The following is a 72,089-nucleotide window of genomic DNA, read 5'->3' on the forward strand; positions in this document are numbered from 1 at the left end:
AACATTAAGTACTTCCACTGGCGGAGATAAAATTCATTGTACAAATGGCTGAAACAATTGTACAAATGGCTGAAACAATCATTCAAAAGTCCAGTTTTTTCCCTGAGGTTTGGACGATGCGGAACAAAAAGACAGATTTGTTTATAGAAATGACTATCAATGAGCTGCACATGCGATCAAGGGACTGGTGTCATGCCTGCATTTTTTTTTTTCCTTTTTTTTGGCAGCTTTTGGGTCTCACTCTGGAAAACAACACAATCATCATTTTTTCTTCCAGTCACTACAAACCGTCTTGGGTGCGCCAAAGGAAAGCAGTTCATAATGAAGCATCCAATAGGCATCCCAATGAATCAGCATGTTTCAAGTAAGGAATTCTGTAAAAGTTGCTTCAATTGAGATATTTATAAAATGTCTTATTTTACCTATGAGTCAGTGGTCTGACAGAACCTTTTGAAGCCAAATATCAGCAACTTTTCTAAGCAGCTTTGAAACATGAACCCTCCCAGTTACACACATTCCCACTACAAAAAAAAAAAAACCTCCACAAAACATTGTGCTGGTGGCATCATGGTAGCTCGTGCAATCCTCCAGATATTCAGTCTTGTGATTTTTAGTAGCTATCCTGTAGAAATGTGGTCTTTCTGTACCATGAAACTTCAATAAAGACTCAACGCTGGTGTTTTAGCTTTGTGTCTATCTGTTTATTTCAGTGCATGTTGAATGAATTCCCCTGGGAGCGGTGCAATCCGCAGTGCTTTATGGGAAGGATAAAGCTTACACTGTGCATTTTAATAGCTACCCGTGTATCCTAATCTTTCTCTCCCTGAAGTGAACATTGAGTCCACTGCCTTGCATTGATTTCGAACCACAGACTTGGCATTAAAAAGTCCTGCATGTGCCAATCATGTTTTAACCACTGAAGAGCAGCTGAAAAGGGGGTGAAGAATAATGCGGGAAGCTTTTCCTTATCTCCTCACCTCATATGGATTCCTCTCGCTTTAAAAGATTAACAGGATGCTAAGCAAGAATTTCCTCTGAGTATAGTTTTTCAAACAAATGTCAATAAAATCAGGGCGGGCATAAGGAGAGAAATGCCACTGGAATGCTTTGAGATTCTCCACCAGGCTGCTGTGCAGCCAGTGTTTCCATCTCCTCAGGGCATTTTACTGATCAATCAGTGTAATTGATTGGCTGGGTTCCACTTGAAAGTTTTAATAGCTGTACAAGACACATACCAGCAAATACTGCATTAACCTATAGCCACAATAGACAAGCAGCTCTTTTAGAAGTTAGGTGTCAACTCCTGAATGCAGTCGCTGGTAACATGGCCCGTGCTTCAACTACCTCTCTTTTACTCAAACTTGAGAGGTGTACAGCTGTTAGAGTTCACAGCTCCAATCTTGTAAAATATGTGAGCCACTGAAGCTCAGTCACACTGACTGAAATTAACGCCACTATTTATAGAGGTGAGGAGGGATGTTGGAGGAAGGGAAAACTGGGGAAGATGCAGGGTTAAATGAAACTGGATCATTTTCCTGTCTACTTGCTTGTCAGAATTGCTGCTGGTCAGCTAATTATAACTATTAATGTCAAGCAGGATGAAGGCTGATGAATTCAGAGAAAGAATGAAAAAGAAATAGACAGTGCAGGCATGGTAAGGGCATATTTGACACCATGATGGAGGTATAGGGAAGAGAGTTGGGCAACTGAACAAGAAGCTCTGGGCAAAACATACAATGAAATATGGATACCGTTGTTGTGCGACTTTGTGCGTATGTGTGTCTAGCCACGCTGGTATCACACAGGGGAACCCTCAGCTCTATAATACATTAATCTCTTTTGGGACATGCCCTAATTAATGACTTGACCTCTTAACGGGTAGCCCCCTTCTGCGAGTTAACATTTAGCAGTGCACCCTCCAGAGATGCACTTTGAAGTACGTTTAATAGAAGAAGTGACAGTGACATTAATAAGGCAGTCCAGATAAGTACAGGGCCTTGTTTTATTTCCCAACAATTTATATTCAGATTTTGTACAAGTCTCAACTGAGCAGAAAGAAAAAATACAAAGCAACACAGAACCAGTCTAAATAGAAAGAACAGACACACACAACAACATTTGCATCAAATACAGTGAATCTGCTTCTGGTCAAAAGCAAATGACTCCTGCTGCAGACTACTCTGTCCTCATGTGTTACAAGTGCTCTGTTTATTTACATTGCAGGCTGCTTGTAAAGCTTTAGACAACAGCAAGAGTGAATGTCACACATGTTTTATCCATCACCCAGGCGTGTGTTTCTGGATCCATAAAGGTTGCGAGGAAAGCTTCAGTGAAGCTTTGTGGTTTTACTGTGAAAATGTGAGAAGAGGGTATCCATGAAAAGTAGTCACATTGTTTAACGTATTCGTCTGTCTGTCAACGTGCCCATATGTCCATTAATTAACAAATGTCCAACAGTGCCTTTTCCCACAGATCTCATGCTCTGGTCCTCAGTTGGATTTGGACCAGATCTTCCCACTGCCACGAAGCCTGGATAGAATCAATAAAATCACAGATTTGGTGCTCTGTTTGAGGCGTATTTAAATAATTATGTGTTTACTTTCTTCCTCTTCCACTGAAAAAAGCTAAACTGATGCAACTTGGATGCAAAAGTGTGCGAGTTAAAATATTCATCATGAGTATTTAATAAATTTACAAGGGCACAGATCTAAGTGGATTTGTTTTATTTCTGCAAATTAACAGTTTCTAATTATAACTGCTGCAGTATAAGTATCACCCTTTAAATAGCTTTTCTAAAGAAATGATGTCAAAACTCATTTTAATTTGTGGATTGAGGTTAAGCTGTCATTAATATGGAATTTTAAACATGGAGTGGATCTTCATTTGAATGAAGCACAGTGGTGAATGATGAAAATTATAAGGCTGCAAGCTTCGTCAAAATGTGACAGGCAGCCAGAAAATAATGACTGCTTTCTATTCAGCAGGAACAACATAAACAGTAGATATATGAAACATCTCAGCTGATTGCTGGAGGGGGAAATGGTTCTTTCAGGAAGCAAGCGTGTAGGATATTTATTTATTCAGTAACATTTTACAGTTCTGGACAGATGTGAAATTACCCACTGGTAAAAAAAGACAGTTAGATGAAGAACAGAAAGATTTATTGAGCGGGGTAATGATACTTCTTCAAAACAGCGCTGTGTATCTCATAACACTACTTAATGCAGACTCACACTCTTTCAAAGACAAACCACTTAAACCAGCAGCTCACTCATTACTGTTTATTGAAGAAACGAAACATTGCAGTTCTCTGTGGAATTAAATTTTGCTCTCAATTATGAACACTGGACTAATTAATTTAATTTAATCTTTATGGTGCTATGGGTATAACGTCAGTGTGAGATTCGTATTTACAAAGTACCTTTCAAAAATGGCAAATTTCTTTATGATTAAAAAAAAAGAAGCGGCAACAAAATAAGTAATTAAAACAAACAAACATGGAGCGTTTTATTCCAATGTTTTGACTTGCACTAATCAAAACTACTTTAAACCGCAATTTAAACAGTAAATACTTAATAGAGCGTAATTTCAGCTACTTACTCTGCACAGCGGCACGTGTATAGTTTGTTTAACATTAAGTGTTACAAGAAGGGATCTTATTTCGATAAATACTGATGAATCCTTTTGTTTAAAAAGCTGTAAAAGCCTAATTTCCCAGAGTACTTTGTTCTTGCAGAAAATACTGCACTCCCTGTCAGAGGTGGGGACTTGGGTCACTATTTGAGACTTGTCAACAATCTTTTATTTTAATTTCATCTCTCTGTGTCTGATCAACTGTATTGTTGTATGGTGTCGTGACACAACACTGACATAATGTCACACAAACACAGACACGTCTGCACACACACCAGAAAGACATCGGCAGCGCTGATGAACACATCTGTTGCTGCAGCATTGTTGTAGCTTTTGGGTATTAAAAACCTGATCAAAGGGATACATATAATGTCTGTGGTGTAAAAATCCACTGTATCCAAATTAAAACACACTTGGAGAGATTAGTCTCTGTAATATGCAAGCTTGATTTTAGCATCTTTGTTGGTAATGAGCTTAGTGCCACAGTTAGCTTGTTACTATCTTTGTACTAAAATAAGATTATCTAAACATTCAAACAGTTTAAAATTTTGCAGAATTTGATAACAAATTTATATAAATCTGGTGTGTTACAGCTAGGAAATGTCAAAAACCTTGAAGACAGGAGGGGATCCTTGCCCTAAAGTGTCACATGTTGACCCTAATCTCTACTTTCAGGAAATAAATGCTATGCACTGCAGTGTAGTTTTGAACATTTCTGTGTGTCCAGATGGATTTTTGTACATGTCAAAACCTCTTGGATAAGATATGTTAAGTGCATATTTACTAACCGGAATAAATTTCCATTTTCAACTGCAGCAGTGGTTACCAGCTCCACTCCTTGAGATCTACCATCCGACAGGTTTTAGTGTTTACCTGGTACAACACGTCTCACTCAAATGAAAAAGATTCTCCAACAAATTGCTGATGTCAATTTCGGCACCAGTCTTTTGCAAAGCCATTGATTTGACTCAGGTGAGTTGCAGCAGGGAAACACTAAAACCTGCAGGATGGTAGATCTCACAGGCCAGAGTTGGTGACCACTTATCTACAGGTTTTCAAGTTCACAAAAACTAAAAAATAGTCCAGAGGACAGGAACAGAGCATTTGTCAGTTTAAGCTAAAGGTCAGCGCTGTTTCAAAAAGGTTTGTAGATAAAGGGTCAGTATAGATTTTAAATTTGTTGCATATCATATTGCAGTCTTCTCAGCAGAGCAAACAGCAAGGGTCAAATTCTTATGATTTGAGTCCTAAGGATTGAAACTTGACATGGACCTGCCCTTTAAAGTTATAGTTGATACTTGACTTGAAAAAAAGCCATTGTGAACATCTCTGCTGCCCTCAGTGCACAACCACAAAACACAAAGGAGATGTGACACCACTCACCCTTTGACCTTTGAACTTTTTTTGCCTGGTTGCCGCGGTTCCTGAGAGGAAGCAGGGTCTCGTGGCTCGGCCGGCTGATCTGCATCCTGATTGGAGGCGGCACCAGCAGGGGCCGGGCCCGATGATGGAGAAGCGGCGCTTGCCTTTAGCGTTTTCTGAAGGTTTGAGACCTGATGCAAAAAACCCAAGACATTAAAAACCAGAAGTTTTAAGAGAAAGAAGATATTTTCTCCAAATCTGTCTTAAAAACTAGTCACAACAATAAAACCACTGACAGATGAACGGCATTTGACATTGTGTAACAATGCAGCGTTTTCCTGGGTAATGATGGGTTCTCACATTCAGATGCATGCTAATTTGACATGTGCCACCCACTTAAACAGCGACCACGGCAGCAGTGTAATGTTACCAGCTGAGGCATGAAAGCTGCTCAGCTTGAGACATGACAAAGAGCCCAATGAGGTGATACAAGTGGTCTACTGCCAATTCTACAATGCCAAACACAACAGGACAATATCAGAGGTGGGTCATAGGTGTTTTGGCCATATGATGAGAACTTATATGTTAGGCCTTAGTTGTAAAGTTGCAACTAATAAATGCTGCAAAAGATTTTTCATGCCATAAGTATTATTGTTGACCCTGGTTATTAATTAAGACATAACAGTTTGTACCAAATTATATCATGTTTTTGTCAATTTATGATTTTTCTGGCTCAGTATGATAAAGTTAACACTGATGACATCATATTGCACTCAATTGCAGTGAACTCTGAACAGGAAGCTTAGTGGCACTGATGAGTAAAACTGTGGGTGGAATATTATGCTAATGTTGCTGTGATATGTTGGGTAATATGGGACTGTAAGGCAGAAATCAGCAGCAATTCATGAATCTGGGCAAACTATGGATTTTATGAACTTAAGATGAGGTAAGGTGCTGGTGTGTAAAATCTGTATCACAATTATTTTTTTAATGACATAAAATGAATATCTTAGCAATTATCACCCAAACTTTATGTCTGTAACTTGGAGGACCTAATCTACTTTTTACAAGCCACAGTTGACTGCCTATTAATATTGAGAGAGAAGGGAATCAACAGTCAACTTTCATGTGTAAAATGTGCAACATTTTCAATCCACCATGGTGCTGAATCCATCTAGAGCTGACTGATAAGTAGCATGTGCACAGCCAGTGATTGAGTTGATTACTCAGAGACCATATTAAATACAATTTTCTGATTTTAGAATGCATGAAATTTAAAGGAAATTCAGACTGATGTGAACAATTGCACTTCTTAATAAAGAGCTATATGCATTAGGGAATAATTTGAGAATGGAAGACACTGACAAACATTATATCTACAGATGAATCACCATTACAGTCTCATCAGTTTGCCATCTCAGTCAAGTTTCAGACCTTGGCCAAGGCTATACTATATTAAACACAAGACCTTTGAGTTTCTGCAACTCTTTTAAACACAGGAAAAAAGTCTTTTATGGATGACTACAACCTGATAATGTCCTCTGACAACTGAATCAAACATCACTAATTATGTTTCCTGATAAATTTGGGAATAATACTAATTAAACTGTGTGACAGTATTATTTCTGGTAGCAGCTGGTTTAGCATCTACCTGCAATCTTGAACTTACATATTTTGTAACAACAGAAACAGGAAGTGAAAATAAAAAATACATAAAATAACTTGCACAACAGCTACATATCAGAAAAAAAGCAAGAAGTGTATAGTACAGGGAGTTTAATGTCTGTGTAATCAGAGAAAATTTAAAGCAAGTAAAATGGCAAAAAAAAAAGAAAAAAGAAATGTGTAGTCTAAAACTAAAATACTGCCAGCAGATAGGAGCAAGAAACAGATAGAGTTCACTGTATTTTCTAGGGGAAAAGACAGAACTGTACACTGAAAGAATGAAGAACTCACTTCTGTTTCCACTTGGACTTTGACCTTGAGTTGGCTCTCTCTGTATTGGTTTGCCCTTGAGACCTGCTCCTCAATACCACACAGCACTGCCTCACAGCCTGTGCACCTGAGAGAGTAAAGTCGTGAAGGTAGGCGGCAAGTTAGAACCCAGAAAATTGAGAGATTAATCTCCAGTGTGTGGACGGATTCTCAGAGTAGACACTGACCACTCCTGAAGTGTGTTGATTATGTTTGGGAGCTCGTTGGGGCCAAGGTCACGACCTACACTGCAGTCTACCTCCACTTGTTGGTTCCTCTGGTCTAGTTTTCCCTGAATGATGTCGCAGTAAACAGCCTCAATCAACAGGTCCTCCAGTTCTCGCACGTTCTTCAGCTCAAGCTGCTGAAGGAGCAGTGAGTATGGCAGGCACTAGGATATAAATAAATCAAAAGAGGAATTAAGCTATTTAAACTAACGTATTGTTATCAAGCAATAAAACTAATTATATTCAAACAGTTCTAGGAAAAAATGGCAGAAAATGCTAAAATAAAAATGCTCTTTTGTATAAATGTCACTGCCAGTGTAAGAAGAAAGAAGTGTAAAATATAACATTCCCTCCCTGGGCAATTAGGTAGTTGAAACCCAAATACAGGGACAGCAGTGACACATTAAGGAGAAAAACAGGGGCCACCAGTGAAAGGTGTAATGTTAATGGAAATAGAGATAAAGCCAAAAAAAAAAAGTTCCAGATTGTTCCAGAAAGGATAATGAATCAATTATTTATCATAAGCAGTGAAAGAAGACAGGAAAAAGAGCAGTGTGTATGGAAAGTGCAAAGAAAAATGACTTAATAACATAGTTCCTTATCATACACATAAAAGAGTAGGCATGAAATGCAAAATGAGCAACTACTTCCTAATGAATCCGAAAGCTCATCATGTTGCTTTGCTTTTTAAATTCAGCCCCGAGCTTACACAAACAGCAACCTTCATATCAACTTTAAAGGCAGTGATTATCAGGGAAAAACAGCAACGTCATATTTAAAAACAGAACTATCTATGTATCATTTGTATCATGGTTTGCTTTTTGAAATCTCCAGCAATGTGGAAGCTGTACAAAATAATTCTTTTATTCCTGAAAAAGAAAAAAAAAATCATTTGCAGTTCATCTTTACTTTTATGTAAAAACTGGATTAGGAAATAATGAACACACACCTTGAGGTTGGAAGCCAAGCTGATGATTGACAGATGACGGAGTTTGTTTCTCTGTGCTGGGGTCAGCTCTGGAAGAGAGGCTGCTCTCTCTAAACCACCAAACAAAGATGTAAATTGAGACACCATGGGAATAAAATACCACAATAGCATTTTACTGAAGGCTAAATGATCGGCAACAGTTGAGGCCATGTTTTATATTGAAGTGTAATATTTGTGATATGCAGGTGAAGGTGGGACTGTTTAGCCTGTCCAAGAACAATGTCAGGAGGAAATAAGGAGCAGGTCTGTCCCAAGTGACTGTGTCTTCAGCTCCCCTGGTGACAGGACTCCGATCCCCCTGAGACAGTAGCTCTGACAGCTCCTCTAAGAGCTTCACTACACAGCTCTTTGAAAGAAAATGTGCTTCTTGACAGCATGGCTCAAATGGGAGGGAAACAATAAAGTGAGCAGGCATTATTTTTCCAGGCTACTGGTTGATATCCAGCATCCAATTAAACATAATTAACAGTTTACTTCTTGTTTAAGCTCACTGATACATTACAGAATGAAAATTAATTCACAAATTAAGTCACAAAAGATTATTTTTCTGTCTGTTTGTGCCACTGTTGCTGTCACACAATCATAACAACACTCGGTAAAAACCTGCCTAAAGAGGGAAAAAAAGTGCTCCTGTAATTTTATCAGTTAATAAACTGCCTGTGGCGTCTCATGTAACAGCACCTGATCATCACTGCCTGTCTGGATGCAAAGAAATACACCCCAATAAACAGAGATGCAGGGCAACACTATTACTGATTTACATATTGCTGCCACTGCAGTACCTTTGTAGTCGCAGTACGTTCCATAGGCAAAGAGGTTCAGGAGCTGGTACACCGGTGCATGGGGGCCATTCTCCAGCTTTGGTTTGGAGGGAAGATGAAAGAGAAAATGATCTGGTAGCATACAGTAAGTAACAAAAACTATGCAACTGTGCAGTGTGAGAGCAACTCTGAGGACAGGTCTTACTGTGAGTAGGTGAAGGTTAAAAGAACACACAAAGACTTGACTATTTACGATATTAAAACATATTTTGATTAGTGTCAGGATGATTGCATTAATTTATTACATCAATATCTGTCTCATTTCATATGATTTGTGAATTTTAGATACCTGCTCAAATCCCACCCACTGTGCATTATTAGAGGAATTTTAATTACACATTATTTTGCCTGCCAGAAAACACACCTCCATCAGCCATGACAAATGTTGTGTTACTGGGAATTTGTTTTTAGTAGCACCAAGGGTTTACTTGAACCTAGTGTTTAAAAGGGCCTTGCTGCGGTTTGTCTGACTTCAATTGTTGTCATGCTGATTTGATAAGTGTTGAACATGCATGGCATGAAAATGAAACAAAAACATTCTGATCTCGTAAACAACAAGCACAGTCTGAAATAGAGACTACTCTGTAAAGGCAAACAACTCTTTTCCTTCAAGCAGGAAACTGTATGGGAAGAAAGTGCATCAAATATTACTCAAAATTCATTGATTACCTGTAAACTCAAAAACAGATATATGAATAAAATATGATGAAAATATATTTAGGAGAGTTTAGATAAACTCTTTTCTTGATGAGTTTTTTGACTCCATGTTGATTGAATTGTGTTGCAAAATGTAAAACATATTAGCTGCAATTTTCTGCAATAATGCCTGTCTGCTTTACCAGCATGAACCCTTGTTAAGGTCTCTTAATATATTAGATCGAAACAACTTGACAGATGAGGTTCTTAATGTGAACTAGATCCTTCCCAAAGATTTAAACTTTTCTTGTGTCATATAAATTATTTAAAGGACTGAACTTTAAGTCATGGAACAATGCTGAGAAAAAAAACAATTGAGAAAAATCTCAATCTCCCGTTACAAAGTCATTCAATTTACAAAGTAAAAATTGCAACTAATTATGTATTCTCATGCGAGTTTAACATGTAATGTATTCATCTGTGTGTAATGCCTGTTTCAGGAACTGCATGGATGATGTTGATTTGGAGGACAGTTGGGATTTTGATCACTGAGGCAAAAATGTGCAAATCTGCCTTTCATCCACGTTGATTAAATGACAAAAATAGCTCTGTGGGGTTTAGAAACAAACTTGCAATGAAGCAACACAATCAGTGTGGTCATCTGCATCATCTATTTTTCAGAATATGGTTCGATTGATTAGGCTTTTGATGTGTCTTTGATTAACTGTTGAAACTAGATGTTTAATTTTTCATCCAGGTCCAAGAAGCTATCAAAAGACAGAGAACCAGAGGGAGATACGTGTGTAAGTGTTTACCTCTCTGACATTAGGCAGCTCCAGGATGTCAGAGAAAACGTAGAGGCCTGGGGTCTCCAGCAGAGAGCTGACAGCCTGGGCCAGAGCTGAGCCTGACAGAGACAGGAGCTGCTCCACCTCCATCTGATGCAAAGGAACAAGGGTAGCAAGAGACACAGATAGCAGGTCAGACAAGAGTCCTACATCCAAAAAAGGAGGGCAGGTTTGACATAAATCACAGAAATGTCTCTTACTTCTGTGACTTTACTACTTCACACATATAACAGAAAAAAATCTTTTGAAAATACTCTAATAGGGATCATAAATGCTCCATTATTAAATACTAAGACACTATAGCACCTGTGTGCTATGTTATGCCTTTCAAAAAGTCTAGACACTTTTTGCATTATGAAAAGTCCTTTTTAACATGCAACAACACTCCCTCTCATTTGACCGCCAAGGAGTCTTTGCCAGAGCACTTAACCCTCAAACTACGTGAACAGCCGCTCAGGTACAACCGGGGTAGCAGCACTGGGTAGCACGATTGTCGGCAACAAGTGGAAGGAATGTGAAGCAGAGTATGTATATTCATCAACACATTCCCTGCAAAGAAACATGATGTAAATGCACTTTGGGCTTAAAGGCAAAAGCAGAGTATGTGTCTGAATGAAATTAAGCTGCCTCTGTTTAAAGCAGTCATTTACAGCTTAGAAAGAGCATCCAAACAAATCTGCAAATAGGAAAATAAATAAATCCAAAAGTTTAATTACCATATTTTATACACACCGTCTGTGTATCCAAATATATATATATATATATATATATATATATATATATATATATATATATATATATATATATGTGTGTGTGTGTGTGTGTGTGTATATATATGTATATATATATATATATATGTGTACGTACGTACGTACGCACGCACGCACATATATATATATATATATATATATACACACATACACACACACACACAACAAATACTATAGTACAGGTGGATGCCAGTTTGATCCTACTTCCTAACAGCTCAAATGTGCCTGAATTTTGATGGAAACTTATTTCAAATCCTACAATACACATCTGGAGAGACAAGAGAAATAAATATTACAAATGCACGATAAAATCTTTCCTCTCATCACTGAATCAGGATGGCTTTTATTTCCTAAGGCCACTTCCTAAAATTTGTGACACAGAGTCCAGAAATCTACTGGTGTGCTTTTACTTCTCTGCCTGCAAGGGCTGATGGCATAGACATATTGTATCATCATAAATGTGATGCACTCAGATTCACACATGCGCATCATCCACATGCTGTCCCACTGGACCACCATCAAAGCGGGCCAAAGAGCACATTCGCAGACAAGCTGAACAGATGAGCAGACATGTGTTTCAACCAAACAAATTAACCTACTGTGCATTTCAGGCACAGGGCCTCATTTCATATAAGGTATTTTTCAAAGTCAAATAAGAATATGAGGCTTGATTGGATCCATCTGTATGTCCTTGTAGTTGTTTGCTAATAATCAAATGTCATACGGTTTATTTCTAAATATGTAAGATTATGAAAAGTATCACATTTATAAAACATATACCCTGAACAGTATCTTTTCTTGTCCTCTATGCAACACAACCGCCCCTATCTTAAAACATGTTTTTCCTTTTTGCTCTCTTCCCTGTTACTTCCTTATTGCGCTTTAAAGATTCAAACAGAACTTCTTCCTTTTAATGAATTATAAAAACCAAAAACCAACAAAAATGAAGACAAAATTGCATTTGTCAGCCACAAGATTCCATTGTTGTATGTTATACCCTAAAAGTCACTTCACAGAAAACTCTTCATCTGGCTCAATCCTAATAGGCAGCAGCTCTGCATCTTCCTTTTCATCATTCTTTTAAACTAAAATGTACTCTGAAGATACTGCAAACTACTTCTGAGACATTTTTTTTTAAACGCCTAACAAAGTTTTATGTCAGATGACAGTTCTACTGGCATAAAAGTCTTGATTTTTAATATTTCATTCACTGCAAACATCACATGGCTTCAGTAGTTTTAACTAGTCAGTGCCACAAAGCTGACTCTATAATGATTTCAATTATCTTAAAGCTGCCTAAGAAGACCAAAAGTGTTGAAAATTAAATAATTGTATATGGGGAGTACAACAGACTATGAAACTGAAAACTATATAAGCACATTTGTAGAAAAAAAAGGTCATTTAATTGGACAACAATCCTTGTGTACCAGGAGATAAGGTGAATCGATTTATTGAAGCACATCATCAGACTTCATTACACTAGGTGGACAGATGCCCCCATTACTATCTTGCTAGTGGAAAATTAGTACCGTGTTGAGACATGAACAGGGAAGTTTTCTGCTCTGTATATATTTAAAGTGCTTTATTGTGCAAGGAGAGATTGAACATAAAATCAGCCACAAGAACAGGTCTGTCTTGACAGCTGGCTGCAGGTGGAGCATGGAAGTAGACCTGGACCCTCAGTTCAAATTTCAGGAGGAGATCACCACATCCTTTTACTGTCTGATATAGTTCAATGGTCCATAGTGAATAGTCAATAGTGATCAGAGCATAGCTCACGTTTTTATGGAAGGAAAATACTGAACCAGCCTGTAAGAGGAATTAAGACAAGTATTGCAAACTTTCTGCAGTACGTGTAGAAGCAGGACCAAGAGAATCCATTTGTCAAGTAGAATTTGGATGCATAAGCTTTGTGGGAAGGTTGTGGAAAGATTCCTGATAGCAGAGTTACATTGCTAGACAATGAAGAGTGCTCAAGGAGATGTTAGAAGAGGTATAGTAGGGACATTTCTGGCTCTGATTTAGAGAGACAGGTGGGACAAGTGGGACAAGCAAGAATCTTAAAACCACCTGTGGAGAGCTATAAGGAGATGTCCCAATTGCCATCCTTCAACCAAGATATGTTTTTGGTTTAAAGTGGTTAAACATCTGTAAAGGAAGTTTCTCACCAAAATCTCTTTTTGCAAGTGGCCCAATAACATTGGCCAAGTACAAAATATGCATTTACATAAATATGCTTATTTCCTCTGTACCTATCCTCTCTTTAATTCTTATGAACGCTTAATTAATGCACTTGCTCGATTAAGCAGCAATGGCCATGAAAATTAACTGCCCTTTCCATATATCTGAATTCCACTATAAATTTCTAAACCCAGCAAGTTGAAATAAATATGAACTATTCCTTCTTAAACTTCTTTAGTAAACATTAAATAACATCTCCACAAATAATAAACAGAACAATCTGAGCTGAGAAACAGACAGTAAAACGCAATAAAGTATTTCTAATTCATAATTGTATTTTCTATGTAAATAAATAATACTAAAAATCAACACAGTATCTCAAACTGAGGATTTTTAAAAAAAAAGTTTTTTATACACAAAAGATACACTGTCTATGTCAAAAGGTTTTAAACATTATATTAGTGGCACTTGTTGGGGCAGGTCTGTGCAATGTTAATGTTAATGTTAGCAGGCGGTTAATAGTACAACAAGAAATAGTTCAGTTAAAAATAATTAAACCGAAACACTTGTTTTTTTCCTTGACATTTAAATGTTCAAATCCAATTAAAATGTTATGAAACAAAGACAAAGTTAACTGAGTGTTATAACTACACATTTTTCTTGGGGGAAGAGGAAAACGTAACTGTTCAGATTCAGTCATGATGTAAAACTGCTAGATCAAATCATTAAAGTTTTATAGCTGATAATGAAAAAGAGCTATAATTTTTTAAACTTACAATATCCAAAATCGCCATTAAATGGTAATGGGGAAGAAAGCAACTTGCTTGCTTTGTACTGGTAGTGATTGTAAATGTAGTTCATATATAGTTAATTTGCTTTTACTACTATACGATGCAAGGGGAAAATCACAAAGACAACTTGTGCTACTAAAGACAGTTTATAAACATAGACTCGGATACATTTACAACATAGACTAAATACTGAACCCTTACTTTTTAATCGCTTCCAGATCTTACAGTAAATGCTTTGAAGAGAAAAATAGTAGTACCAGACTAGAAAATGGAAATGTAGCTGCCTTTTTTTTTTTACGAGTTTGCATGCATACACTCTTAATTCTCAAACAGCAGACATACGAATAAAACGCTATAAAATGTTACCTTGAAAGACTCTACTTTTCTTGTGCATTAACGAGAAATGCTTGAAGAGAAGCTCAAACAGGCAAACTCACCATGTATTTACGTTAGCAACAGTGCTAAATCACCGGTAGAGGCCAACGCTCTTACAAAACAACCACATACTGATGGAAACGCCACCAATAATAATACAAAATGCGAAAGGTACATAACACATATATTTATTTCTCATATAAGTGCTTTAAATGGAGAGCTCGTGTTAAGGTATGCATTTATTATACGCCAAGCTCAATGTGTCATGCTAGCTGGTTTGCTAACGGATATGCAACCACAAGGCTTTACTTAATCGTTGTCGTTAGGCCTCACTTAATTTTAAGGTTTTTAAGACATGAAATAATACTGCAAGATTTTGCCCGAATGATCTGCAAACTACACTACTAACATAAAGCTTATTAAAAAAAAAAAAAAAAAAGTAGCAAAAAACGACTGCGTGTGCTTAAACTGTACCTTGTTGACTTGGATTCTAGCAGATAGCCTCCCCTCGATTGTTCAGTTCCGCTATCAGCACGTACGACAACAAACAACGTACTCTCTGATTGGACACTGAAGTAAGGTAGGTGGGAGAAGGAGGCTGTTATTCAGCGTCGCATCTACTCAAAAAACAGCGTCATCTAGCGGTGAATTGGTGTAGGCAATGTGAAGTAATATGAAGCAACCACACAATACATACTGCGATGTCCTTTGGGCAGTCATTGAAGGATTACAGTTTATATATATATATATACATATATATATATATATAAATATATATACACATATATATCTTAGCTAATTTTTCTGTATTTCCATTTTTGATATCATATGGGAAGAATGTCCTTGCTTAATTTTAGGTTAGTTTCTGATTTGCAGATTAGGGCCATTTTAACTTAATTTATTGAGTTGCCAAAAGATGTTCACAACTGCATTGTTATTTCTAATCTCTTCTTCTCTCAGACCTCTGTACAGCTTCCAAAGTTTCAGGCGTGAAGATTTGGTTGAATTGAATGGTTTCCATTTGGCAGACTTGCTTATAAATGTGATTACCAGGAACATTTAACCATGTCTTTGATGACTGCCCAAGATGGCAGAATCTTCTTCGTGTTCCCCTCCTGACTGGTGATTGTATGGCTCAAAGCTCCACTGATCACAGTATCTGTGACAGAGGCAATAGACAGGGCAATATAATAAAATAAGTCACAATGACTGTGTACAACTCTGAAAAACCAAAGAAAAAAAAATGTTCACACAACTGATAATGAAATGATATCTGATATTTCATAGTTCAAGAAAAGACAACGAAGTACACTTATTTAAATTTTCTAAATGTTATTGCAACATTTTCTTCTTCACTTTGATCTTTTTTGTTGGAGAGTCTAATAGTTATTATACAAGTTAGTAACTAAAGCAAGATGGCCATTTGAAAATATATTTGAAAAAAAAAGAAAGAACCAAGGACTTTATGAATAAGATTACTTGTTTCAGTTTTGCATTGTCCACCTATTTCCAGGCCCTTTATTCTAATTATCACACCAATCCAGAAGTGATGATTAAATCCACTGATTCTCCAAACATCTTTTATCAGAGCAATTTAGAAATAAAACACACACACACATGCACGCACATCTTGTTATTGTACTATTATCCCGGTAAGGTATCTTAGTTGCTATAGTTACAGCTGGTGCAGTAAATCAACCCCATATCTGCAGCACTTTAACTTTCCAAGTGTGTGTGTATGTATTTTATATTTAAGAACACTTTGATAGTATATTTGGAAAGCTCTAGCCAAGAGAAAATAAAACCTTTCTTTGCAACATTAAAATAATCAAACATAATCTTCTACTCAGACCCGGCTTTCCATGAAAGATGGGTCAGTATTTTCCTCAGTCACAGAGAGTATTTGGGTGACATAACATTTCTATCCCCCAAAGTCTAGTTCGAACCACAAAAAGACTGGGAAAACATGTTCCAAGTAATGCCCTGTTTTCATCATGTAAAACTGGGTTCAGTCAAATATGATATAATGAATATTTCTATCTGTAATTATAGATATTTCATGGGAAATGTGGAAAAAAGAGCACAGGAGCGGTGTTTTATACATGTGGCTTGTTAGGATGCTGTAACTGTGTGTTAAAATTTTACTGCACCTTGGCCAGGATTCGCTTGGAAAAGAGACTTTTGATCTAAACAGGATTTTTCTGGTTAAAGAAAGGTTAAATAAAAAATATAAAAAGGAGCTGTTGCTCCTTGCGACAGTGAGTGAGAATGAGTAAAAAGTCAGTGAAGAGAAGAGTAACTGTATGGCTGTGAAGTGAAAAAATAAATCTTGCAAAAGGATTTTCAGTTGTAGAAAGAACAAAGTCAACATCTGGTTTGAGCCCATGAAGAGCAACTTGACAAGAATTCATCTTCTCCGTGTGTATGTTGATCCGTCTTAAAAAAAAATGTTCTTGGTACATTTCAGTGATGTTAACAAGTTCGATCTTTAGAAAAGGCTTTCTTTTTTCTTTTTCATACACTGTGTGCACCCTATCTAGATTACCACAAGCCTAGTTTGGTTTAAGTAAATAAGCCAATATGACTTAAATAGAGGCAAGTCACTGCAGGTGAAAGGGGGTAAACAGCTGTTTTTATTATGGAAAACACACACATCCAACAGATGCTATTCTATTATACAGAAATAATAATAGTGGTTAAATAAGCTCTGTGACAATAAAACAGCTTATGCAATAGCAGAATCAAAATACTGCTATCTGTCATCAATAGAAAAAGCCCTGTACATTGGGGTCAATACATACCACATGTCATGACATATCAGAAACACACTCAGTTTCAAAGATAAGAAAGTAAAATCCAAAAATCTGGTATATTTGCAATGCAGGAGACAACAGCATAAAGACAGTGAGAAAACATTCACAGATAAGAGTTCAGAGCTTTGGTAAAAGCAGACAGCTATCGAAAAGGGAATCATTTCCTGGTGTGCCACAGTTTCATTCACTTTATGTCTCAACAATTAGATTCCTAAATGATGATGTCTTGGCTATAGTGCAATGTTTTTTTGCATGTTTAAATCTAATTTGTTCTCTTGGAGAGATAAAAATTCCAAAGATCCCCAATATTTTTCCCGTTCTGGATCATAGTATCAAGATTTTAGTTGGGAATTTATCACCACAGCCTTAAAGCAAGAAGGTTACATATCTATGGGGCGATTTGAACAGTATTCTTCCTATGTGGCGTTTGCTTGGACATGCTGGGACAATCGCTCACTCTAAATCCTCCCTATGTTTATCTGTCTCTCTGTGATGGACTGAAAACCTGTCCAGGGTATGCATGTTTCCCTTTCAGTCTGACAATGCAAAATGGCTTATTTGTTGTTTGTAATTAATTAATAATGAATGCATTAAAGTCCCACCCTCAATATATACAACCCCAATCCAAATATATTTCAGACGTGTAAAATACCATTATTCAATTGAATACACTTACAGATAAATCTCACTTTATTTCTTTTGCAAACACTTACTCTCTTGTGAGTTTAATGTCTGCAGCATGTTCTAAAAAACTCAGGATAGGGACAAAAACACTCAAAAAACACATATGGAACATTCCATATATGAACAAGCTATTTGGAAACAGACGAGAGTGTAGAGTCATGACTTGGTACAAAAGGAGCAGAATCCCAGAAAGGCTCAGTTCAGTACAGTGGTGGCTAATTTGGAGGATTCCCAGTGGGCCAAAAAAAGTTGACAGCCTAAGCAACAACGGACTCAGAATCAATATTAATATATCCCTCCCCATACCAACAGTATAACTGAACCATTGGATAGATAAGAACTGGTACCTCTTTTGCCTGCCATACATGTGCGCCAGTGGTTTCCTCACTGCTGGGCGATCAGTCTGGCATGCAGTGATATTGGAGATATTTCAGCTCCACAAACAGAAAGATGCAGTTTGAAGTGTGCCACAAACCTCCATAAAGTCTGAGGATTAATCTTAACACGGAAGCAGTGTTGTAGTCCTGGACTCAGATCTGAACTTCAGCAGTTACATTAAGTCAGCCTTTTATCCCAAAACACATTGAGGTTTAAAGGAATGATGTCTCAGCAGCATTAAAAAAAAACAAAAAAAAAAAAACAACTTATCCATGCATTTATCTGTAGTAGACTGGACTACAGTAATGCTGTCTTTACATGTTTCCCAAAAATACACGGTTCTTAGATCTTTTGCTTTTGTCTGGCAAAGAACTAACTTGAAATTCTGCTGTTGGTTTACGAAGCACTGAATGGTTTTAAGACCAAAATACATTCAGGATCCTCTGATTCGTTATGAACCCACAAGATCCCTCCAATTGGAACTAACTATTTTATTTGAGCTTTTTGTTTTTATTTCATGTCTTCAATTTCTTTTTATAATTTGTTTTTAATTTATCAGCACCCTCCTGTAATAAAGTATAATAGTGATTGTTTTATATAAAGCACATTGAATAGTCTTTTACCGTAAAATGTGCTATTACTATACTTGCCTTGTTTTATGAACCAATGTATGAGTAAATACTCTGACAGTTTAAGAACAAATTTTCTCAATGTACAATTGCAAGAAATTTAGGGATTTTGTTATAAACTGTCCATAATTTCCTCAAAAGATTTATAAAATCTGGAGAAATTGCTGCATCTAAGAGGCAAGGCCGAAAAACAACATGTAATGCTTGTGACCTTCAGCCCCTCAGGCAGCACTGCATTAAAAACCAACATCATTGTGTAAATGATATTACTACATGGGCTGAGGAACACTTCAGAAAACAGTTAACAGTTTGTCGCTTCATCTACAAGTGCAATTTTAAACTCCACCATGCAAAGCAAAAACTGTATATCAACAACAGCTAGAAATGCTGCAGGCTTCTCTGGGCTGAAGCCTATCTGGGATGGACTGATGCTAAGTAGAAAAGTGTGCTGTGGTCTGACGAGTCCACATTTCAAAGTATTTTTGGGAAATTGTGGACATTGTGTCCTCCAGGTAAAAAACTATCAGAATGGTCATCAGCACTAAATTTAGAAACCAGCATCTGTGATGGTATGGGAGTGTGCCCATGCCATGGGTATCTTGCACATCTCTGAAGGCACCAATAATGCTGAAAAGTACATACAGGTTTTGGAGACAGACTGCTTTTTGAGTTGGTCCCTGCTTATTTCAGCAAGTCTATGAAGCCACGATCTGCAAGTTTTACTATGTTGTAGTGCAGGTACTAGACTGTCCTGTCTACGGTCCTGTCTCCAACTGAAAATGTGTGGCAGATTATGGAGCACAAAATAAGACAATAGATAAAATAAATAAATAAATGAATAAATGAATGAATAATCAGTTTGAAGATTAAATGTCTTTGTTGTGCATTGAATTGAATACAGGTTAAAAAAGACTTGCTGATCACTGAAATTTTTTTTTATTTATGTTTCACACAACATCCCAACTTCATTGAAATTGGATTGTAGATAGAAAAAATAAATAGTTTCATCCTCTTTTTATTTGCTACTAAACCTCTCCTCAGACTTACGATGCTCCTCTGTGCAGACACTAAATCTCAGTGAAGTTTTATTGCTGCTCTGGCAGAAATAATGGTGTTTATGTGAATTCCCTTGCGGGTGAAAGAAATGATTATTTGAAAGAGAGTTTAATTGACACATTCTTTTCTACATTTGTTTCCCATGTTGATGCTGTAATTTTAATACTTTTCCTGTTAAAAAATCTGTTAAGCTTTTTAAAAGACTAGTAGATGTGATATTTGGCTATCATTAATTACTGAAAACAATGTGCTGGAATGGGTTATAAAGTTGATGTATAGTGAGTCCATGGTGACCCTCCTGAACTTTTTATTTTATTGCATTAAAGCTAGGAAATAAATTAAAGTTTTTGGGTTCAATGTAATGAATGCATCAATGAATTGATGAAAGGGAAACGTTACAAAAACATTCTCAAAGATGTTGTGTGGACTTTGTTTTGTTTATCTACCACTTTTTGCATTAATACACCCAATTTTATTCAATTATCTTTAAAATGCAGCTTAATTAGTTCAATCAAGTCTAGTTGTCTGCAGTTTAGGTGTCACCGTCATGGTCTGAGTGTTTTGTTGTGTTTTAATTTATTCATATCATGTTATCCCATATGAGTTCTCTAATATATGTTCTCCAATATGCCGGGGGTTTCAAACCAGCAGGGGACTCTCAGACCCTCCCCCAAACCATTTTGTCAAAATTATCATCATCATCTCAGGTTTTGCCCTCTAACCCTCAGTGATGTTGGCCAGAACATTCGTTTGTGTTCTTGTCCTGAAAATCAGATGATTCTTCCCTCAACATACATTGCAGTCAAGGTAAACACCTGACAGCAGTTTTAACAAACACAAGATAACTTAAAATGACCATGCAGATTTCATGCTTGACTTGCGGGGATAGTTGTTGATGACTGTTGCTGCACAGGCATGGTAAGAACATTTTCATAGTTCTTACAGCCAGCACAGACTATTTCCTTTCTGTTTTTTGTTTGCACCACAGGAACTGCAGTTGATTGTAATTTACAACTCCCCGACCTCATCCTTCATTCTATACGTCCTCATCTCTGCTGCAGCTGAGCCTCCTCTGATTTTTATCAGTTTCCAATCTTCCTGTATCCCTTTTCATCTTTATGATGAGTCACCATCTTTTTTTCTTTTACAAATTTTCTGCTAATCATTTTCTGTGTTGCAGAAATACGGTATCTCATTGGTTCAATGTCTAGGAATCACTATGGCAACTTTAACTTTTAAGACTATAGAGTGGCGTACTCTGCAACAGTACATATTATATAAAATAGTTACATCACTTTGTCTTCATCATGAATCTAAGCATATATATTATAGATCCAAGTTACCCTAGAAAATCTTTTTATTTACTTCTATTGATGTAAAACATCATTATTAGATATGAAAATTGTACTCCAAAGCTTTCGTGTGTGTGAATTGTGTGTGTGTGGTGGTTGTGGTGATAGATAAAGCACATAGAGCCCTAGTGATGTTTGCTTTAAATGATAAAGTGTCCTTACAAGCACATTATCAGGCTGAGCTGCCAGAGTCTGTTGGCCCTGCAGGAGAAATATTTCACAATTATGGACTTTTGTGCTTTTTCTACTACATGACCCTCACTGGACTGGAGAAGGTGCTTTATCTTTTTTATTGCCAATTATAGGTGTCCAAAAGCACACTGAGCTGAAATAAAGAGAGAATAATCAGCGTGGAATTGTGTGAGACTCGCAGGCAGAGAGACAGGCAGGGAGATTTATAGCAGCGAGCAGGCATGTCAGATGTTTAGACTTTTACCCGCCAGGGATGCATCGGATCAGTGCCAAATTCAGAATGTAGCATGATAGCTGCCCAAAGAAAAAAAAAACCCAAGTAGTTTAACAGCAGATGGTTAGGCCCCCGCTGAGGCCTGATCTCCACATCAGGGAGTCAGTCTGTAGTTACATGAGTAATTAAAAGGCAGAATAAACCTACCTGTCATGAAATTACACCTGCAAAGTGTGCACATGGTAATAGTTTATTGGTTTAAAGGTAGAAGATGCTCACGTTTAATATTTGAAGGATTAATCTTGTTTCTCTCTACAGCATTTACCTGATAAATTAGAAAAAAGAACGATTTCTTTGAAAGCATATTTGTTATCCTTGCAGAGGCTGAAGCTTTTCCACAAAGCTGAAAGTACAAGACAGCTAGATGTCAGAAAATGCAGGAGATTGTGCTTATAGAGTGCAGTGAGAATGATGTTGGCACAGACAAAGGCCAAAAAGCCAATATGTATCAGGGGGGTAGTCTGACTCTTCAAACACTCAATGCGGTGCTTCAGTCCCTGGGAGCCTGATTAGAAACAAAACAGACAACATCATGGTTGCTGTCTATTATCCTCTCACTTAGAGTGCAGTGCAGAACCGTTTGACCACAGTTTAACTTCACAACATTTACTTTTCCCTGAAGATAACATGCAGAGGAAGTTAAGTCAAGTGAATATTCTGTTTATCTGTATTCAGTTCCACATTACCATATACAATAATAATAATAATAATAATAATAATAATAATAACAACATAGGATCAGCCTAGGCAAGCTGTTGATTGAGTTGTTGACCTTCAACCAAACTAGTTTCAGGAATGGGATGCCATCACACAGCAAAATGTGACCATGCTGGTGGCCAGCTTGAGGAGGAGGTGACTTGTAGCTGTGTATGAATCTTCTACATGCTAACGAGATCCCTGACAGTGAACAGCTATTACCAACTCTGGACCTCTCGGGCCATTGTCTGCAGGTTTTAGATGTTTGGATAATGGCTACTTTTATTTCACCTACATAAGGCAGAACATGACAAATCTTTGGAAAAGCATTTAAATTGTAAAAACAGGTGTGCTGTAGCAGGACCAAATCTAAAACCTGCACAACAAGCCATAAAGTGCATCTTTCAATCCATTCAGCAAGTCTGTAATATTAACATATGCAATAGATTTTATTAAATTGAATTCATACAGACATTGCATAAAATATATCAAATTAGTGAGATAACGTGAAGGAGTCAATCTTAATTTTTTTTAGTCAAACAACCTTTTGAAATACCTGCCATCTACTCAGATGTGCAGAGAATGTTTTAAAGATAATAAAGCTAACTATGAGTAACCTCAGCAGAATGGTTGGGGATGAACACTGGAGAAGGAAATAAAGGACTAATGATCCAACGCATATCACATAATTAATCAAACATTGCTTTTGGGAGCATTAGTTAGTTGGATTACAGAAAAACACCAAACTGATAAGCCGTAACAGACATAAAGCACTGGCATAAGAATATCTAATTAAAGCTGCTGTGGATAGAGACCATTCTCTGTAAAACTACACAGAGTAGGATCCTGACCCTGGTGATGTGACTGCTGACAGAAGCAGCAGAATAAATTCTGTACTGTCGACTCAGATTCAGCTGAAAATTGCAAATTTGACAGGTCAGCACTTCAGGATAGATAATGACTCGACACAGACCACATGAGTGACTCAAGAGAGTCTTAAAGTAGAAAAAAGTGGTTGTTATTTCAGTCACCTGAACTCATCAGAAAAATCTGCTTTACATTCACTGAAGACAAAACTACCAGCACAGGTAAAGGCCTGGCTGAACATCTCACACAACGAAATACAGGGCACCCCAAGCATCCATCCATCCATCTATCCATCTATCCATCTATCCATCCATCCATCCATCCATCCATCCATCCATCCATCCATCCATCCATCCATCCATCCTCCACTGCTTATCCGGGGTCAGGTTGTGGGGGCAGCAGCCTAAGCAGGGAAGCCCAGACTTGCCTTTCCCCAGCCACATCTGCCAACTCTGCAGAGGGGATCCCAAGGTGTTCCCAGGCCTTCTGAGAGATATAATCCCTCCAGCATGTCCTTGGTCTTCCCCGGACATGCTGAGGCCAGTTGAGGTGGCTTGAGTATCCTGACCAGATGCTCAAGCCACCTCAACTGTCTCCTCTCAATGCAGAGGAGCAGTGGCTCTACTCTGAGCCCCTCCTTGATGACCGAGCTTCTCGCCCTATCTCTACAGGAAAGCCCAGCCACCCTGGGGAGGAAACTCATTTCAGCCGCCTGTATACGAGATCTCGTTCTTTCAGCCACGACCCACAGCTCATGACCATAGGTGAGGGTAGGAACGTAGATCGACTTGTAAATCGAAAGCTTCGCCTTCTGGCTCAGCTCCTTCTTCACCACGACAGACTGGCGGAGAGTCCGCATTACTGCAGACGCCGCACTGATCCGTCTGTCGATCTCACGCTCCATCCTTCCCTCAGTCATGAACAAGACCCCAAGAAATTTAAAATCCTCCACTTGAGGCAGGACCTCACTCCCGACCCGGAGAGGGCAATCCACCCTATTCCGGCTGATGACCATGGTCTCAGATTTGGAGGTGCTGATTCTCATCCAGCCACTTCACACTCGGCTGCGAATCGCTCAAGCAAGAGCTGGAGATCATGGCCAGATGACGCCAACAGGACCATATCATCTGCAAAAGCAGAGACCCAATCCTGAGGTCACCAAGCCAGATCCCATCAACACCTCAGCTGCACTTAGAAATTCTGTCCATAAAAGTTATGAACAGAATCGGTGATAAAGGGCAAACTTGGAGTCCAACCCTCACTGGAAACAATTCTCTTTTTTTATTACTGCCAGCAATGTGGACCAAGCTCTGACACCTGTCGTACAGGGACTAGACAGCTCGTACAAGGGGGTCTGGTACCCCATACTCCAGGAGTACCCCCACAGGAGCCCCCAGGGGACACGGTTGAATGCCTTCTCCAGGTCCACAAAGCAAATGTAGACTGGTTGGGCAAATTCCCATGCCCCCTCCAGGACCCCAAAGAAGGTATAAAGCTGGTCCACTGTTCTGTGACCAGGACGAAAACAGCATTGCTCCTCCTCAATCCGAGGTTTGACTACCCAATGGACCCTCCTCTCCAGAACCCCTGAATAGACCTTACCAGGGAGGCTGAGGAGTGTGATCCCCCAGTAGTTACAACTCACCCTCCGGTACCCCTTCTTGAAAAGGGGGACCACCAGCCCAGTCTGCCCGTCCAGAGGCACTGTTGTCTATTCCGTTTGCACAACAGCATGTGAAACTGATTGTCAATCACTGTTGCATTCTCAGTGGACAGTTTGATTCCACAGAAGTGTGGTTGACTTGGAGTTAAATTGTGTTGTTTAAGTGTTCCCTTTATTTTTTTGAGCAGTGTATATATTCCAGCTGTTAAAGCCACAGCCTGGCCAGGTCACCAGTCCATCACAGACTAACAACAACCACTCATAGTAAAATGGTAATTGGACTTGTACTTATACAGCACTTTTCCAGTCATGCCGACAAAGTGCTTTACACAACATGTCATGTTCACCCATTCACACACGCACTCATACCACACGCTCATACACACTCATACCCCAATCTGTGTACATGTATTTGTACTATGAGAGGAAGCCAGAGGAAACCCATGCTTGCTCAGGGAGAACAAGCAGACAGAAAAGTCCCAGTTGATGTCTGAACCAACTCGCTGTTAGACGACAGTGCTAAATACCACATCACTACAGCCCTAAAGCTGAACAATTACACCTAAAATAAAGCTTAGTTTCTTTAAATTTGAGAAAAAATGAACAGATTTAACATTGAAAAACTAAAAATAACGACTCACTAATCAAATCTACCTGATTGTACGATTGTACGATTATAGTTCGATTAAATCTTCAAGGATATTCTGCAGCTAAGCAAAAATTTCAGTGATAACATTTTTTTTTCTGCAAACTGACTTGAAGCTGTCAAAAAAACTTGTGCAATAAGTGCAATAATCTCAATGTTGGAGGTAAATATATAAAAAAGGAGCATCTCATAAGTTTGATAACATATGGAGTTTTTCAAGATAAAAGTAGATTTTTTTTTCTCCATTTGACTGAAGACATAAACTGTCTTTCTTTTTGCCCATTTTACAAAACAGCTTTCTATAAAAATACAACTGCATTGTCAGAAAAATGTACTTTATGTAGCTACTATTCTCTAACGCTGCTGTAGTTCCATTTTTGTCAGTGCTTATATCTAACACCATATCCCTGCTGCTGTATCTGTTATTATTGTGGTTCAAAAAAGAAATATTTATCATGTATTTCCTTAAATTTGTTTTTCTTTGCAATTGATGGTTACAAAAATTTAAAATGAGAATTAAAAATAATAAATGAGCCATCTAACAGGTAAAGTTACCAGCATCTCCATTAACTTCTTATTTCATTAATACTCATACCATAATCAGCCTATTGGAAAGTAATTTCTTCTTGGATATTGAATCATTTCTCTAGAAATAAACACATTTTATTGCAAAACATAGCAAAATATGTTTCTAAAGCAGGACATGTTTTTTCCCATCTAAAGTTCTGTGTCAACTATTTGTCATTTGTGGACAGATTTATGTAACAATTTATTAGGGAACAATGCTTTTTTTTTTTCAGGCTTTTACAAACATTTTCAGACTTGTGGAATGGTTAAAATTATATTAAAATGTATACCGTACAAGCATTTAATTATAATCTCCCTCCAACATTCAGATGAGTTTTCCTCTGAAAAATAAATGCAAATTTACACAAATATATATAAATATATGCATATTTGTACATTCACTTGGGTATATACAATTTGGAGCTCAGAAAATATGTGACAAGTTTCAGGGGGATGTACATGATGTTCATAAAGTTTCAACAATTTAATATATTTGTTACAAAATGCAAATAAATAGATAATTTTTTCTAAATGATTACACAAGGAGCAGCAGATATTTAAGTATTTTCTTTTGTCCCATGTTATACACATCTATATCTGTTTTTCTCTGATGTTCTTGGTTGTCCACTTTATCCCACACCACCCCTGTCCTCATAATTTTTTTTGCCATGCCCAAATTTAGGCATGTAATAATAAATTTCTTTCATAATTATTCCTGTAGTTTGGTTAACTGTGTGTATCCAAGTTTGTTTTAATGAATCACAATACACATTGTTATCCAAAATATATAGATTACTATCAAAGCTAGACGATTCCATATGTCTCCCAACTTCTAAATGGGAAGCAGACCTATCCAGTAACTTTGACCAAAATGAATGGTCACAAATCTGTTCAAATACATTTACAATGACTAAAAATTCAAACATGCAACTAATACAATTTAAAATTCTGCATAGAACTCATTATACAGGACACAGGATGTTCAGGATGGGTCTGTCACAATCAAACATCTGTCCACACTGCAATGGCAACACAATTGACAGCTACTACCATGCTTTGTGGTCTTGCCCACCTGTCCAGGAATTCTGGTTTCAGGTATGTAAAGATCTGTCAAATTGCTTCAAATGTAACATCCCTACAAACCCCAAACTGGGCCTACTGGGTCACTTGGGTGAAATTAACAGAATTTAATTCTGCAAACTTAATCCTCACCAGTTTATGTATCGCAAAGAAAACTATCCTTCTAAACTGGAAAAGCAAACAAAGTCTGTGTATCCAGCAGTTCAGAAATCTCTTATTAGATCACATCAGTATCGAGATGACGTCTGCCTCCTCAAGGGATCAGTCAGCTGAACTTCATTCCCTCTGGTCCCCTGTGATCAGGGGGGCGATGGGGCAGGGGTGTATGTATGGGGGAGTGGGTGGGTGGATGTGTGTGGTGGGTTGGTGGATTAGTGTAGATGTGATGGATAGGGGTGGGGGAGATTTGGATGTGACGTGGGGGTCAGGAGGATGGTTTTGAGGGTGGGCTGAATGTGTGGCTGGGTGGACCTGTATGTGTTGGGAAGTGTGTGTGTGTGTGTGTGGCTGTAGGTGTGTGTGCTGAGACAGTGGCGGATGTGTGTGAAAGTGCCGATGTGTGGACAAGGGGGGACTTCATGTCCCCAGGTGGGGGTGTCCTCTGTGAGTGAGGGGGCGGTGGACAATCGTTCTGGGATTCCCCTTCTGCCGCCCCTCCTCTTCTTTGTCCTCATGCCCCCCTTCTGCGTGTGGTGAGTTGGTCCCCTCTTGGGTCGGTGATGACTCTCTGGTTAGAGTCGCTGAAGGCTCTGGTTACGGGGATGGCTGCCCCTGGCTTGTCCTGGTCCTTGGGAGGCCCTGGGAGGGGGGCATGCCTAGTGCTGCTGGCAGCTCGCCTTCTGGAGGAGGGTGAGCTGTCCTCCAGACTTAAATCCCTCGACCCCTCTTCCTCCCCGCTCCCCATCACACACAGGCAGGGTATTGGGAGGTGTGCACGTGGCGCTGGGTGGTGAGAAAGGCCATCAAGGTGGTCTTGATCGCTGCACCCAGCCTTGGCTCACCTCCCAGTTTTAATTACACTTAGACATCAAAACACCAAAACACTGACAACTCACATGATTAGGGGGAAGGGCATGTGGTGTATGGTGGGCGGGGCTGCTTAGGTGGTCCCTCTCCCAACACCGCGTGGCACTTCCCTCAATTTTAATTGCAACTAATACATACTTCACAATCAGTCATAAGCGGGGGGGAGGCAGGGACGATAGGGTCCTCTCATGCCCCTATTCTCGGGGCTTTACTGGGGGGGGGTACGGGTGGGGGAAGAGTGCCATCCATTAAGCCTGAGTCTGGGCTGGCCTGGCTGTAGGAGGGTTGTCGCCGGCCCTGGGGGGGTGCTGGGTCAGCTGCATCTGTGGAGTGGTGGGGGGGACGCTGGGAGTGGTGGGCGGTAATTATGGGGGCCCTGATTGGGGCCATCCTGTCCTCTGCCCCCTCTGGGGCATCTCACATGGGACATGATGGAGGGGTGAGGTGAGGATGTGTGGGAGTAGGTGTATGGGGTTACAGATGGATGGTGCGGTGCCTGTGGGGGGAATAGGGTTGGGGATATAGGTGGGTAGGGGGGTGAGGGGATAGGGATGTGTGCGGATGAGTAAATGTGTGTGTGTGGAGGGGTATGTTGGTGGGTGGGTTGTATGTAATGGGGTGTACCTGTGTTGGAGGAGTGAGGGTGTCTGTGGGGGGGGGCTGTGGGTGGTGGAGGGGTGTTTGATGGGGCATGTGTGGTTGGGTAGAAGTAGAGGGATGCGGTGGCGGGGTGTGAGCGTGTGTGGGGGCGGGGTCGGTTGGGGTTTGTGTGACTTGGTATGGGTGAGTGAGTAGAGGTGGGGTGGGGTTGTGTATGTGATGGGAGATGTGTGTGGATTGCGGAGGGGTGTGTGGATGGGGGCTGAGAGGGGAGTGCGTGTTGGGGGAGGGAGGGTATGCATGTATATGTGTGTATGGTTTGGTGGTGGGGGGGTGGTGTCCTGTACCCGGGGAGCACAGCTGGCGCACTGGGGTGCGACCTGGCTGCCGCTAGGTGGCGGTCTGGGGATCCTGGTCCTCCGTCGGTGTGGGCTGTGCCCTCTGCCTGCGGGGGCTGCTCTCGGGCTCTTGGGGCCCTGGGGCATGCGCTCTGTCTGCCCTGGGTGGCCGGTGCCCGGCAGGATCGGCCCTTGCCGGCAGGAGCGGCCCTTGCCGGCCTGGGCCTGCTGGGACCTGTTCCCCCTGACTGCGGGGGACTCTGGTTGGGGACCTCCTTCGCCACCTCCTGGGCGGATGCATGGCTGGCTCCGGAGTGGGGTGGTTGGGGTCTGTGCCTGGGGGTGACTGTCGGTTACCCGGGTCTCTGGGTTCTCCTGGCCTGCCTCTAGCCCTAGGCGGGCGGGGTCACATTGGCATGATCACTCTTCTCTAAACACGTTCCACTCTGAATGTTCTGCATGAATGTTCTGCATGTGTCAGTCACTGAGTCATCCAGCAAGTTTATTCATTAACAGCAGGTAGCTCTCTTTCTGTCTTTTTGATTTAACTTGCTAGTTTCTAGTCCTCCTGGTTGTCAATGGTTTTGTTCTCCACAGGGACCATGAATCTAGAGTTGGCTTGTGTGGGTGTATATATTTATGTGTGTGGGTGGGTATGTGTGTGTACATATGTATGTATGTATATGTCTGTATGTATGGGTGTGGATATGTGTGTGTGTGTATGTATGTATATATATATATATATATATATGTATATATATGTATGTATGTGTGTGTGTGTGTGTGTGTGTGTGTGTGTGTGTGTGTGTGTGGGTGGGTGGGTGTGTGTGTATGTATATATGTATATATATACTGTATGTGCGAGTGTATATACATATATATGTAGGTGGGTATGTATGTGCATATACGTGTATGCATTGATCTCTTTTTGTTTTTTATGTTCTCTTTTCTGTTCTCTTTCTGTCCCTTTCCTGTCCTTTCCGGTCAGGTCCAGCAGCATAAACTCTGTAATACAAACTATTATCCAAAGCAAATAGAAAAATAAAATAAGAATCAAGAAATACAAGGGGATCATTACATCTATAAAAGTTCCCCTTGGCAAAATAAATTTGCTCAGCAGAACACAGCATCCAGAACATCAGTCTGCTTGCTTAAATGCTGGACAAGACAAAAAAAAGAAAGAAAAAAAAACAAAAAAAACCAAAAAACAATACACATTGTGCATTTCCTTGAGGAGTGGCCATTTTTCAGTTTTATTAAATAAAAACTCTTTCTTGAAAGGGTATCTGAAATACGCCAATGAAATGTTATTTAAAACTTGAACAACTATAAGGAAGAAATTTGATGAATATATATCAACATGTGCCTTTGTAATACCTTTTTTTTAATTGTAAGGAGACTTTAGGGACACCCTGTGTAATATATAAATAGACTCACCGGCCACTATATTAGGTGACTTTGTAAGAACTGAGTTTAGGCTACTTCTGCCTTCCGAACTGCCTTAATTCTTTGTGAACAAGGTGTTTAAAGCATTTCTCTGAGATTTTAGTCCATATTGACGTGACACTGTCACCTGCAGCAAATTTCTTAGCTTTTTTTTTTTTTGTTGTTTTGGGCATATTCTGACTCCATCATCTGATTGTAGCAGCTGATAACACTCTACAGACCTGGCAACATTTTTCTGTTTTTATATTATAAGGATGTGCAAATTATAGCCTAAGTTTCCTGTTCTTAGCCAGGAGGAGGGACCCTGGGTAACATCTTCTGTTGCTGTCTTCCCAACCAGCTTCAAGGCTGAACGTGTTGTGCATTTAGAGATTTGTATTCCCGTAGCCATTTGAGTTGCCTTTCTCCTTCTGTATAACTGCTGACATTTTCTCTTTTTTGGATTATTCTCTGTAAACCCTAAAGACTGCTGTGCATGAAAATCCCAGCTGATCAGCAGTTTCTTTCTCAGACCGGCCCATCTGTCACCAACAAACATGTCAAATTAAGAGATACCCAAATCCCCTTTGTTGCCCATTCTGGTGCTCAGTTTGAACTTCAGCAAGTCATCTTGACCTTGTCTACATGCTTAAATGCACTCACTTGCTGCCATATGATTAGCTTATTTGCTGTTTGTGCCACCATGCAATCAACAGATATAAGGATGAAAAAGAATGTTTTTTTCATATAAACTTTGATAACACGGACAAATCGACTAGAAAGAATAATTTAGTGAGTTAGGATGTCTTTTGTTTTGTTTTTTATATAAATAAAAAAGATAAAGATGAAAAGATTAAATGTACTTTATTGTTCTGCAGGGAAAGTTGGATAAAAGAGCTACTGCAGCAGAATTCTCATAATGACAAGATGAATACACGCAAAAGCAAAAGACATAAAGATAAAATCATCAAAAAGCCCACTGATGATTAAAACAAAATAAATATCTTGGAATAAATAAACTCTAGCTCTATTTAAATTTGCAGATTATCTTTTAAAATCTCCTGACTGATGGCAGTACATCAAACTCTGCATCAATACTGTTTTTGTCTCTTGCATACACGAGTGTTGCTGTGTTGTAGGATGAGTCTGTTCCCTCCAGACTCCTCTGTGAACTCCTGCAGGCTGGTGTAGTTGTCTCTCTCCTCCATGTCTGTTGTGTCCTTGTTAACACACCCTCTCTTACCGCACCTCCTCTGCTCCCTACAGGCTTTGGTATCTCCGCTTCCAAGCAGCAATATTTCTCCTTGAAATTAAATTTGTCCCTGCTGGTTGATTTATCGATACAAGCTTCTCTGCCTGTAACACCACTGCAATGTTAAACAAATGTTCTGAGAGAAGTGCTGTGTGGTTAGAGCATGCTGAGTTTCTGAATATATCCTTTCAGATTTCAGTCTCTCCTGAAAACGGGAGGCTCTTTCTTCATTTTGTTGACTCAGTTTGGTGGATTTCTCCATGATTACATGATGCATCTGTGTCAGTTTGTCCTGTCAATAGTTTCCAATAGTTTCCTCATTTTCAAGATGTGTTTTGACTGAAAAACTGACTCTGGATGTGGCAATGTAGTAGATGACTCAGACTGTTTTTTAGAGCAGGTAAACAAAACAGCAAGTATGCTCAAATTACTGACACTGATGTAAAAAGATAAGATAAAACCCAAACTGGGGCAAAGTTGTGATAGTGACAGCAGCTGGGGGGGCTGTATATGTGCTGTGGGGTTTTAGAGAGAAGGGATTTGAAATAAGTATATAGTTCACAGATTGATTAGATGACGATAATTTCTGATGACGTGCATGAATTGTTGTGTCACTGACACAGTTAAACACTGAACAACAAAATTAAAACAAAAATGATGACAATCTGTTGAAAGAAAGTCGACATCTGTGGAGTGTAGTGTAGAGATGAGTCTGTTGCAGCTGTTCTACCTATGAAGAGAATACAAATACCTTTCAAAACACGCATTCAGTCAGTGCTGAGTCAAACCTTTAGGTGTCCTTCTTTGCCAATTTTAGGAGGAGGAAGGGGACAGAGAGGGAACTTTGCTCGTATAATGGTGAATGATGCCAAATTTGTGTCAGGACTCTTATAATCAAATATTTGTTTATCCAATCTACTGGTGGTGGGAGTAGAACCACTGCAGGGGGAGTGTGAATAACCAGGGTTGAAGTATGGAATAAACTAAGATGAATAAATATTATTTATGTAGAGAAAATACCTGAAAGTCTGCTGATTTGACCCCTTTTGAATTAGCTCATTTCCCTGCCATAATTAATGTATGATGAAGAGAAAAGTGAGGTAAGGAGGACATGGACCTTTCAGGAATGGGCAGCGAAAGTTTGATCACCTCTGATCTAATGCAGCATGGTGGGTCATCACTGATTTGCCTTCACAGTATTGCACCATCTAAGTTTACATGTTCTGAAAATCATGAAACGCTCTGATCCATCTGGTACATTTGTGCAATCTGTACTTTCCGTTCCTGTCTCTTTAGTACACAAACCGCTCTATAAAACATCCAGAGAGCACCGAGAGAGCATACGACGTTTGCGATCTGCAGCTAACTGACAAGCACAATGATGAAAAGGAAAGGTAAAATACTTCTCCACAAAGGGTGATGTCTAAGTTGTCTGTTTTCATGTTCACTAATGTTGAATGCTCTTTGTCATTAGTCACCCTGAGCACTGTGCTCTGCGTTCTGCTTGGCCTGTTGGTTCCTCAAATCTCCTGTCAGTCTCAGCTCAGTCCAGAGGAAGAGGTGGCCTTTCTGAAAGTGAGGCTAGCCTTACTGAAGGATAACTACAAGCTTCTGTGCAACCAGTACTCCTCTATGTCTCTCAGTTGCTCAGCCCCAGGTACGATCCTCTTGGCTTTATCACCAGCATCTGGACAATAATTTAGTGATTGTTCATCCATGCTGTTCTGCAAAACATTAATTTGTTTTCATTAATTTGTTATTATCTTCACAGCAATCAGATGCACAGAATGTTCTGATGGATGGCTGCAGGTGGGGGATCAATGCTTCCTCCTCAGCACCGACAGACACAATCAGTCAACCAGTGCTGAAAAATGTAAGGAGGTGGGCGCCCATCTTGCCATCTTAACCACCAAAGAACAGCATGTAAGTGTCGATGATTTTTTTTTATCATGAATTTAATCACCTAGTAGGGTTGATTACTTTTGATACAACTCATTTTTAGGACGCTGTGGAAAAAGAAGGCAGGAGGATTGCAGGGCTTTACATAAACTACTGGATCGGACTGGATGACATTGAAAATGAAGGCGAGTGGAAGTGGGTGGACAACTCAAAACTTAGAGTACCGTAAGTAATAAAACACAAAATATTCTTCTAATGTACATGAAGGTATTTTTTCAGTTAGAGGACAAAAAGTATTCATTTTAATGGTTTGTAGGAGTCAGCAAAGGAAAAGTCAGGCATGCTAAAACAACAACAGAGGATTCGTTTTCAGTTCAAAGACATTTATTTTTTTATGTACAGTGACTTTTCATGAGGATAAGCCAAGGAGGCAAAAACAATAATAAATATTAACACATTTTAAAGCCTTTTTGGTCAAATATGTGTGTGAGATCAAGCATTGCCAGCAGGCCATCAGGGATTGACAGAATTATCATTCAGCTTTTTTACTGACCAGAAATATCCACACATATAACCAATATTGTGCAAATTAATAAAAATAGCCTTTTGGGAGTCATTCTCAGGGAAACTTTTTGGTGCCTGTTTTAAAAAAAAGTTACCCATCGGATATATGATATACTGTTTATGCTCTGAAGAGCAGTATTACTCATCGTGACATGCACTCATAGGAAGACAACTTAAACACAACACATACCTTCAACAAAAAGCACATATGCAGTGCAAAGAAAATCTCTGGATCTGATTCAAGGATTTAATGATGCAACACCTACTTACTCACATACCAAAAGCGTTAGAGGATTGACAGACTTTAGTGAAGGCTTACATGTCACAGATACGTTTCATCTTTTGTGCAGGTCTCACTCTTGATTGTAAGAGTACGTTTAGTATGACACCCACATAAGATTATTTCTGTTCCTGTTTGCAAGGGCATAATTACAATGAACATTTTGTAAAGACTTGCAATCCAGCCAGATATGGTGATTAACAGTTACAAAGAGAAATATGTTCACTGCCCTGTTAACACTGTGTAGGCTGACATTGTTGAGCAGATATTGTTTGAAGCATTGCTAGCATTGGCACTGAGCACAAGTGCAGAGGATGATGGGACAATCATAAGATGCTTGTCAAGGTTTTTTGTGTGTGTGTGTGTGTGTGTGTGTGTGTGTGTGTGTGTGTGTGTGTGTGTGTGTGTGTGTGTGTGTGTGTTGAAGATGAGCAGATGATCAAAACCTTCAGAACAATCTGATTATTAAATTTGGTGTTTCCCCTCCAAACCTCATGGTGGTGCTTTGGAGTCATGCTGTGGAGATGTCAGCCTTCATCGGGTTGTTCTTGAGCTGTTTCTGTCTAAGCAATTATGGACTGATTAACTGATGTTACACTATTTGCCACCTTATTGGAAAATGTGTGTTTCTTTAGGGGTGTAACAATGTGCACCAGCTGATACTGAATAAAATGGCTCCTCAAATGTGCCACTGATCATGTGCATAGATTGTCTCTAATGATCATACATGTGTCTGATAGACACAAGATGCTTGTGTTTATATTAGCTTTTACACCTGCATACTTTATTGGTTAGATGGATTTATTTTACTGGTATTTAATGTGTGGTGTACAGTAAATTCAGAGTAAAACCATTACTCAGATACTTGAAGACCCTCTGGTAACTCTCTGATTTCTTTTTCTTTCTTTTTACGTAACTATTGCTGTAAAGATTTTGGAATAAACACAAGTCAGAGCCGGATAACAACACATCTGGGGGTCCACAAGGAGAAGACTGTGCAGTGGTGGACAGCTACACCCGGAGCTGGTACGATGTTCCTTGTGACTTCTTCTACCCGCGAATTTGTCAGAAGCCCGCCAACCCCTTGCCATGAGAACCCACCACACTGCAAGACCACCATTTAGGAATGAAAGAAATATTTCCTTTATTGAAAATTTTTTCTTTTATTATTATTCTTTTTTTTTTTTTTTTACAGTTGAGAATTTGTTTATATCTACATATATACATCCATCTGTCTGCGAAAAATCTGTTTGCATTCTGATCTTATAGAAATAAACAATGATCATGTTTGCACAAATGCTAAATGTGGAATTCTTTAAAGAGACGAGAAAATATAACAAAACATCAAAGCAAAACATATATGAAATATATGAAAGCAGTCATCTCAAATAAGATATTCAACATGATTATGTTACACTTCAAATATGAAACCTAACCAAACATAGAAGAACACGCTGAAATATTAACAGCAGAATTAAATAATTTGTTTGGTCTGTTCGATCAGCTCAGCCCCATATTTAATATGAAAACTGCATTTAAATGTTTAAACTGATTAGATTTAATGAATTTAGTGGCAGCAGTAGTCAATAATTTTGGAATGAGGGCAACAAAAATATAAAAAATTAGATAAAAATAAATAATAAGACAAAGTACATGTAGGAACATCTTTTTAAGTAGATTCATTAACATCAGTTCAGTCTGTGTGACTGGATATGAATGTCTGAATCTGTGACGAACAGAATAACCTGAAAAATACTGCTGGCATTAAACATTAGACATGGCCATGCATTTAACAACAATTGATCTTATGTTGTCTTTGCATTATATTAGACTAAATATGAGGTTGAAACCTTGGTTTCAACCTTGGAAACCTTGCATTTTATTTACACTGATTTTACATTTCAATTTAAAAAAAACAAAACACACGCCCACATTGCCTATACATATATATATATATAAAAATGTATCGCCCACATTGCCTATACATATATATATATATATATATATATTTATATATATATATATATATAAATGTATCGTCAAATAGTAAAATTCATCCAAACTGTATGTCATATAAAGCTGTAAGACTTTTTTCTTTTTTTTTTTTTTTTTTTTTTGCAACATCACATCCTTAACTGTTAGTTTAGCTATTTTATTAATTTGAAAACAATTGAAAACTGTCTAGTCATCTTAGCTTGATGGAAATTCATCTGGTTGCCATGTTCTGTGGTAAATGTCCCTCTGGGAAATGTTAGGTCCTGTAGAATCCTTTGGGCTTGGGGCTTAAAGAGAAAATGTATCTTTAAGTTATGCAAAGAAACAAGAGTAATCACAATTATGAATATTTATATTTACATAAAATAACTCAGATTTCAATGCAGCTGAGTTAAAAATTGTAAATGTGTATTTATTGCTAACACAACAATCCAGGAAGTGGTTTATACGTACTTTTCGCAACGGCAAAGTTGGTGTCTGAACCGTCTTCCGTTCGGCTGATATGAGCCAGAAAGAAAAGTCAGAAAAAAAGAGAAATATAATTATGAATAACATACTAATACTCCCATGTGCTCCAAAAGGCAAGAATAGAAATTGTTTGTACTTTTCTGTGTCTGCAGAGGATGACGGTAAGAACAACAAGGAGGATTGCAATGGCTGCAGCGCTGCAAATAGTCACCAGCATCCACACACTTAGTATTGGTTCTGTAAACAACAGACACACTCATTAAACGATACACAGTTCATAAAGCTTTGTGGCCACAAGGTCATTCCTGCCCTCCTTTCTCTTCCTGTGCTTACCAATTTTCAGCTGTATAGCAGCTGATGTCAAGTGGGTGTTGTTCTGCCACAGCTCACATTTCCACATTCCCTCATCTTCTGTGCGTGCTTCTTTGATTATGAGGGTACTATTTTCATTTGGAAATGAAGAAGATGTTTTGGGAGGATACCACTTGAACTTCAAATTGGGGTTCAGCGACTCTGTGGTGTTGCAGACCAGTTCAAGTCTTTGGCCTTTAGTCACTGTTTTTCCTGGGGAGGCGATGACTGAAGACAAAAGGAAGGAGAACAAAGAGAACAACCTGAAATGTCAGCATTTGTCTCCTGAATCCTTCTGATGATTTGGCTTATAAAACTTTACAATTTTAACAAAATGAGATGTTTGACATTGAAAACATGAATGCAGCGAAGGTTCAATGTTTCACAATAAAAAATAAAAGCTGTGACAAGGAGGAACAGAGTGAATGGTGATGGTGAAAGGATGACATAGTAAATCCTGAATTAAAACCAACTCAATTATTTCATCTCAAACTTCAAAATGTAAAAACTTGCAAGTCCTGCAAAACTAAAAAACATGTTTTGTAATTAAATTAATGTGTTTCATCATTAAGATTCATCTTATTCTTCTGGCTAAGTTCACCATATTACAGTAAGCTGTGTCCCGGCAAGTGTTTTAGGTGATGAATTGGAAACATGATCTGCCAGGAATACTTCTAAATGCATGGAAAAGCATCTTAAAACAGAGCGGACATCAAATATGACAAAGAGTCAACTGTTTATGAGTGACTGGAGGCATTAAACTAAAATAATAATGTAATAAAGAGTAGAGTTACACAAAGTAAAGAGCTTGGGCTTACTTTGCAACACTTCCACTTGCACTGTGCTGGCCAGAGTCTTGCCAGTATCAAATGTGATGGAGATGCTGTATACACCTTGGTCGTTTAGCTTCCCCTTTCCTCTGGACAATGAAAAATTTCCGTTGTCGTCATAATATTTGAGTTCTTTTTCATTCCTTCCGATCAAGTTTTTGCGATCTTTCAGTGATAGCCTGAAGAGCTCCTGTGGATTCTGACTTGAGGTTGTTTTAGGGGTGAACGACCACTGAATCTCCTTAATCAGTGGTTTGATTTTTTCCCAGGAGTTGTAGGTACAGATGGAAAAAGGGATGTTAAGTTTGGAGAATGTAGAGGTATACTGAAGTTGAGGAGCAGGGTAAAAATCTAAAAGTTAGACAAAAAACAAATCACATTAATGTTGTCTTCAAGCTGAAAGTGGAGCTTTATATAATGAACAACCATGAACACGTACACATCAACTCACCCACGACTATAACAGAGATTTTAACTTCATGTTTTTTTTGACTGTTCACCACAACACAGGTCCACGTTCCACTGTCTTGGCTTGTAACTGTAACTGATAAATCGTCATTTCTTTTCACCCCATGAGGACTCTGCCAGGATATAGCTGGTTGCTTTTGACCCCGAGTATCCACCTTGCAGATCAGCTTCATTGTGTCCCCAGGCAGCAGAGGTGTACCTGGCGTCACATTCACTAGCACAGAATGGAAAGACAGGGCGGCACATTCACACCAGATAAGCATAGTTTCACAATGATACTGAGTGCTGCTGTCGGACAGAGAAATGTAAACCTCACAGTGAAGAATTCTTTTAGCTGGGTTCACTTTATTTATGGGTTTGAACTTAAATTTTAAAGAAGCTAAATGTTGAAGAGCTTGCGCTTCACAACACTGTTGAAAAACATCCATTCTAATTATATATATTCTAATTAGATATGTCTCACATGATTGAACTCTTTGTCTTGTGTCTATTCTTACCAGTAACTTTGTATAGTTGATATGTGACAGCGAGAGTAGCTTCAGGATCCACTTTATAAAAATATGTTCCAAAGTTTGCTTCTTGGATGCCTTTAATGACCAGTGAATCACCAGACAAGGACAGCTGTGTTTTCCAAGGTTCACCTTCAAGTAAGACATTAAAGGAATGATTAGATTAATTAAAGATACATTTATTTGTAGCATAATAGTGGTTAACACTGGCTTATTGTAAAAGCCAATCACATCTTTGACTGTATGAATACACCACTCACGGTCAGCAGTCCCTCTTCCACCCATGTGGTTGATCCAGAAAATCGAACTATCACGCTCCTTTTCAAAGAACCAATATTTGTAACGTTGTTTAGCGTAGGCAGCTGGTACCTGAAGGGTCACATCATGGCCAACCTGAGCATAAATGACCTCTACATTTCCTACAAGATAAAAATGATCTTCAGTTTATGTGCAAATCCAAACTATTATTGAATATATCTGCAATCAGTGCATCACCTGTCACTGTCTTGAGCACAGCGATGAAGAAGAGGATGGACTGAACTGAGCACTGCATCCTGCTCACACAGCTGAAAAACAAACAAAAAATTTCTATCAACAAACTTCCAAAAATAATATTCTTGTTTATCAACGACTTGAAGAAGAAAAACAAGACTCAGTTTCTTCCCATCGGAAAGTCAATATAATATCTAAGGTGGAAAGATTTAGTCGAAAATACATTGCTGATGGACAAGGAAACACAACACAATGGAAAATCGGCAGAGGTTTCAAATTTGACACCCTTTCAATGTAATCTTCTGTCTCGGTGGCATACACACACTGGAAAAGTCAGTCTGTCATTTATATATATGTATATATATATATATCCTGAAGCAACCAAGTTTATGTCTGAAAAATAGGGTATTTAAAGAGCATTTCAAACATACTTTTGTTTTACAGTAAAAGGTTATATGTAATTAGATGCTGTTGCAAAAAGTTCTTCAGCAGGAAGCAATGAGTGGTTTGTGGTGGTCTCAGATTTAGAGAGATTTGAGTAGACAGAAGATTTCAGAGTTAAGAGTAGGCGTCCTGTGGTGGGCTTTGAAAGAAAAGAAACAGACAAATGTTGGAGAGAAGAGACAGAGCGCATGCTGGGTTGTGGTGGGACTTGATTTAGTTAAGGTGCAGATTTGTATCCCAATTCCTCCCTTTACTCCTCCTACCCCACAGCCTCTCCCACCCCCTCTCTTCCTCCCTTGTTCTACGAAAGACGGATCTCTCCACGCTTAAGAGGAGAAAAAAGAGAGACCACAACACCGGCAGCACACCTAGACTGTGGTTTAAGATAAACGTTTCTCTTTTTCTTCCTGTTTCATTCCCCTTATCTCTGTTTCTTTACTTCTTCACTCTCTGTGTACAAAAACAGTTTTAGAGGCTTTTTATTGAAGAATATGAACAGCAGCGCTTCATGAAAGACATCAAAATCGTTTTTCTTCTTTGTTTTTATTCTAATGCAATGCGTAGTATTTGCTAATGGGCTTCATTGTCACACACCATCCACACATGAGTTTTGTTGTTCCTTTGATGACATAATATGTATGTGTGTTTTATATCAGATCTGTAGTTAAACTGAATTCTGAGGAGCAGAACTGGAAAAAAAAAATAATTATAATAAAACAAAACATGAGTGACAATATACCATTTCCTTAAAATATTCTAAAGAAAAGATTATTTACTCTCACTCTTAAATGTGGGAATTTTACTTTAGTCAACAAAACAAAACAGATTCAGATAAATAAAAAAAATTTAAAAAAAACACCCAAAAATCTTATGTTTAACCCTTTCATGCATGAAATAAGAAAAAGTAATGCAACCTTTTTTTAAATACAGAATTTTACTTCTACAGACATATGCAATGATATTTTTTTTGTTTATGAGTAATATTAAGAATTTGTCCTGATTGATGATTTATTTGAATGTATTCTGTAAAATATTTATAAAATAATATATAATAATGATTATATTATATAAATCATCTATAAAATATAGCTTTATCATTTTCTTTTCATATTTATTGCAAGGGCAAACTTACGTGATTACATTATGTTTAATTATATCATGTATTAATTTATTCTCCAGTGAGTGGAAATGTATTGGATAACTTACTAACATTCACTGAAGTGGTTTATTTACAAAAATACCATCCTCATTCATGTATATGCAAGAAAAAGCTTGTAAATCGGTGTCCACTTTCCTGATTAAACGCATTGCTACCTATGTAAACGTAACAAACTAAATCAGCGCTGACGTCCACCTCTTTTAGGACATTTACTAATGCGCCAACAGAAATAATAAAGACTAACCAAACAAAACATTGGATTAAAATACAAAATCATAGCCTAAAGATGTTTTCAAACATTCAATAGTTATTCTTTTAATAATACAGTATAGGTCAGAGCGCACTAATGTCTTCACAATTATGCTTTAACCCAAAAACCTTTTGTCTCAAGTTTGAGCCCTTAAGCTGAATGTTGTCCCATTTTACCCAATAAATACATGAAAAATACCTTCAATTATGTTTTGACGGTGGATCTCTGTACCAATAAAAGTGAAATTTAGATTTGTACATAACATTCAATATACTGCTTGTGGGCTTAGCCTAATAAGATAATTATTATTGTCAAATTCACAAACTCCACGTTAATTAACAGAATGCAGTTAAGCAATGCAATTAAGTTTCCGCTAATGGCCTCTGACTGATAAATAAGAAAAAGGTTGTTGTTAATACCCTGTTCAGTTTTCTAAGGCAACATAACACATTTAAATCTGCCGATATGTATAAAAGGTTTGTGCAGGCTTTTAATATATTTATACATTATATCAAGGACCTAAAAAAGGGTCATCATTTTGCAAAAAATTGAAAAGATATTGTTTTTGTTATTTCTGCAAAGGGATATGACACTTTGTATGAACACAATAAAACTGGAATCTAGAGACAAAGTGATACACATGATACACATGACAGGCGTTTAAAGTCTTTGCACCTGCATACCTACAACCCAGAAACCAAGATGCTCTTTTATGCAGCACGATGACACCTCAGACACAGTGGTGATGGAGAAGGAGGGGAGAATAAGGGTCAAACACAACAGAAAAAGGAAGAAAGAGAGTACAGCGCAGACAATCTTAAAGTCACATTTAAAATCATTACAACCAAAAACTTATTTCCTACTGACCCCATGAGCTCAAATACCACTGAAATTCTGCTGCACAAAAATCATTATATCATCAGTATGATGGCACATTGAGCTCCGATCACTGAATGATGTCTAAGACTTTTTGGAAAATTCCTAATCTCTATATTGTGTACATAGTGGCTGTCCATTTTGTACCGGTCACCTGTATGTGTGTGTGTGTATACATATATATATATATATATATATATATATATATATATATATATATATATATATATATATATATATATATATATATAAATATATATATATACGTGTGTGTGTGTGTATTTAGGCCTTGCTTTACCTACTGCGGTCTTACTGCAAGAAATGTATCTTTCATATACAAGCAAGTTTGTAACAGTTTCTGTATTTTAACATGACAGTTAATTAAATTCATAATAATGATTTAAGAATTATCCAAAAAAGGGAGACGGACAGTATACTTACAAATGTTATGGAGTACCAGGTGCCCTGATGTGCTCAGTGATCTGGAGGCAAGTGGAAATGTTCTGTGTTTATCAAACGAACCCTCTTTTAAGCAGTGTCGCACCTCTCTCAGCAGCGATTGGTCTGGAAAGAAAAAAACAAGTTGTCGATGAAACGTAGAATCAGAATAATGACCTGGGATTGGTTGTGACAGGCGAAGAGGGCAACATCCGTTCACAAACACTTTCTGTTCCATCTTACATGACATCGCCTAAAGTGTCGAAATCGCCCAAAAATGTATTCACATTTTATTATGAATACAAGAAAAAGAAAACACATCACTTGAAATGGTTATTATGATTGAACAATCTAACCTGTAAAATAAAATTCATGTTGGATTTTCTGCATTTCTAATGTAAGTGGAATAACATATAAATAAATTATTGCAGACACTGCAATGTCTGAGTTGTCACATAGTAATGTAAGTCACAAAGTTTGTGATGGGTCTCCCTGGATTTATTATCTATCCATAGCAGATTCTAAATAGCTTTCCGGCCCAGTTTATCATATTTCACCCTCGGGTGAAAAATGTACTGGTTTAGATACGTACTCAGTTATAGCTTGAACATATTGGACCATTTCAGAAAAATGCCAATTAAATATTCAATGTATGCTGAAATGAAACAACTAGAGCAAAATCACACATGAAGCACTGAATGACTTGAGAAAGAAATGCTCTTTTTCGTGTTTCCAAACAGCAACTGAACAGAGACGATTAATAAATACCATGTACGGTGTAAATAAAAGTTCAAGTAGATTTAAAAACCTCCGTCTGCCAAAAACAATGCATTGTATTTTCTAATTTTCCTGGAATTTCATCATTAGTCTCTCTCCGTGTATTCCTGCACTTATGTTTATCCGTGAAAATTGTCATTATCATTAATTTTTATATCCTAAAAATTTTATCAATTCAAGAAAAAGCAAAAGATTCTGCTGCATGGACACTTATTCTCCCACAAATCAGTCGACTTTCACGTTTGTGTTTTCTCAGAACTGACAGCATGTCATCTAAAGTTTAAACGAACAATTTGTAACTGTTGGACAGATGAGTCGGCTAAATATACATGTGACGCAAAAATACTGAAAACCTTAAAAAAAAAAAAAAAAAGAAAAGTAAAGAAATGTTATGGTCGAGTCCTTTAAAGTGACTACATGTTAAGACATTGATCGTCTTTATTCGGTTGTGATCCTGCTCCATCAAAGTTGCCCTAAAAGGTTTACAAGCTATAAACAGAGTTTAGATTTCTATTAAATTAAGTTTTTCCACTTCTTTTAATTTATAATTAAAGATTCCAACATATGACTTTTAAAAGTTATAGTAACAAAAGCTGAACTGAAATTTTAACATACATTGACTTTTGAAGAGATTCTAGGGATTTGCGAGTGACCCGTCAAACTGCGTCAAACTGCACAGGAAAATGGGTTTCACTAAATGTTTTTGTCTCATTTAACTGTTGTTTGTATTTATTTCTACCATCAAATTTTTGTGTTCTGTTCACTTTAAACAAAGATAAAACTTAACCAGGTAAATCTCAGCAGCCTGCAAGCTGAACAAACCTGTAAATACATTTTTTTCTTGGTTTTACATTTGTGCCAACGGTCATTTTGCAGATGTAATTCTTTATCAAGGGCTTTTCCACAACATCTTTGGAAGGCTTAACAAGGAGAAGATTATCCTAAATGTATTCATTTTAACAAAAACATTTTTTTGAACACACCTCCCAGTGAAGTTTAACCACCATTAATGCATATAAATCTGAACAAGAGGCATTGGTTCAACATTCATTTTTGGATGTCGTGATGAAAATCAGAGGTGTCCATGCAAATCTGGTAATCGGAAAGGCATTGTAGAAAGTCTATATTTTTAATAAATGTGATTTCATTTTGTAGAGCAAGGTTCTCTCGTTTGTCTCCGTTTTCGTTTTAACACCAAGGACCAAGTTGAAAACAAGTTTCATACTTTTGCACGCTATTCTTTGGATTGCTTTGTTATCTCTTCATTCCAGAAGCCAATCAATCAATCAGTAGTAACTATTCCAATACTGTAGAGAAGCTAAACATTTGCTGGCTGTAATCCCCATATTTAACCTGATGTCGAGTCCTGTCTGCACCAGCAGTTATACATGATCTGTGGATCACCGTCTCTACTTGTGTCAAACAGCTTCTTGTTATCTGCATATAAGTAACACACAGGACAACTTGTATTCTGTATAACAGTACAAGTGTAGTGAAATTACAGGCTAGATATTCTAAACAACAGAGAAGGCAAATCTTCCTATTACACTTCATCCTGACTGCAAACCAATCACAAAAGTCAACAGTCTCCTGAAGAGGTAACAAAATGTAAACTAAACTGGAAAAGTAGTATGAGTTTTACACAAAACTGCTTAAAACCAGCGTATTATCAAAAAATACAAAAAAATATTTCGCAGGACACCAAAAAGTGTAAATTTATTCAGATTAAAAGTCTGGGGAAAGTTTTCAGAACCCAAATGCATTGCTTTGTCTGCACATTGCTGAAACGGTAACAACACCAACTATTTTTCACATAGTAATCACATACTCTTCCAGCAGATCCTCTGTACTATGATAAGTCCTGACAGCTACAGGGATCAGTTAATGATCAGTTCTGTAGAATTGACGAGGTGGTGGTGGAGAGAAGAACCACAACAAGGACAAAACAAACATCTCGCACACGTCTCATGTGTGTCTCTCTGAGGTTTCTCTGCCTGCTTCTGTACTGTCTTCATGAAGGGTTCACACCTGCTTCTGTTTCCTGTCAGCTTGAAATGAAACAAGCGCTTTTACTTCCTTTTTAAAACAAAACTCTCAGATTAATGCTAATACCGTGAAGCATTTACTGCCAGGCAACTGAGTCTTCACTGTCAAGAACGTTTGGATATAAATCTGTTTTAAAAAATGGGTTTATTACAGATTTCTTAGATATTATTGGTGGAACAATTTCTGCTTTTGTGTCGTGATTTGGATGGAAAACACCTGAAAGTGAGGACTCCCTCATTAGTCACTCACCTAATGAGGGCGTGTGTACCACACCGTGTCATTACTGAAAAAGAGAAAGACAAAGTGTGGGCCACAAATAAGAAACAACTGTGATTCACTCTTTTCACATGTATCTCTTGCCTGCTCATCCTCCATCCTCTCCCACAGAGGGTTTTCCTCAGCGATCTCTTGGTATCTCCTTGCTTTTCTTGTATTCGATAACCAAGTCAGCTCAAAGTTATGGTGTGTGATTGGACTGAAGCAGACATCCTGAACTCACAGCTAAATGTCTGGAGGACTGTGATGAAGGCAAGTTTGAGAATTCAGTGTCTGATGTTATCGCGAGTGTAAAAATGTCAGTGGAAAGGAGGTTGAAATGAGAGAAATGTGACATTCTCCTCACAGACAGAAAACATGATGTTAATTACATCATGTGGGGAACTTCATTCAAGCTTCTTTGAAAACAACTTGTGAAACAGTCTATAAAGACAGAAAAGTTTACTGTCTCCCACACATCATCGCTCCATCAGTCATGCACATTGATGGGTAAGTTATTTTTAGTCTGTGGGCTCCTAGATGATCATTTCATCACAGTGGAAATATAGGTGTAGATTCTTAACACCACAGCCATCATACAAGACAAAGCCTGTTAGAAAATAAAGCTTAACTCTGTCCTAAAGTGATGTGCACTCACACCTTGGTACAACAGTAGTAGTTGTGTCTCATTTCCTCTAACAAACAACCAAGAACCTTAAAAGAAAATGTTTAATAGAAGTATAACCACTGACTTGTCCAAGAGCCTGCTATTTGCAAGATTTAAAATAAAAAAATGACACAGAGAAGCAGTACATAGGTTTGTTATTTGCTCAGTTAATTTCACAATTGTGGCCAAGAATTGCCCTGTAAAGACGAGAACTTTCTTTGTTTTCAGGTGGAAGAAAGGTTAGAGGTACTGATAAGTCTTATTGAGATTATTTACAACATGATGATCAACTAAAAATAAGTGGAAACACAGTCGAAACAGCATTCAGGCTCAGAATGAGCGACAGGATTGTTAATTGGTACTGTATGCTACTCTTCCAAGATTGTGCTAAGTTCAGTCGTACTTGACGGAGACAAGCAAGTCCTTAGACTTGACACATAAAACTGTCTTTTTGTGACAGCTTAGACAGATTAAGGGATAATGCTAAACAACAGCCTCAGTAAAAAGGATGAAATGAAAAACTGTGCTCTCTTAAAACACATTGAAAGAAAGGAAAACGTGTTAAATGATGGCATTTCAAAATTGCAACATGGATACCAAAAAAGACAAAAGTTTCCAAATCTTCACAAAACAACCTTTCAGGTTGTTTTAAAACACAAAAATAGCACAACACAACATCACCGGAAAAAAGTTAATGTAGAACATTGTGGCCCAATATCTCCATAAATTTACGCAACAGTCATCTTTCGCCCGGGACCCTGAATTGGACTCAACGGTTAAGAAAAAGGATGCAGGATAGATGTTATCCTTCACACTACGAATAACTGAGGCTGTCATCAAAATTAGAGAGGGATGAAAAACTATTTTTAAAAAATCATCTCAGAGTTGGGACTTTATATTAATTTCATAAGCCTACATTGTTGGTTTATACATGTTTTATTAATATAACACCACACATGGCTGCAGCCACCTATTGTTTAATCTGTTAAATATGTTTTTATTTCAGAAAAGCTCCGTGGTGTTCAGCTGGAGATTAATGAGTATATTGTTGCTTCAAAATGGTGACTAGGTTTAAGCTGATGAGGTTTTTAATGACGTTATTTACCATGGAAAAAGTGCTGTATAGTTCCACAGCGCCTACATACGTGTCTGCAGCATTTACTGTTTGTGTAGCAAAAGTTGCTTCACTATATTCCTGTAAATAATCTTATTCTTCTTGTTTTTTTTCTCTATGAAAGGTCAGAAGTAGACCAGTACATAAACAAAAGAAAGTCATCATCATCTTACAACAACAGAAAATATAGCAGCAGCAAATTCTGTTCTCTGTCATCCTAGCTATGTTTTCTGCTTGATTTTAGCATTAAAATGAGTGCATAAGCATAAATGCATAAATGCATAAGCTACAAACACTGTACATCTGCATTTTGTAGAAACAGTCCTGTGCAAAACAAGAGGGGAGAAAATAGGTCAAAAAGCTGTTCTGATGCTGTACTCTGAAAGGGTTAAAACTCTTGTCCTCACTGACTAAACTTGACATGAACTGGAATTTCTATGTCTGTGTTGGATTAATCTGTTATAAAACAAGATTGCATGAACAACTGAAGAGTCTTATTGTTGCTAAAACTTTCCCCTTGTTCATACTGACAGCACATAATTTCACAATGTGGCTCGAAGCTAAGCGTCACTGAGAAGCCAAATGAAGCATGAAAAACACATTTAAAAGAAATCTTTAAGCTATTTTCTTTTGCTTTGAAAATGTTCAGTTCCTTTCCTATGTCTATATAAAACAATGGCTCAACTAAAATAGAGATGTTTAACGTGAAAGGCTTATAACTTTAAAAGATGTCTGCTCAATTTAGCAGTTTGCTGAACTGTAAATGTTTGTATTACGCAGATAAAATAAAAAAATCTTTCCAACTTTCAAAAAGGTGAATTCATCCTTGTATTATTGTGTGTTTGTATTTCACATCATAAAAATAGTAAAAATTAATAAATAAGTAAGACACAGATACTTCACCTACTTTAACCCTCATGCACTTGTACCTACCACAGCTACTTAACATACGCAGGTAAACACATCCACCAAGTTTACTCTTGTACAACAGACTTAGACCAACATAATTATCAGGTCTCATTTCCTGCTTTACTTTTCAGTCTATAAGAAGGCATCTAAAGATTTATAAGGCCTAACACAGAAGGATCACTAAAATATAATTTCAGGATAAATAAGACAACCCAATCAACCACTGATCAGCTTTCAATCACAATCTGCAGGGCCCTTACACACAGGCTGCTGTGATGACTGAAATCTGCATGGAACTGAAGCAACACAGAAGGGGAGTTTACAGGAGGGGAAATCACCCCAAAGATGATTATTTTACATTGAGAGATTGTGGAGACACAGTTGTTTAACATGTTTAAAACTACAGCAGTGGATCGGTTTGAACTTGCAGGTGCGGCACAGCTGACTGGAGCACTGTAAGCCGTCTCCTGCTGCTCTAAAAACTCACTTTTCAACATTTTGATTGCAGCACTGCTGTTTTACACTCAGCATAATAGGAGACAAACGTGTACAAGTGTTTGGCACAGTGTAAAATTTTCTAGCTGATTGCAAGTCTTTGTTTTACTCCTGACAGCGTTTGCAATAACAATAATATACTCAATATAAGCTCAGAAAATTGCTTTTGCTGATGTGATAGAGCTCCTGATGGAAGGACAACCTAAATGGAAATAGAAGAGGGAGGAACATACACTGCTTCATGAATTTCTGTTTCACTTTGAATGGCTGTATATGTGTGTACGCGAGTGTGTTCATTTGTGTAAGACAATGAAAAAGAGAACTGACTAATGCAGGTTATTATGAAGCCATGAAAAGGGAATCCTATTGTCTCATATGAAAATACCCTCAGTGAACAGACAGTTATGCTTTCATAACAGGGAAACACAGCTTGGTGATCGCCTACAGAACAGAACGAAATACACATTAAGCCTCTACAGTAGATGTTAATGTGAAAGAAATCATGAGCTGTTGTTTGCTACTAAACTCAAAGACAGAAGAAACTTAAAAAAAAAAAAGTAGTGACCCTCAGTTGTGGACTTTATTTTGAGTCTGGTTTCTGGCATGAAACCAGAAATGAAACAATAGTTTAAGTATTTGAAGTTATTTGCATTATTAATTGAACACTGAAGGAATAATTTCTCCCCTTTATATTTAGGAGATTACAGCATGATGATGATCCCAAACGAGCAAGATCAACACCAGCTTTATGGCCAAACATGGACACATCTTCAACTAGCCGGGTCAGTCCTACAATCTCAATCAACTAAAAAGACAGAGGGGACTTCAACATTAGCAACAAAAGAAGACTGCTGCAGTAAAGTCCAGAACTGGCCAAGTATCACCAAGTTGGAAGTGTCTGCTGACATCAGCGGGGTGCTGGCCTCAGGAGGACATGAAACACTCAGCTCACAACCACTCTGTTTTCAACCTTCACTGCATTCGGACAAATAAATAATTGACTTCTAAAGTCATGTCAAATGTGTTAAAAAAAAGACAGTGATCCCTATTTCTATTTCTCAGGATTAAAAAAAACACAGCTTAGATCCGTTGTTTTATTTTAAACATCTCTTATAGTGAAATATCACGCTAACATGAAATGTATCGCTGTCTCATACCTGGCATGGAGGATATATGCTCACAAATGTTACTTTATCTAAAAAAAATACTTGTGCGACACCTTTTAAACAAACTCAAATAAATTAAAAATGCTCACACGAAACAAAGAGCAGGACAATATGACTTTATAGACAGCTCATTGCTTGATTAATCTGTTCAGCCAATCAGAAAGATGTGGGGCAAACGCAGCACAAAGAAAAGGGGTTAAAAGTCAAATATAGTCATTTTTAACTATATTTTGTCAAGTTATTCCTCATGATCAGTATCAATAAATGCATCCATGCTAGATCAGATGTTCTGGTCTTTTGCTCAACTTGACTGACTTTACTCGTGGTCCACCTGCAGCTCCTGCTGGTGGACCACTCAGAATATTTGCTATAATATAAAACACAAATTCAGCCAAAGCCCCCAGAACTGTTGAATTGTCAAGATCACATAGTTAAGATGAATAATAAGAACAACATGATCAACTTTAAAGCTACAAAAACGGCTCTCTGCAGTTCCTAAATACGGACAAGTGTTAGAAAACGACTCGATAGAACGGAGGGGTGATCATGCCCGAGTCCTAACTTAGACAAAGAAAGATGTTTGCTCACATCAAATTCAAAACCATGTAATCTAAAAGATTTTTCAATTTCAACATTGGATTTACTGCCTTTGTACTAATCATAATTTAGGATATCATTATATTCTGCTTTGAATTAGCATTTTAAACTGGATTACAAGTTCTTTGGTTACAGTAGTTGGCGAAATACAAACTATTAACTTCATAAGTAAAAAAGAGATAACAAACCTAACTTCAAATGATGCCCACAAATACCTATAAGAGTAAATTAATACATCTCTGGATATGCTTATGATCATCTTCGTGTCGGATTTCAGTGATTCAGTAATTGATTTAATATAAATAATTTCAGACTTTCTGGCAGATGAGTGAGATAGGGTTGTGTTTGATAAATATGTTGTATAACACCTAGGTTTTTTTTCTCTTTTTAAAGACGACATTTTGCCGGCTTCCATTGTTTTGCATTCTGGAGCCACTCAGGCCCTAAGACCCCAGCGGGGTCATTATCACGTTGTTGTGGCTTAATGTTGCATTTCGATAGTCAGGAGATGTTATTAAAGCAAAACCTGTGATTTTCTGCATGTAACATGAAATGCAGGGTAATTCGAATAAACTCAACACTGATTTTCTGTAGATTTTATTACTTATTATTAAGTAATTTGAAATATTTATTTTATTCATAGATATTTCTTCACTGTCTGATGGGATAATAGTTTAATTGTATTTTGTGCTAAAATCAAAGGAAAAGCATCGGACTTAAAATTCCCAGTTTTAAGGTGGATTCTCAAGCATCTTTATGGAAATCTTATGTATGACATTTGAAACATAAAGCATTTGAACATGCACAACCACATTTTCTGGTCAGTGTTCAACTTTTTTATATATATCTTGTTGTTTACTTCTCTGTTACAGGTACACAAACCTTTTTTGCTGAATATATATTGCTTGTATGTAAAGTGAAGCATCTGACAGACACAGCACAAGTTAATATTCAGGAATACGATGAAGCTGGAGTCAGTCTTCATAATGAAAGACTATAGGTTTCATTCAAATGTTACACTCACACTAAACAAAATGACATAGCTTAAGAAACATGAACAAAACTTGTTTTTAGACGGTTTCTATTTGCGATTTATTTCATGTCACCAGCAGAACTCATTGTAGGATGAAAATGTAAAAAAAAATTTGACAAATGCTATAATTTCTATCTGTTTCTTGTGGAAATAAAAAGTCTTTATCATTTATTTTATTTGCATATAATATGATTTAGGTCCAATAAAGGAGGGCTTTATATTCCTTTTCAACATTTGTAGCATTAATCAAGATTTATATTTGTTGCTGTGCAAATTACAAGCCTGTACTCCCTAAGAACAGCTGATCTCAACACCAAAGAACAAAAATATAAACTCATAAACTATTATGGGTCTAAGTTGGAGCTCTACTTCCATATACCTAAAATGTATTGCATCAATCCGCAATGACTCAAGAGTGTGTTTTACTGGACTAACATTAGCATGTTTAGCGTCCAGTCAACACTTTGATTGCAAAACACATTTTCCTGCCAGTGTACCATAAGCAACTTTATGCATTACAAGAACCAAATAACAATTCAGGTTCAAGCATCTGAGGTTGTACGTTTTGAAAACGTCTTCAGGGTTGTCAATGTAAACAGATAACGCTGATTTCTAAAGTCTAAATAAGCCCCACGGAGGGTTAAAACTAGATAGAAATACATGAGATTTATTTAAAGATTATTTCTAAAACAATTGAGAATCATTCAGATTCACTGAATTTGATCTTGATACACTGAATGCTGACTTTAACCTGTGCCTCAATATTCACATTTTATTTCAGATCATTTGTGTCAAGACACATGTCAAGACAAGAAGTCAACCTCTGTGTGCCGTGAAGCAAAAAATGTAAAAGCCAACACCAGTTGGGAATTTTGCCCCTAATTGTCCTGTTGATATCAGAGTTGATCACTTGACTCGTCCAGGACATTTGTTCGTGCCTGTAACAGTAATTCATGTCTTTGACTCACTAACGTGAAATATTTATTTTCTCTCCCAAAGCAAACCTGCCTGAATCAACCTTTATCCTGTAGAACATTCTATAAAAATACAGAACATTTAAGAGTATACTCACATGTGATGTTCTCAGGACAGTGATGAGCTGAGCTTTGACATTTGGTAGGTTGTGTTCATTGCAAGACAAGTGTGTCTTTCATACACACACTGACGCACAGACAGGAAGTCACACACACACAATGGTATGATCCCATCCTCTCTGTTATATGCTAAATGGATTTGTTTAGATTAGAATTACACTCACAAAGTCAAACAATTAAGAATAATATGCAACAACTTTGAAGCAGCTAAATTATTCAGGATGAAGCATTTTCACTGTTATAAACACAAACATACAGTGTGTATGCCATTGGCACAGTTGTGTGATTAAGTTAAAACAGGTGTTTAACTGTGTGTTTCATTGCATGGTGTGCTACACTGGGGTCAACACCTGCATGGTATTGCACCAGTTGTGGGGAATCCAGACTTCTGGCATCGATGCAGGCACAGTTTTAAGAATCTTACAGCACATGAGTAGAGAAAATGTGCAGAGCAAACACATTAAAGTATTGATTATAAACCTTTTTTAAATCACTTTTTATTATCACTTATTGTCTTTATTTTCAAGTGCACCTCTGATAAATACACTCGGACAATTTATCCACAGTTTTAAACCAGCACCTGAAAAACACACAACTCCTTATCATGTCAGTGGAGCATCACAGGAAAACAATGAACGTTCAGCCACCCGCGTTGTGTGTGTTGATGTGTGATATTGTGATTTTATCTCACCGATAGACACCGACCCGCTGTGTTATATGAGGGTTGAAACACATCGGGGGGTTCTGCACTTGAGTTTAGTTTTTTCATTTAATGAAATAAGGACAACCTTTAGATATAAAACATCAATTCTTTTATTTGCAACCAGCTAAAAAAATTTTAACGATTGAAAATCACAAAAAGGTCAAATAACATGTTAAAATGCTGCACAAATGTTTCAAAACAGAAAATAAAAAAATAAAAAAGAATGATTAATCATGAAGGTGGAAGTTGGCACAAACTCTTCAGCAAGTATGTACAGGAGGTTAAAGACAGAATCAAAGTTTACGTTTACAATGTAATAAAAAGCCTGACAACCAAGTAAGAAGCTGAGCGAGTCAAGGTTTGTGTGTGGGTTTTAGAGATTAAAACCACATACTAAGAAACATGCTGTGCAGGTTCATTGGTTACAAACAGCTGTATCTGGTGGAAAAGCTCAAAGTGCCTGTAGCATTACATTTGAATGTATTTTCATCCAGAACATTCAAGCGTTCATTTACATTCATGCCACATTCTCTCTGGGGTTGTCGTTCACTTGCTCTCTCCTTCTCCCCATCTTTATCTTTCTTTCTTTCTTTATGTCTTGTCATCTCTCCTTTCTCCTCTCTGCCTTTCATGTCACTGCATTTGCAGGAGTTGGAGCGTGGGGGCTGATGGCTGCTCTCTGCGGCGTCCTTGCTGTGGTTTTGACGCAGCTGTTTGGCTGTGATAAAGAGAGTAAAGAGGAGAAGTTTTCACACTAATTACAACACAATAATGAAGTGTTCGGTAAAAAGCCACAGTGAAAGCGAAGGTCAACCAGTCAGGCATATAAACTGAGTGGAGTCTATTAGAAAGCATCTGAAAGAGAGTGAAACGAGATTACTGTAAAGGGGGTAAAAGGATTTTTAATAGATAGCGGAAAGTAAAGAACACTTACCGCACACACTGGCAGTACTTCTTGGACTTCTGTGACTGCTGGGCACGCTTTTTCATCAGTTTCTTCTAGAAAAAGAGTGGAAGAAGATCTAGTTATACGATGCTGTTGTCACCAGATACCCCACGATTTTAGCCGTCATTGAATCAAATGAATGCTGTGTGAATGGCTTTCTTCATTTACCTTCTTTCTTTTGATCCTCTTGCACATAATAATGATAAAGATGATCAAGAGGATCAAAAGCAGGCAGCCAGCTCCAAGTGCAGCCCACACCCACCAGTCAAGGCCAAACAGCTTTACGGTGTGACTGGGTGGATCAGGCTGATCTGGTCGATTATCACTGTTTTTTGAGTTTTGGTTAAAGAATGGTGTAGTTGGTTTTGCAGCATGATCTAAAAAATGACACCATCAGAAAAATAAACAAAGATCTTTATTTCAGATTTGACTGATTAGGTAGATTTTCCAGTCAAACTAACAAATACAAGCTTCATAGACCAGTAAAAGCATCCCCACCTTTTACTGTGAGGGTCCGTGTTGTATCAAATGTCACTTCCGGATGGGTCACTATACACTGCCAGGTACCTCCATCTGAGATGACTAGAGGTTTAAGCTGAAGTGTCTGTTCTCTAATGACTGAACCATCTGGTTTCTTCCATTCCACTGTAAAGTCTTGGTCCACATCTTTTACCAGACAGTTGAGTGTGGCCGCACCGCCCACCTCAAGATCGTGAGAGGGGTCAACTGAGACTGGCACAGAGAGGGACAGCAGACAGGACGAGGATGCAGTTAGAGACACAAAGAGAAATAACAACTACATCAGCAGACATGTGACATGCAGATACTCAACAATACATGGCAGTATGTTGTGAAATACATTGGTCAAATTGTTTTATGCTTGCAAATCAGAAATTTCTCTGTTCTATAAAAATCAGCATAACCTGAAGGGAAATGCTGATTCAGCATATGAAACAACTGTGTAGGAAACTTTCTGTTAATAAGAATAATATGCTCAAAATTCAGCTTTTGCAAGGAAACAGATAGCATATAATAACTAGTGACCTAAAAATATGAACAATCTACGTGCTGTTATACAGTATGATGGGATTCATTTGTTTTAATTTTTGCTGAGCTTTGATCATTTTAAATATTTCTCATGAATCCCTCAGCTTCCTGCCAGTGCAGCAGTAACACTAGAATTAATGGGAACAACATGTATGCATGACAAGACAATTGGAAAAGTTCAACTATTCTTTGGATAAATAAACAATTAATGACAATAATCAACAGAAAGGCATATAACTGCCTACTTAAGAAAAGTTACATTTGATCCTTTTTTTTTTCTTTATTTTGCACCTGGATCTGCTACTCACCTGAGACTACAACTAGTTTCTGATTAAATGTTTTTCCATCTGCTTCACATCTGAAGTCTCCAGCATCTGTTTCTTTCACATCTGTAATTTCCAGTTTTGTTAACTTTATTTGTGATCTTCCCACAATTTCACCTTTTCCTTCTCCTAAGGATGATAAAATAATACAAAAACAATGTAAATGACAAGCATTTTTCAACATATATAAGTTTTATTATTATTGTAAGTACCTTTTGTAGGAATGTGTGTGAACATATTAACTTTTCTAATCATTTCACTTCCTTTATACCATAACAGCTTGTTTCGGTAGCTGTTAACTCCACACTCCAAGGTAACTTTCTTTCCAGTTTCTGAGATGAAAAATTTTCCTGCTGCAGAGAGCACACAAAGCACTGCAGAGACACAATAAAATCCATTTTAACACTTTTTCCACAAAGGTTTTTAAAATATATTTATTTTTAAAAATTACTGAAATTATTAGGAGGCAAAAAGATGCTTATGTTTGATGTTCACTACTTTATATTCGTTCACAAAGAGGTTAAGATTTTATCAGGCTGGGATGAGTAAATCAAAAACTTTTTTATAAAAGAAAAGAAACAAACATATTTTTCCTAAATTGATTAAAACACCTTAACACAAAAAACACACAATTTATTATTTACGATGTTTTTCAGGAGTAGACTCACTCACCAACTCCAAACCACACAATCATCTTCATTCTGTATTTTTAGATCTGAGAAGAAAACATTAAACACATAAATGGACATTTCTGTGAAGGTAAAATCATTAAAGAAAGAGTCCAAACTCTGAATTACAAAATAAGAAAGTAAAGACTTCATATAGACACACCACACAGTTTCTGTTTGACATGGCTGCTTTACAAGGAAACGTGTGATCCTGAACCAACAAGCTCACCAACCCTGCCCAACACACACACACACACACACACACACACACACACACACACACACACACCTCACTTACTTCCTTTTAAAATTTCTTGTATTTAAAATGAAAAAAAAATTGATGGATCAAATTAAATTCTTTTAAAAATAAAAATGAGAAAAACAGCAAATGCTGGAGCTTGTTTAATTTTTCTTCATCAATGATGCATTTTTTTGGTACTTCCGGAGCATTCAAGTTTCATCTGAACGTACATCAGAGACATCTTTGCAGCAAGTTTTTGTCAGGTTTCAAAGCTACTAAAAATGTTAAAATGGATGCAATTTCATGGGAAATCTTTTTGTCATATTTTTTGAGGTTTTGATAAAGATTAAGGACTTATATCAATAAGATGAAATAATTAAACCTTTGTTCATTTCAGAAGGAAATGTTCACTTCTGTTTCTCCGACTCTGGATAAAATAATCTGACCTCCTGATTGATATTAAGAGAAATTGAAAAAATATTATTCTGCAGTTTCAGGTGAAAAATTAATATTTAACCTTAATGATAATTAATATCTGTTACTCAAAATAAAATGGACCTTGATGTTCAGAATTGAAGTGAACCCAGTAAGAACAGCTGCTAAAAAGAAAAGTTTGACGAGAATCTGAACAAACAAATGCTTGAAGAATCATTAAATCACAGGAAAAATGACTTTAAATGCATTTCATTTAGGCTCCTTCACAAGAAACATAGAAGGACAACAGGACATTTTGTACGCATTTGGAAGGAAATTTGTGCATTTCTTATCAAGTTTGATTTCCATAACGACACCAAATCAGATGCGGAAGAGTTTGTTACAATTTTTGAAGTTTGAGATCTTACCTCAATGTTTAATCACTGCAGTGTCTTTTAATCTTCTGTTGAAAGCAAATATCTTTCCTCGTCCTCTCTGAGCTTCACTTCATTGAAAAACAAGTGTGCAAGGAGACAGAATCTGTAGAAGGCGGAAGAGAACTGAAGAGAAACCAGCACTTGGAAAGTTGTAGGCCAATGCAAACCCCAACTCTATGTGGGTTTGCTGCTTACATGTCAGCGTAATCTTGCAACATAGGCCTGGCAGTGTGAACAGAGTTTTCATAAATTGAAGCAAGTTTTGTATAACCTGTGTACCTTTGTTGTATTTTCTCTGCAGTGACAAAGTTTTTGTTCTGTTCTATAAAGAATAAAAAACAAAGAAAACTTCTGATAATGAAAATTCTTCACTGAGTTTGCTCTCACTTGTTGCTAATTTTGGCATGAAGCAGGATTAAAAGATTAAGAATGAAAAACCAATAGAAACATGTCAAATAGAGACGTGAAGCGGAGGTGCTGAAAAACGGGACAAATCTTTGACAGAAACACATTTACTCATCACAGGCAAGGCAAGTTTATTTCTATAGCACAATTCAACAACAGGGTGATACAAAGTACTTTACAGAGGCAATAAAACATTAGAAAATTTAAAAAGCAAATACAAAAAAGCAAGGAAAAGAACTAACATTTGGTTAAGAAATATACAGAAGTAACAAAACATTTGTTTTCCAGATGAAATCAGAATAAAACAACAATTACCCTGTAAGATTCTATTCTACTGATATTTTCTTTTAATCATGGATGTTGACACTTTTTATTTATGCACTCAAACAGGAAACGTCATATCAAGAGGAAGTCATAACATCCAGTAAAGGAGAATGAAATGGACTCATGATTTCTGGGGTTTCTCTCCAAAAGCAGGTTATGCTGAACAATCTGAAACCATGTTGGGTATGTAAAACTTCGACCAGCTTCATTCCACAGGTCTCAGCTGGTTTTCAGTTTTACTCAGCAAAGTTGCGGTGGTGACAACCTGAATTTGCAGCTTGAATAGTCCAATCAGCTTCATGGTGGTAATCGTGGTTAGCACTGTGGCCTTACAGAAAGAAGGTAGCTGGTTCCAGCCTTGGGATCATGGAGGCTCGAATGGTGGTCTTTCTGTGAGTTTACATGTTCTCTCCATGTATGTGTGGGTTCTCCACAGGTACAAAGACATACATGTTAGGTGTATTGGTTACTCTAAATTGTCCCACAGAGTAAGTGTGAGCGTGAATGGTTGGTTGTCTCTGTTGGCCCTGTGATGGACTGGCAACCTGTCCAGGATGTACCCTCCCTCTCCTACAGTGATTGCTGAGATAGGCTCCAGCTTTCCTTAACTAGAATAAGCGGTTCAGAAAATGACTGACCAACAGGCCTATCAGTGGATTAAAAGAAATAGCAAAACAGCCCCACACAACACCTTTTCTGTAGATCTGCACCAGTTTCCTGAACTTTGTATATATGCAGTATTAACAATTTTGTTAGTTGTGAAGTGTCTCAGGACATTTTAAGAGCTGGTTGTTATGTTTGTTAGCATCCACACATTTTCTCTTTAAATGAAATCCGCCTTCATCTCATTCTACCATCTATGAATGAAGTAAAGGTATCTCTTTAGGAGGTTTCTCTGAAGCACCCACGTCTTGATTGTTGAAGATGATCTATCTGTGGAAATAACACTCGGACAACAGTCTGTAAACACCCGCAACTGGAAAATGGAGAGTAGCTGAAAAGAAGACATGCTGAGGAAACTAGTACAGATGAAACTTTTGGAAATCATATTGGAAACTAAATTGTTTCTCTTAATGTATCAGCAGATATATGAAGATATTTTGTTTGCTTTGTTTTTATCTGTAGTATGGTGCCCCCTGCTGTAATATTTTAAAAACAAGCAACTTTACTCCATTTCCCAGATCTAATAAATCCAGTGAATATGTTACCAGTCAGAAAAACAAAAACATCTCTTAACTGTTGGTGACCTTTTTGCTATTTTTTCCCCTTCAGAAGAAAAACAATGATATGGATCATTTGAAAATATATTCAATTCATTTTTTTGTTTACCGTTCTAAGTACTGTAATAGTTGAAAATACCAGTTTGACACTTTAAAACCGCAAAGTATTAATTAAAGTTATGAACACAGACAATAAAAAAAACACACTGCTGGTTATTCTTCGTGTGATAGATGCAGTGGCTCCAAATGGGATTCTTCTCCATGCGACTGAGGAAAGCAAGTAACTCGTCATCTGGATAAAGACAAAAACATGAGTTGTAAAAAAATTCATATAGAAATCACCCTGAAAACAGATATGATGAGAAGTCTGACTACTTTTGTTCTCTTCACTGTCAGCACAAAGTTAGAGATCAATGATTCTGATTACGTCCTCTCTCTGTTCTCTCCTGTGTTCTTACTCCTTAGTCTGTCTGTGACGCGAGGTCCAGGTGGAGGATCCCCGCCATCACTACTCTCTGCAGCAGTGTAATGTCCCTTGAACACATCCATAAACTCCAGGTCATCCAGGTCACAAAAGACACAGTCTTCTGAATAGTCCAGTACATTACTCTGCAAAAAAATGCCAAAATAGATGCAAGTCATTAAGGTTGTTCAAAACGAAGGATTGAGTAAAATATTAGCTTTTTATTGAGTCTTAAGTGCAAATATTAAATTAAATGGTGAAAAAATGCTTCAACTTATTTTATCTTCCTATTTCAACAGCAGTCGCCACAACTGAGTTTCACTTGAGTGACTGTCTTCATTGACCTTATTTCTTTTGACCATCTTGCAAATAATGATGGCAGCAATGATCAGGAGGATCAAAGTCAGGCAGCCAGCTCCAAGTGCAGCCCAAGCCCACATGGGAAGGCTCAGCAGTTCCACAGCATCACACGACTGACATTTAATCTCATCTGGTCAAGCAAAGACAGCATCCCCCATGGCAGAGAGAAAAAAAAAATCCCATTCAGTGATGAATCTCTTCATGTAAGGTGAGACTGTGTAAAATGTTTACTCATCGTCTACCCACACTGTACACAAGTTGGCTCATCATTCTCCTTAGAGTTTGGGGAACTGGATGGTGCAGTTGTTCTGGGTCCACCCACTTGAAAAAAGAAAAAGAGATATGAAGAGATCTTGCAGTGAAAGTAATAGAAATTTTCAGACCAGTAAAAGCATCCCCACCTTTTACTGTGAGGGTCCGTGTTGTACTGAATGTCACTTCCGGATGGGTCACCATACACTGCCAGGTACCTCCATCTGAGATGACTAGAGGTTTAAGCTGAAGTGTCTGTTCTCTAATGACTGAACCATCTGGTTTCTTCCATTCCACTTTAAAGCTTTGGTCCACATCTTTTACCAGACAGTTGAGTGTGGCCGCACCGCCCACCTCAAGATCGTGAGAGGGGTCAACTGAGACTGGCACAGAGAGGGACAGCAGACAGGACGAGGATGCAGTTAGAGACACAAAGAGAAATAACAACTACATCAGCAGACATGTGACATCCAGGTACTCCACGGCATTACAAATGACACGGCAGTACGTTGTGATGTGCACTGGTGAAGATGTGGTGACCTTTACAAAGCAGAACACCAGTATATTATGGAAGTTAATTCACAGATTTCCTTTCTCTGTAAATGCATTTCTGATTCAGCATGGCAAACAGCTGTTCAGGGGACTTTTACTCCTGAGAGGAATTAGACCTTTAACTGGAATGATGTGTTAAAACTCAGCTCGAGCTTCTAAGGGTAAACACGTATTTACCAGAGACTTAAAGAATGTAAGATATACTTCCTTTTCATATCTTCAGTTATATTTTATAAGGGGTTTATTTTATTTTTTTTATCATTATGTTTGTTTAACTTTGATCATTTTAAATCGTTCTTATGAGTCCTTCAACTCTTTGACAGTCCAGTAGTGACACTTGTTAGGGACGTGAGTCTGCTGGTCTGTAGAGAGAGACTCCGGAGCCCACAGACGATTGGCTGCCATCCCTCGGCTCCAGCCGTACCATCATCATCTCAGGCTCTTTCCCCATTTGCCACACATAAGGACACCTTCATACTTCAGGATTGTCATTACAGGAATTCAGGGTATCTGTGTCTGACTGTGACACAGTTTGACACCTTTGGCTCGACTGTTGCTTTGTTCCTGAAAAGATAGTTTTGGATTGTCCTGGAAGTGTATTTCTGTTGCCATTGTTTGCTGTAGAGTTACAGATTTCATGTCTTGTGCTGGTTTTGAAGTACTGATTTTTCTAAATTGCTGTCGAGTTACAGATCCTTTAGTTTTGCTCGTCTATCTGCGTTTGTCCTTGGATTGGACTGTGGTCTGTGGGTACAGAATTTTTCTTAGCTTTTGGAGGTTTTTTTTGTTAAATAGTGGATTCTGCTTCTGTCACAGGACATTTTAAGTTGTCCCTTATTGTTTTTGTTTGAATAGCTTTGTAAATAAAAATCCCACTTTTTATCTTAACTTTTAGTTGTCATTTTTTCTTTTGTGTTGCAACCCCCTTATCCCTTCTAGACACCACAGGAGTCGTAACACAACAACAGTTGTAATGTTTTACATGAGTGCAAAACAGAAAATTTAAAAAGACATCTTTATCCTCAGTCACAGTAAAGTTTAGAATAGAAAAACTATCAACAGCAATCTTGAACAGTTTACATATTTTTGTATTTTCTGATTTAAAAACATGTAACTTTGAACTGAACAATAAGAGATACAACTGCTTTATTTTCTTTTGTGTGTGTTTTCCTGGATCTGTGGCTCACCTGAGACCACAACAAGAGTATGATTAAATGTTTTTTTCTGCTTCACATCTGAAGTCTCCAGCATCTGTTTCTTTCACATCTGTAATTTCCAGTTTTGTTAACTTTATTTGTGATCTTCCCACAATTTCACCTTTTCCTTCTCCTAAGGATGATAAAATAATACAAAAACAATGTAAATGATAAACATTTTTCAACATATATAAGTTTTATTATTATTGTAAGTACCTTTTGTAGTAACGTGTCTGATTATATTAACTTGTCTAACCATTTCACTTCCTTTATACCATAACAGCTTGTTTCGGTAGCTGTTAACTCCACACTCCAAGGTAACTTTCTTTCCAATTTCTGAGATGAAAACTTTTCCTGCTGCAGAGAGCACACAAAGCACTGCAGAGACACAATAAAATCCATTTAAACACTAAGCTTTATTAAATTTAATCATAATATAACAAACACTATAAGGAGGCAACACAGTTATGTTTAATGTTCAACATCTTATATTTATTCACAGGTGGTTAAGATTTTATCAGCCTGGGATGAGTAAAAACAAAAGCTTCAAAAAACATTTTCCTTAAGTTGATTAAAACATAACACAAGAAACACATGATTTTCTATTTACGATGTTTTTCAGGAGTAGACTCACTCACCAACTCCAAACCACACAATCATCTTCATTCTGTATCTTTAGATCTGAGAAGAAAACATTAAACACAAAAATGGACATTTCTGTGAAGGTAAAATCATTAAAGAAAGAGTCCAAACTCTGAATTACAAAATAAGAAAGTAAAGACTTCATCCATTTTATAGACACATCACACAGTTTCTGTTTGACATGGCTGCTTTACAAGGAAACGTGTGATCCTGAACCAACAAGCTCACCAAACCCGCCCAACGAACACCCACAAACACACATTTCCTTCCTTTAGATTTTTTGTGTTAAATGACAAAATTAGATGGATAGAATTAAATTCTTTGAGTAACAAAAATGAGAAAAACAGCAAATGCCGGAGCTTGCTTAATCTTTCTTCATCAATGATGCATTTTTTTGGTACTTCCGGAGCATTAAAGTTTCATCTGAACGTACATCAGAGACATCTTTGCAGCAAGTTTTTGTCAGGTTTCAATGCTAATAAAAATGTTAAAATGGAAGAATTCTCATGGGAAATCTTTTTGTCATATTTTTTGAGGTTTTGATAAAGATTAAGGACTTATATCGATAAGATGAAATAATTAAACCTTTGTTCATTTCAGAAGGAAATGTTCACTTCTGTTTCTCCGACTCTGGATAAAATAATCTGACCTCCTGATTGATATTAAGAGAAATTGAAAAAATATTATTCTGCAGTTTCAGGTGAAAAATTAATATTTAACCTTAATGATAATATATGTTACACAAAATAAAATGGACCTTGATATTCAGAATTGAAGTGAACCCAGTAAGAACAGCTGCTAAAAAGAAAAGTTTGACGAGAATCTGAACAAACAAATGCTTGAAGAATCATTGGATCACAGGAAAAACGATTTTAAATTAACTTCATTTAGGCGCCTTTATGAGAAATATAGTTATAACAGGACGTTTCGTACGCATTTCAAAGGAAATTTGAGCATTTCTTATCAAGTTTGATTTCCATGACATCACAAAATTGAATTCAGAAGAGTTTTTTGCTATTTAAGTTGGCTTTATAACTTAAGTTCTCAAACTTACAAAAAGTTTCAAATCTTACCTCAATGTTTAATTACTGCAGTGTCTTTTAAATTGCCATTGAAAGCAAATATCTTTCCTTATCCTCTCTGAGCTTCACTTCATTGAAAAAAAAGTGGGTGCTTCAAAAGCTGTAGAAGGCGGAAGAGAACTGAAGAGAAACCAGCACTTGGAAAGTTGTAGGCCGATGCAAACCCCAGCTTTATGTGGGTTTGCTGCTTACATGTCAGCGTAATCTTGCAACATAGGCCTGGCAGTGTGAACAGAGTTTTCATAAATTGAAGCAAGTTTTGTATAACCTGTGTACCTTTGTTGTATTTTCTCTGCAGTGACAAAGTTTTTGTTCTGTTCTATAAAGAATAAAAAACAAAGAAAACTGCTTCTTTGTCAAAGCAGTTGTAACAAAGCATTTGTTTTCCAAATGAAATCAGAATAAAACAATCAGCCTGTAATATTCTGATTTACTGACATTTTCTTTTAATTATGGATGTAGGGACATTTTTATTCATACGCTCAAACAGGGAACACCGTATCAAGATAAAGTCATAACATCCAGTAAAGGAGAAGGAGCCTCAAAGCATCAAACTTAAACTGCAGAATGGCAGCGACTACTGATGGCTGATCAATATTCAGGATAGATCAATCAAAACCTAAGCTCTGCTTGGGGAAAAGGGGCAGCAACATTAATGACATAAGAGTAATTGGAATAAACCAAAAAGATTTAATATTCAACCAACACAATGTCCACAAAACAACCTTGCTGGTTCACACCACAAAACCGCAAAGAAAACCAAACATACAAAGACCAACTACAAGGACTAACAGAGGCAGTCACAACAAGACTAACCAGTCCTAAGAATCCTAACATGGCCAGCTGTTCTACACCAGAACCACAGCTGCCCTGGATGTGCAGTAGAAGCTGGCTTAAATAGTGAAGCTCCAGCTGGCCAGCCAAGGAGCGGGCCAATCACAGGCAGGTGATGGCACAGTCGGGTGTGTCCTGCGGAGCCAGCCTATCACGGAGGTGTGATGGCACAGCCTGTAGAAGTCTGGAGGAGTCAGTCTTGATTCTTTAAATAACATAAGAGACTGAGGTCTGGGGCTGTACAATCTGAAAACATGTTGGTGAAACCGGGACCAGCTCCTTTCCACAGGTCCCAGCTGGTTTTCAGTTTCACTTAGCAAAGTTGCCGTGGTAACAACCTGAATTTGCCTGTCAGTGGATTGAAAGAAAAACAGATGACACCCCCTCCGTCACCCCCAAAAACACCTTATCTGTACATCTGCACCAGTTTCCTGAACTGTGTATATATGCAGTGTGAGATATTTACAGTTTTGTGAGTTGTGAAGTGCGTCAGGGCCTTTGTAGGAGCTTGCTGCTGCGTTTGTTAGCATCCACACATTTTCTCTTTATGTGAAATCCTCCTTAATCTCATTCTGCCATTTATGATAGAATCAAAGGCATCACAGGTCTTTAGGAGGTTTCTCTGAAGCAAACACATCTTGATTATTGAAGATGATCTATCTGTAGAAATAACACACAGACAACACAGTTTGTAATTACCTGCATTGGAAAATAGACAGCAGAAAAGAAGACATGCAGAGGAAACTATTTGATATTAAATTGTAAACTAAATTGTTTTTAACTATCAACAATGTATCAGCAGATATATGAGGATATTTTCTTTTTTGTTTTAACCTATAGTATGCTGAAAGACTTTAAAAATCAAGCAACTTTGAACACATTTTGATAGATCCTTGATGTGCTTTCTTTGTTTTTTGTTGTTGTGTTTGATTCTGCGGCTCATCTGAGACCACAATAACGTGAGTAAATGTTTGTCCATCTACTTCACATCTGAACTCAATATTTCATTATGTAAACACAGACATTTTTCAATCTAGGCGTTATTTCATTGAATACTTTTGATTGGAGTGCCTCTGATCAAAATAACAAATTGAACCATTTTTATTTCCTTTATACCATGACAATCTGTTTGTCCAGCTTTTACCTCCATACTTAAAGCTAACTTCTCAACTTCTGTGATGAGAACTTTTCCTGCTGCAGGTACAGTCTATGTGCAGAGCGCACAGAGCACAGAAAGACACACTAGCATCCATAAACACTCTCCATCTTGGCTTCATTTATTTCTAGGAAAACAGCACAAGCTTCTTTGAGAGACAAAAAGATTTTTATGCATGATGTTTTAAATACTTTACATTAATTGACACAGTGGTTAAGTTTTGATTAAGATTGGATGAATAAAATGTCTCATTATTTTCAATGTTTTTCTGCAGTTGACTCGCCAAACAACAAACATCTTCATTTCCTGTTTGACAGGAGTTGTTTACCAAGAAAGCATAATCCCTTACCAGCAGTGTTAATAGCTTTATACAAAACAATCAAAACAAGAATCTGATTAAGCATCATATTTCTTTTCAACATTTGGTTGGAGGGATTTTATTTAGCCTCCCTTATGGAAAAAATATTACACGTCAAAGCATTTAATACAATCATAAAATATATCCACTTACCAAATTTGATAACTTAGCACAGAATCACATCTAGACATCTTCATCAAAATTTAGCTTTACAATTTAGATTCTTAAACTTGCAACAATTTTGAGATCTAATGTGAATTTTTGCAAGTCTTTTAATGTTATAGGAGACAAAGCTCTTCAAATCCCCTCTGTGCTTAACTTTATTGAAAAACAAGTGTGAAATGGAAAGTTTTAGGCCAACACGAAGCCCAGCTCAGTGTGGGCTTGCAAGTTATACCCACACTTTTTTTTTTTCAGTCTAGGCTTGGCGTTTTAAACAGCTCTCACAAAGCCGAAGTGAGTTCTTTATAAAGAATTGGGGGGGGGGGGACTCACAGGGAAACAAACAAAAAAAAAAAAAAGATTGCAAAGTACAAATACATTGACAGATTCTGAGTTTATTCCTAATCACTAATTTTTATCCTGATGAATCATAAAATGGAAAAAACCAACAGAAACACAAAAGACGACAATGGGTAGTCTGTACTGAAGAACAAGGCAAATCATTGACAGAAAGACAATTCTTTATTTGTCATCACAGCAGAAGTAACAAAGCATTTGTTTCTCAAATAAAAACAAAATAAAACATCAATCACCCTGGAATCACCATTACCAAACCTTTAAGAAAAACAAGTTCATTTGGTGTTTGTTTTGCTTTTTTTTCTCTCTTTTTTTGGTGACTCATTTATTTTTTCATTTACTAACATTTTCTTTCTAAAGTGTGGATGTTGAGACACTTTCACACTCAAACAGAGGCAGCTGTATCAAGTCATAACATCCAGTAAAGGAGAAGGAGCCTGAAAGCATCATACTTAAACTGCAGAAGGGCAGTGACTACTGAAGGCAGTGAGGATCAATAGTCAGGATAGATCAACGGTGACAGTTGAGTAAACTTATCAATGAGGAGCAAATGGACTCAGCAGTCAAAGCCCCCATGATTACTGGGGATTGTTCCCTAAAGCAGGTTAGACTGAACAATCTGAAAACATGTTGGGAGTAAAACCGGGACCAGCTCCTTGCCACAGGTCTCAGCTGGTTCTCGGTTTTACTCAGCAAAGTTTCCGTGGTAACATCCTGAATTTGCCCTTCAGTGGATTGAAAGAAAAAACTGCTAACACCCCCCCACATCACCCCCAAAAAACACCTCATCTGTACATCTGCACCAGTTTACTGAACTGTGTATATATGCAGTCTGAGATATTTATTTACAGTTTTGTCAGTTGTAAAGCGTGTCAGGGCCTTTGTAAGAGCTTGCTGTTGTGTTTGTTAGCATCAACACATTTTCTCTTCATGTGAAATCTTCCATCTCATTCAGCCAGTCTGCGATAAAAGTAAAGGTATCCCAGGTCTTTGGGAGGTTTCTCTGAAGCACACACTTTTTGATCATTAAAGATGACCCATCTGTTAAAACACAGAGAAAACGGTCTGAATACACAGAAGACATGCAGAGGACACAAGTACACATGAGACTATGGAATATTACAATATAAACAATGGTTTTGCTTGTAAATTCTTCTATGAAATACCAATAAACTTTACACTGAACATTGAAAGACATGTGGTGGTGCCCCACAGCTGACATTTTTTCCACTGTTTAGGCATTTTTCCCCATTTCTGATAAATCCAGTAAATTTGCTACCAATCAGAAAAGAAAAGCCACATTATTAATATGCTCACATTTGGCAAACTTTATTGTACTTTCTTTCCTTTTGGAAGAACATATACAGAACTGATATAAATTCCATTGTTTTCTTTTATTTACTGGTTTAATATTTTAACGTGTTTTTGACGAGAACTCCACATACAGGGGCAGCATGAAAATCAATACACAAGATCTATGCACCCACTAGGTTAGGTAGTTACCATGGTAACTTAGTCAGGACATAAGCAAGGCTTTCCCTTAATCCTGCTACATGAAATATCCCACAGCTTCTTAATTTTAGTTTTTTACTTGAGCAGTTTTTCATTATTAGACATTACTTATAATTCCTAGATGAACAGGGATGCTATTTTCCAGTTTTCACTGAATTTTCTCAAACGAGGCAATAATCATTTATATTTTCTACGGTGTTCAAAATGAATCAACTTTAACACATATACTGTTTCTGACACTTCTCAGTGATGTTACTTTTTTAATTAATTTTTTTTTTTGATGATGTGATGTTGCTTTTGAGATCAAACTTAAACATACAGCCATTGTATTTATGAGGATATACCTAATTTATTTGGGTATGTCATTTCCGAATGGGGCAGAAAAAAAGGATCCTGTCAAGAATACAAATTTAACATGATAAAACACGAATTAAAGTAGTTAACACAAACACTTACTGCTGGTCCTTCTTTATGTGACAGACGTAGTGGCCACACATGGTGCTCGTCCCCATGTGACTGATGAAAGCAAACAACTCGTACTCTACAAAAACATGAGTTTGTAACTAAATATACACACACACACACACACACACACATATATATATATACATAGTCTTTTTATACTGTGATTTATATATATATATATATATATATATATATATATATATATATATATATATATATATATATATATATAAATCACAGTATAAAAAGACTATGATAGAAGGTTTGTAATCAGTTTTCTGCTCATCACTGTGGGCACAAACTCAGAGTGAGGTTTTAACTGGATCCTCTTTCTGTCCTCTTGTGTGTACTTACTTCCTGGTCCGTCTCTGACACGAGGTCCAGGTGGAGGATCCCTGCCACCCTCGCTCTCTGCGGCAGAGCGACCTCCTTCAGACACATCCATGGACTCCAGGTCATCCAGGTGAGAGAATATCCAGTCTACTGCACGGTCGAGGACATTACTCTGTTTAAAAAAAAAAAATTTTTTTTAAAAAGAAAAAAGAAAAAACCCAATTATAGCATAATTAAATGTTACGAAAGGAGAATTGAGTAAAATACAATCTTTTGCTTCATTATTTTTTTTTATTGTAAATATTAAATTCAAGGGCTAAAAACTGCTAAGTCCATGAGAAAATGGCTAATATTTTCTGAAACTGAGTTTGCTGCATTTACATCATCTGTATTTTGTTTGACTATGATACATTATCAAACCTTAAAGCTATAGTTGGTAATCTTGCTCAGACTTTTTTTTTTTTTTTTTTTAAACTCTGGGTGAAGTGGTTCCCCATCCTGATAGTAGATAAGTTGTTTTTTTTTTAGTCAACATAAGTTCTGCTTTCTTTGTTAATTTAGTGTTTGAGGTTTGAATGCAGGTTGAAGCTGGTCGATGAGGTTCCTGTGACAAATTCCAGTCAGCCTTTAAAAAATATTTGCACCTGTTAGGAAATGTATTAAAAGTTGTATTAGCTAACAAATCTGTGTTACTGATGCCCAGAGTCTCTTTTTTTTCCAGGGCTTTAGAGACTATTAAGCGGAATCATATGACTCATTAAACTTCATTTGATCACTGAAGTAAATGCTGTTATCACACACTAAAGAGAAAATCTACAAAAACAAGCAAAACTTGGCTAAATGATTATCCCATTTAAAGGGAGATATATGATCAATATCTGGTGTCTAACTGGTGAGAGCTCAATTCTAACCGTTGCTCGGAGAGCTTTGGTTGCCTGATCTCGGCTGAAGCCCATGGAAACAATTGTTGCCAGGTGCTCCTCAGACAGGCTTTCTGTGGGTGTGGTCCCCGGTCCAGAACTGCTGCCTGGCAACACCAGGGGGGCTGAAAAATCTGCAGCCAATCAGAAGAGAAAGACATGAAGACAGACGGGAGTAGTCAGCTGAAAAGCTGACTAATGAATGCCTTTTTCACACATACCTGGGTCATCCATGTGACCCATGATCCAGTTCATGGCAGCATCGATTCCAGTGTTCCCGGTGTAGTACACCGCTTTCCTGCAGGCCTCCAGTGGAAATCCCATTTCACATAACTGGGACACAGTGGAGTCATCAAGGACTGGAGCTGAGAGTAAGGTGAGAAGGCTGAGTTATTTGAATGTATGTCAGTAAAGATTTAGATGGAAATACAAAAAAAAGAGAAAAAAAAACCTAGCACATCTATAAAGAAAAACAAAAAAAACTGGGTTGGACTCTATTAGAAAAATCATCTAATTAATTACATACTTATGAATTAATTTTAGTAAAATTTAGTCAACGTCTGAATGAAATATAGGACACAGACGTTAAACTTAAGCTCTAGGAATGTTTGGAAAAATGGATTTAATACGCAGATTTAATTGCATTTTTACTCAAAATAGTAGAAATATAAATGGAAAATATCACTGGTCAAAACTGAAGTGACCTCAAGTTAAATTGCCATTTGAGCATTTTAACTAACAGCATCAGCTGTTCTCTAAAAGTCTACAACATGTTAGCATACCCTTAACTTTTTAAAGAATTTTCTTTCACACTCTTTATGAACAGACAATATCTGTCAGTGTGTGATCAACCACTGGCTGCTTTACACGTTTCATGTTCAGTGTGATTGCTGAGACAGGCTCCAGCTTCCCTGCAATCCTTAACTGGACAAAGTGGTTATATATCAAAAAGGATGTATGTTCTGTTCAGTCTGGTCATGGAACGGACGTGATCATATCCTGCTCTGACAACAGCTTGGAGTGGCTTTTAGATGGCTAAGGGGCTTGTAGCAGTACCTACAGCTGCTCCCTGAGAGGAGTAAATGATACATTCTTTTAAGACAGTCTCCAAAAGTCTCCAGTAAGGCTAGAAACAAAGTTGCTAGATTTGTCACTAGTTACCTTTTAATTAAAGGGGAAAAAAAAAACAAAAAAAACACAAACTCATGAAAGAGGTCTAAAAAGGTCTTAAACACAGTGTCAAAGTAGATTAATTATTAGCAAAGCTCTACTGTGTGTACCAGGAAATTGTCCACTTTGAAGCACAAACTACAATTAAGTGCAAACATTTTTTCCCCACTTATTTGTAATTAATTTAATCATAATTTTCATGTTTAAGTCCCAACCCTATAAAAAAA

At 37.5% G+C, this 72,089-nt stretch overlaps 3 protein-coding genes and 1 pseudogene across 6 annotated transcripts in view; 1 reads left to right on the forward strand and 3 right to left on the reverse strand.

Moving 5' to 3' along the window:
* Nucleotides 1-1,988: 1,988 nt before the first annotated feature.
* Nucleotides 1,989-15,170, reverse strand: cops7a (COP9 constitutive photomorphogenic homolog subunit 7A). The gene is made up of 8 exons (XM_079240205.1): nt 15,081-15,170; nt 10,457-10,579; nt 8,967-9,042; nt 8,146-8,234; nt 7,158-7,360; nt 6,952-7,057; nt 5,017-5,186; nt 1,989-2,529 (listed from the first exon to the last, which is right to left on the reverse strand). The coding sequence occupies exons 2-8, from the start codon at nt 10,577-10,579 to the stop codon at nt 2,490-2,492; spliced, it is 807 nt and encodes a 268-aa protein (XP_079096331.1). The 5' UTR covers nt 15,081-15,170; the 3' UTR covers nt 1,989-2,489.
* Nucleotides 15,171-15,546: 376 nt separating this feature from the next.
* Nucleotides 15,547-32,100, reverse strand: LOC306756329 (annotated as a pseudogene). Its single transcript has 2 exons — nt 31,991-32,100; nt 15,547-15,765 (listed from the first exon to the last, which is right to left on the reverse strand). The product of its transcript is annotated as an uncharacterized misc_RNA (transcript).
* A 1,422-nt stretch (nt 32,101-33,522) lies between these two features.
* On the forward strand, nt 33,523-35,980 carry LOC306756330 (perlucin-like protein; the record flags this gene model as incomplete). Its single annotated transcript, XM_079241056.1, has 5 exons — nt 33,523-33,538; nt 33,619-33,801; nt 33,916-34,067; nt 34,147-34,268; nt 35,818-35,980. The coding sequence occupies 5 exons, from the start codon at nt 33,523-33,525 to the stop codon at nt 35,978-35,980; spliced, it is 636 nt and encodes a 211-aa protein (XP_079097182.1).
* Nucleotides 35,981-67,478: 31,498 nt separating this feature from the next.
* Nucleotides 67,479-72,089, reverse strand: part of usp5 (ubiquitin specific peptidase 5 (isopeptidase T)) — a 16,096-nt gene continuing 11,485 nt past the window's right edge. For 2 of the 3 annotated variants that reach the window (XM_079240093.1, XM_079240092.1), the window contains exons 16-20: nt 70,914-71,057; nt 70,684-70,826; nt 69,794-69,944; nt 69,431-69,515; nt 67,479-68,503 (exon numbers count right to left, since the gene is read on the reverse strand). In XM_079240093.1, coding sequence (XP_079096219.1) covers nt 68,410-68,503; nt 69,431-69,515; nt 69,794-69,944; nt 70,684-70,826; nt 70,914-71,057 — 617 coding nt within the window. In that variant the 3' untranslated portion in view covers nt 67,479-68,409. The remainder of the gene's footprint in view (nt 68,504-69,430; nt 69,516-69,793; nt 69,945-70,683; nt 70,827-70,913; nt 71,058-72,089) is intronic. The other variant, XM_079240094.1, reaches the window with a different exon arrangement.

Source organism: Telmatherina bonti (genome assembly GCF_933228915.1).
Source record: "Telmatherina bonti genome assembly, chromosome: 5".
Lineage (NCBI taxonomy): Eukaryota > Metazoa > Chordata > Actinopteri > Atheriniformes > Telmatherinidae > Telmatherina > Telmatherina bonti.

Excerpts from the sequence above, each read along its gene's own strand:
- cops7a (XM_079240205.1), bottom strand. The coding sequence starts at position 10,579 with ATGGAGGTGGAGCAGCTCCTGTCTCTGTCAGGCTCAGCTCTGGCCCAG. Across the intron at positions 9,043-10,456 it reads AGCTGCCTAATGTCAGAGAG|CTGGAGAATGGCCCCCATGC; the intron begins GTAAACACTTAC and ends TCCAAACCAAAG. Across the intron at positions 5,187-6,951 it reads AAGTCCAAGTGGAAACAGAA|GTCTCAAACCTTCAGAAAAC; the intron begins GTGAGTTCTTCA and ends TTTTTGCATCAG.